Here is a 72,089-nt window from a genome sequence, read left to right as displayed (position 1 = left end):
GACTCGATGATTGCCGTCTTCTTTGATTGCCATGATTTTGGGAGGGAGTAGACTAACTTCCTCACAAGCTTTTCATTTGAGATGATCTCTCCATATGATTTGAGACCATTGACAATCGTTGAAAATCTATCCGTCATAGCTTTGATGTCTTCATTTGGTTTCATCCTGAAATTTTCATAGCTATGCGTTAGAATACTAATTTTTGATTTCTTTACCTCATCTGTACCTTCATGTGTGACTTGAAGCTTGTCCCATATTTCTTTGGCGGTTGTACACAATGAAACTCTTCCGTATTCATCTGGTCCAAGAGCACAAAAAATAATATGGATGGCTTTGGAGTTGAGCTGGAACATTCTTGTCTCTCCTTCACTCCACAACCTTGGATGAGTGAGAGGTTTGATGTATCATTCTTCTACAGCATTCCATGCTCTCATGTCACTTGCTTGAATGAAGTACAACATTCTATTCTTCCAATAGGCATAGTTAGCTCCATTGAAGAAATGAGGCTTGTTGACGGGCATTGAATCGAGACCGGAGTCGAAGTTTGAAGCGGAGGCCATTGATGACTTTAATAATCGATATAACTCTTCCCGAATCGACTCAAGAGGCGATTAAACCTTCAAATGAGTTAGGCTCTGATACCAATTATTGAGTTAATCGATCGACGGTTTTTCCAGAAAAATTGAAAGTAATTGCACAGCGATTTATAGTGGTTCGACTTTCTCAAACAAAGTCTACGTCCACTACCTTAGCTATCCACACTAAGGATTTTCCAACAAATTCACTAATTTGTTCTTTCTTTTGAGGCCAAAGAGATAACCTTACAAAATCCCTCAAGAGTATACCCCAACTCTTGAGAACACTCTTTTTCCCAAAGAAAAGATTACAAATTTGCAAACTTACAAGAAAACCTCACAAGGTAAGATGTTTGCACAATTCTAGAACAAGAAAAGAACACTCAAAGATAATTACAAATGAGCACAAATGGTGTTCTTGAAAGTAAAATGAATATTGAAAGGAAAATTGGCTTGATTTGCACAAACTTGGTGTTTGATGCTTTCTCTCTTGTTTCTCTATGATTTCTTGTTGATCAAGGGCTTCAGAACTTGTTTAAATACACCTTGAATCTCTTCTGAATGTTGGGGGATGATTAGTGAAGATCATATAGCCGTTTTAGTGTGAAAATAATTAATAAAACAGTTTGGAGCGTGGGGGGAATCGGTACCCCCTATGGGGAATCGGTTCCCTAAGTGTAAAATTCAAATATTTCGACCGTTGAACAGGGGGAATCGGTACCCCCCTATGGGGGAATCGGTTCCCTCCGAGCATTCTGGAAATCTCGGAGCCAAACCATTCAGGGGGGAATCGGTACCCCCTTGGGGGGGAATCGGTTCCCTCTGAGCAATCTGGAATTTTTGACTTTGAAATGGTTCGAAATACTTTGAAAGATTATTTTGAAATTGTTTTAAGATTAAAACTTAATTTTATACTTAAGTAAGGATTAAAAATGATTTTTGAAATATTTTGAGTAATGTTTTGATATTCGAATAATTATATCGAATATACTTAGAAAATCATTTTGGAAAATCTTAAAATTCATTTAACTTAATTTGTTATATCGAAATATCAAAATGTTTTCAACAGGTATCCTCAAGCTCTAAAAGGACTAGAATAACATTGAGCACCAGAATGACCAAAATACCCTTATGGCATAGACTAAGTAAATGTATTGGATTAAATATTGATTAATTAAGGAATCCAAATAAACATGAGTGTGTATTACCCTTAAAAGTTATGAAATACAACTTAAGTGAGTCAATAAACCCTAATATTGTGTCAATACCTAAATGGCATAGATATCACTTGAATGCGTGTTCATCTTCTCAAGTGTTGATCGATGATAATTCTGGAAATTCTCAGCTCAGTTCAATTCTAGAACACATTCGATACTAAGAAGTTGATATTCGTTAGACAGATAAACCATAAATACCAAATTAAATCGAAGAAAAATACAATATGTATCCGAAATTCAGAAACGTTCGAATTACTCTCGAAAACTCTGAAGTAACCGAGATAGACTTGACTACTAAATGAAATAAGTAACCTCAGTGACTGAGGATTAAATAATTGATTTGGATGAGTCTGGGAAAGTTAATGAACTTAAATGATGTACTGCTTTATGGGTCATGAACCACTAAATAAGTACATCAACATTTTCCTGATATTGTTGAAACATGGAAATGAAATAAAGACCATTGGAAGATCTATTCAGCGATGATTCTGAAGATGATCTATGGACAAGAATTTTTGGTATTAAAAGGTAAATACCTTGGAAGGATAATGAATTGACCAGTCGACAAGCATTACTTCTGGGAGTTGTTCATATTAAGTTGTTCAATAATCCAATCAATTGACATAGATTGTAAAGGTCATGAATCTTCGTTCTCCCTTATCAGCTCAAATCACTTTGGTCATATCTGAAAACATAAGTAACTCATATGTAAAGGATTTTGAATACATTTATGATTACGTAGAGCTTCCGAAAAATGTATGAATAAGATATGACCCTGATAAATCACATTCTGAATAACTGATGATTCCTTTAGTTAATGAACTCTACCGATAGTGACTCTAACTTTCACATTCTATCAGTATATTGAAGATCCATATTTCTATACCCGATAAGATTATCCAATATCAATTAATAATATCTGGTAACTCTAGTGTGATCCCTAATCACATGAATATTTTATCTGATTTCCGATTTGAATACTGTTATGAGACCTAACATGGATTATGTTATGCTATCTGACCTGGATTCTGTTATACTATCTGACCTGGATTCTGTTTTGATTTTTGATATATTCGTTTACGGATGAAAAATGTTTTATTTGAGGGGTATTGTTGGAGGAAGAATACTTGTAGGCTCCTCAGCTTTGTGCTCAGGGCCTTACTCGATGTGTCGGTGGGTGTATGGTTCTGGGGAACCTACACATTATGATGTGTTGGGCTGGAGGGATTACTATGGTTTCTGAATTTTAAAAATATGCTTTAAAAAGATCTATATACTTTCACTGGTTTTGCGGAAACACACTAGATAACCTATTTTGATATCCTGAACTCAGTCATCCAAAATATTTCTCTCAACTGAAAGCTCACTGTCTGTTAATACCCGAAATGTCAGTAGGATCTCCGCTTAACATAAAGACCTGTAGATGTCTGAACCGATAAGGAAATATATTTTTATCTGTATTTTTACGTTATTCAACATCATCTGGTGGTTTTGTATTACCGAGCTTTCCAAAGCTCACTCTGTTACTCACCTTTTCAGGTTAAAAGGATTGAACAGTGCAACTATCAACATCTGTAAGGGAGTTCGTCCGGTGTTGTTTGCAGAGTATGGTACATGTGATTAGAGGGCATGTAGATTGTATTTTGTTTTATATATGAGTCTAAAAATCAGTTTTATTTCTGAATACTGGTAAAGTTTACTTTTGTATTTATAAATGATTTTATGAGTTTACATGTTTTAATAAAATATTTAAATTTTTTTGAGATTTTTACAGTGGGTCGCTCCGGTGGCCCTAATGTGACTGTTGAGTTAATCGATCGACAAAATAACCAAGAGAGGGTTGAATTGGCAATTAAAATTTTTGTGGAAGCTTTTGCAGAAAATAGAAAATATTTGCAAGCGATTTAGAGTGGTTCGACTTTCTCAACCAAAGTCTACGTCCACTACCTTAGCTATCCACACTAAAGATTTTATAACAAATTCACTAATTTGTTCTTTCTTTTGAGGAAAAAGAGTAACCTTACAACTCCCTCAAGAATTATACCCTAAATTCTTGAGAACACTATCTCCCAAAGAGAAGAATACAAATTTCACAAACTTACAGAAAAACCTCAATAGGCAAGATGTTTGCATAATTCTAGAACAGAGAAAGAACACTCAAGAATGAATAAAATTGAGCACAAATGGTGTTCTTGAAAGCAAAATGAATATTGAATGAAAATAGGCTTGAAAATGCTCAAACGATAAGTTCAAGGCTTTCTCTTTGATTCTCTCTCAATTCTTGCATAGCCATCTAGCTATGGGAGCGTATGTTTCATCATAGTTTATGCCCTCTTCTTGAGTATAGCCTTGAGCAACAAGTCTAGCCTTGTTCCTCACTATATTACTACTTTCATCAAGCTTATTCCTAAATACCCATCTAGTACCTACAGTAGATTTATTACTAGGCCTTTCAACTAATGTTCATACTTTACTTCTCTCAAATTGATTTAGTTCTTCTTGCATAACCATAATCTAATTTTCATCATTTTATGCTTTTTTGATATTCTTAAGCTCTATGCATGAAATAAATACAACATAATTACATATATTTCTAAAAGAAGATTGAGTTGTTACCCCTTTAGATGGATCACCTATAATTTCACCATCCTTGACATAGTTGTATTCTCTTGGGTAGGAGATTTCCCTTTCTTCAATGGTTGGATTCTCGAGAACATCTTGAGTTTCCTTATATTTCAATTTTTCTTTTGATAATGGTTCTCCAACGTCATGTCTAATGTCATTTGTATTTACAATACCTACGTCATCATCAACACAAGAATCCTTTCTCGGAAGGGATTATCATAAAAAATAACATGTATAGACTTTTCTACAACTAAAGTTATTTTATTAAATACTCGATAACCTTTAGAATTTAAGGAATAACCCATAAAATTTCCTTCATCACTTTTAACATCAAATTTGCCAAGATTTTCTTTACCATTGTTTAAAACAAAACATTTACATTCAAAAGGATGAAAATAACTAATGTTAGACTTTTTATTTTTGAAAGTTCATATGGAGTTTTCTTTAAAATTGGTCTAATCATTACTCGGTTTATAACATAACAAGCGGTATTTGTGGTTTTCGCCCAAAAATATTTTGGCAAATTGTTTTCACAAAGCATGGTTCTAACCATTTCTTCTAAAGTTTGATTTTTCCTCTCAACAACTCCATTTTGTTGAGGGGTTCTAGGTGCTGAAAAATTATGGCTAATACCATTTGAATTACAAAAATCAGTAAATCCAAGATTTCCAAATTCAGTACCATGATCACTCCGACCACTACTTATGGAGTAACCTTTTTCGTTTTGGATTAATTTTGAAAACGTGATGAATTTTTATAAGGGTAAACTACACGGGATACTACAAAACTATGGTCATTAATTAATCTTGCCACCGAATTATTTTTTGTCTCAATTCGACCACCAAACTTTTTAATTAATTCAATCAGACCACCACACCGTTAATTTTAACAGACTTGGTGACGTGTACGTTAATAAAATTGGCATAATTATATATTTGGTCCTTAATATTTACATATTCTATCAATTTAGTCACTATTTTAATTCAATTAACTAAATTTAACTATCCAATTAAAACATGACACATGTCAATACATGATTGGAAGGTTTTATTTATGAATTTTAAATTATTTAATTAACTGATTTTTTAACCAATCAGCTGGTGACATGAAATAAAAAATAAAAGAACACAAATATGCGCCCAAGGAGAATCAAACTCGCGTTAAGGGGGAAAGTAACCAGGCGCCCAAACTGTTACAACAATTTTTATTTGACTTGTAAAAGTTTGTTAATGATAAAAAAAATTAAACAAATTATTTGTTTAACTAAATTATTTTTTCTTTATCCGTTAATTGAACCAAAATTTATTTGAAAATTATTAACCGAACCAAATTATCCGTTAATCGGTAAATAATTTTCAAATAAATTTCGGATCGATTAACGGTCAAATAATTTCGGTTCGATTAATGTTAAAGAAAAAAATTTGGTTAATTTGGTTCGATTAATAATTTTCAAATAAATTTCGGTTCGATTAACGGTCAAATAATTTTGGTTCGATTAATGGTTAAAGAATTTTTTTTGGTTAAATCGATTTGGTTAATAATTTTCAAATAAATTTCGGTTCGATTAACGGTTAAGGAAAAAATAGTTTATTTTATTCGGTTAATATTTTTTAAATAAATTTTGATTCGATTAACGGTCAAATAATTTCGGTTCGATTAATGGTTAAAGAAAAAATCGGTTGATTTGGTTCAGTTAATAATTTTCAAATAAATTTCGGTTCGATTAACGGTCAAATAATTTTGGTTCGATTAATGTTAAAGAAAAAATTCAATTAATTTTGTTCGGTTAATAATTTTCAAATAAATTTCAGTTCGATTAACGATCAAATAATTTCGGTTCGATTAATGTTAAAGAAAAAAAATTGGTTAATTTGGTTCGGTTAATAATTTTAAAATAAATTTCGATTTAATTAACGGTTAAAGAAAAAACAATTTATTTAAACAAATAATTTGTTTTATTTTTTATCATTAACAAACTTTTACAAGTCAAATACAAATTGTTGTAAGTTAGAACCATTGGGGAGTTTTGGCCCAACGGTTTGGGCGCCTGGTTACTCTCCCCCTTAATGCATGTTTGCTTTTCCCTGGGCGCATATTTGTATTATTCTATTTTCCATTTCAATTGGGTGGTGACATGTGTCACCACCTGATTGGTTAAAAAATCAGTTAATTAAATAATTTAAAATTTATAAATAAAACCTTCCAATCATGTATTGACAGGTGTCATGTTCTAATTGGATAGTTAAATTTATTTAATTGAATTAAAATAGTGACTAAATTGATAGAATATGTAAATATTAAGGACCAAATATATAATTATGCCAATTTTATTAACGGACATGTCACCAAGTCTGTTAAAATTAACGATGCGGTGGTCTGATTGAATCAATTAAAAAGTTTGGTGGTCGAATTGAGACAAAAAATAGTTCGATGGCAAGATTGATTAATGACCATAGTTTGGTGGTCTCCCGTGTAGTTTACCTATTTTCTAATGCTTCATCTTTAGTACTTAAGAATAGAACCCAAGTATATCTAGAATAGTCATATACCAATACAAAGCAATATTGTTTTCCACCCAAGCTAACAATCCTAATTGGCCCAAAAAGATTTATATGGATTAATTGTAATACTCTACTAGTTGATACATCATTAATGGAATTAATGGAAGATCTTTTATGTTTTCCTTTAGCACATGCATCACATATTTTTATCATTATCAAATTTTAGCTTTGGCAATCCTCTTACTAAATCTCCTTGAATTAGTCTTTGTAAAACACTCATGCTAGTATGTCATAATCTCCTATGACATAACCAACTATCATGTTTATCCTTAGCAACTAAGCATAAATTAGTCAAATTTATTGAATCTAGATGCACCATGTATATGTTTCCTATTCTATGACCAGCAAGCATAATCCGATTAGATGCAATGTCAACAATTTTACAACCATTTGTTTCAAATAAGACATTGTATCCTTTATCACATAATTGACTAATACTCAATAGATTATGCTTTAACCCATTCAAATATGCTTTAACCCATTCACATATATTACTTTTTCTATTTGTATGGAAGAGGTATTACTTATAGTACCTATACCTTCAATGTAACCTTTTGAATTGTCACCAAAGGTTATCACTCCTCTATTTTTGTCGTTAAGCTCTATAAACCGGCTCTTGTCTCCGGTCATGTGTCTTGAGCATCCACTATCAAGGAACTATGAATTTGAACTTGTATTTTGTGCCTTGTAGTCATGCTCCTTTTCCTACAAACATAGATTAATTTCTAATTTTTGGTACCCAATTTCTTTTGGGTCCATATTTATTAGTTTCTAAAATTCTAATCCCCTTGGGTATCCATTTGTGTAGGATATCCTTATCTTTAGTAGTAATTAGTTCTTTAGGAACCCATATACTTCTAATGATTTTACCATTAGAGGTTCTTTAGGGACCTCTATGATTGTAGTTTTTAAAATTTTTTCTAACAAAGTTGGATTTTGAACTTTCTCCATTTTCAAAACATTTTGTTCCAACATTATGATGTGTTCGGTTGGAGGGATTACTATGATTTTTGATAAATGTTTTATTGGGAGGGTATTGTTGAAGGAAATATACTTGCAGGCTCCTTGGCTTTGTGCTCAGGGCCTTACTCGATGTGACAGTGAGTGTATGGTTCTGGGGAACCTACACATTATGATGTGTTGGGCTAGAGGGATTACTATGGTTTCTGAATTTTAAAATATGTTTTAAAAAGATATGTATATTTTCACTGGTTTTGCGGGAACACACTAGATAACCTATTCTGATCTCCTGAACTCAGTCATCCGAAATATTTCTCTGAACTGAAAGCTCATTGTCTGTTAATACTTGAAATGTCAATAGGATCTCCGCTCAACATAAAGATCTGTAGATGTTTGAACCGATAAGGAAATATATGTTTATCTGTATCTGCACGTTCTTCAGCATCATCTGGTAGTTCTGTATTATCGAGTTTTCCAAAGCTCACTCTGTTACTAACCTTTTCAGGTTAAAATGATTGAACTAGTGTAACTATCAACATCAATAAGGGAGTTCGTCCGATGTTGTTTGCAGAGTATGGTACATGTGATTAGGGGCATGTAGATTGTATTTTGTTTTATATACAAGTTTGAAAATATGTTTTATTTCCGAATACTGGTAAAGTTTACTTTTGTATTTATAAATGATTTTATGAGTTTACATGTTTTAATAAAAAATTTAAAATTTTCCAAGATTTTTACAGTGGGTCGCTCCGGTGGCCCTAATGTGACACTCCAAATCAGATCGGGTTATCCGCATCGGTCTGAGAGGTTACATAAAGACTCTCTCTCTCCTCATTCGATTTGAAACCGAGCAAATAAGGTGGGATGGGGTTTTTTGGCCTTTAAATATTATATATATATATATTGCGAAACGATATCATTTTTTCATAGGGTGTCAGCGTGTTTTGAGAAAATGGTCAATAGCATCCTAGGTCCCTCATGGTTATAATTAATCTATTTTAGTCATGTAATGAATTTTTACTTTATTTTAATTTGAGCCCTTATATTTATATGTTTACCTTTTAGTCACTATGTCTGGCATTATACCATTTTGCTTATGTTTGATTATGTTCAAGATATTTGTAATTATTTCATTTAAATCACTAACCCTGTGATATATTATTTTCATTAATGTTCGAAACTAGTCATGAAATCTATTTTTCTTTCGTTTTAATCACTGTATATTATGAATGTATTTTGGTTTAACTATTTATTTACCCTTTTAGTTTTTTGTTTAATTTATTTTAGTCCTTAGTTACTTGTGGGTTATTCTCGTGTTCAGTCCTTGTTGCTTGTTATTTTCGATTAAGGTTCTGGTGGGTGTTGTAATTATTGTTTTAGTCCTCTATGTTTCTGGTTATTTTCTTTTAGTCCTAAATATTTCATGGGTTATTTTCATTTCAAGTACCTATAATGTTTAATATTTTCAATCTAGGCTCTGTTTTATTTGTAATTATTGTTTTAGCCATTTAAGTTTATGTTTTAGCCATATTAGTCCTTTAAATTCCTATTTGTACTATTTTGGTCCTTTGAGTTTATGTGTTTGCTATTTTAGTCCTTTTAAGTTTATATTCTTACTTTTTTTTTGCTCATTTGTATTTCGGTTTTTAATATTTATTTGTTTTCATTTCAATCCTTTTTGTATGTGCATGTTGTAAATATTTTATTTTACATTGTTTTTGATTTTCTTAAATATTAATGGTTTCGAGAATGATATTTATAGAATGGGCGTGGAAAGCACCAATTGATCGAAGTGATTTAATCCAATATGACATTCGAACCAAATACGAACTTGAAATAAATCAATTGTATTTTTCTAATTATTAATTCATTTCATTTTAAATCGAACATTGCAATGAATGTCTCTAAATAATAATTTATTTCATTTCATGCAAGTTATCAATCTTTATTCTATAATGTATATTCGATTTATTTTTATCAATTTATTTTGTTATATGTAAATATAGTTTTTTATATATTTGATTCGTATATTTGTTAATGAGGGAATATTCTTTTATTGATAAGAAATAGTCGAGTTAGCTTTCCCGATGGAGGATTGCTAATTTTGAGATTTCTTTTCAAGTTAAAGAATTTTCTGTAATTAATTAATTCGAAGCAAATTAAATAATTTTAATAAATGGATCACAATTTAACTTTATATCCGATTCAAAATTTCCACCATTACAACAACGTATAAGCGACACAGTACCAGTTTTTGGGCGTTGTGGGGTGTTAATCCTTCCCCACACGTAACCGACTCCCGAATCCATTTAATCGAATCTATGGTGATGTAGACCAAATTTTGTCTTATAAAACGATTTTTCTTAAAATTATTTTAAAAGACGGTTTTAGGTATTCGACCTACCTAACTCAAAGGTCGATGGCGACCCCTTTTTCAATTTAATTCAAATCAATTCAAAATCACCCAAATTTTCAAATTAAAGTAATAATTTTTTTTAAAATAATATTTAATTATTTTTTTCGAAAAATGGTTATAACAATGAGTTTAGGGTAAATTACATATTTAGTCACTCAACTGGTTTCATGGTTCTATTTTCTAAGTTACACCTAAACTTATATTTTAGTTACTCACTCTTAAAAAATTAATAGAACTATTGACGTGGTAATTTTATTTTATTTTATTCAATAATGATGTGATATTATTCGATAATGACACATTAGCAGCATCATTAATTTTTGGGTAAACTACAGAAATGGTCACTAATGTTTGAGTAAATTTTCATTTGGCCCATTAAAATTTCAAAAGTCACATATTGGTCACTAATGTTACTGATTTGTAACAAATCAGTCACTTGCTATTAAAATTCGTTATTGCAGTAACAAAACGTTGATGTGACACGCTAGTTGACATATGTGGCTCTATTTGGTCATACAAGCTGACTTATCTTAAGAATTCATTCACTTTCCCTTATTTTCTTAGCAACCAAACAACTATTTTCTTCTCTAAACCAATTCAAACAAATCTCTATTCCACCAAGAGATGATTTTCTGCAATTCTTCTATCGTAACTTTTTAAAATGTGTCCTTCAGTACATGTTGAAGTATCAGGCAAAGATAACGAAAGAACACAAGAATTTTAATGAGTTTCGGCAATGTGCTTACGTCCTCGGTGCCTAGGTGGCGCTAGAAGTTTTATTCAATGTCTCATAGGTTTAGGTTACATCTCTATTTATAATAAAAAACCTCGTACATAATTACATAATTAAACTCCGCTCCATCCCCTGTCCTCTTTACTGGTATATTTATGAGCCATACATATTAAATCTCTACATTGGCGAATATCCTACCCCTTGGAAACTTCAATGTGGGTTTAGGATATGAGAATGCTTGAACTTGTCTGTCGTAACTGGCTTAGTGAACATATCAGCGGCATTCTCATCAGTATATACCTTCTGAAACAAAACCTCTCTAGATGCAACCAACTCTCTGATCTTGTGGAACCTTACATCAATATGTTTAGTTCTAGTACGATACACCTGATTCTTAGCCAAGTGAATAGCACTTTGATTATCACAAAGCAACTGAACTCCACCTTGTTGAACACCCAACTCCTTCACTAAACCAGTAAGCCATAAAACTTCTTTTGCAGCTTCAGCCACTGCCATGTATTCAGCTTCAGTTGTAGATAGTGCCACAACAGATTGAACAATAGACTTCCAACAAATGACCCTCCACCAAGAGTAAACACATACCCTGTCGTAGATCTTCTATTATCCAAGTCACATGCATAGTCTGAATCCACATATCCTACAACCAAAGAATTATCCCGCTGATTACCAAAAATAATTCCATGTCCCACAGTACCCTTTAAGTACCGAAAAATCCACTTGACTGCTTCCCAATGTTGCTTACCAGGTTTAGACATGTACTTACAAACTTGACTAACAACATGAGCTAAATCAGGACGAGTACATACCATTGCATACATCAAGCAGCCAACAACATTAGAATACGGAACCTTTGTCATATCTTCAGCTTCCTTATCTGTCTTCAGGCACTGTTCTGATGAGAGCTTAAAGTGATTCGCCAATAGAGTGCTAACTGGTTTTGCGCTGCTCATCGCTAACCTTTATAGCATTTTCTCAACATAACCCCGTTGAGATAACCACAGTTTCCTTGAGTCTCATTCCCTGTAAATTTCCATTCCAAGAATTTTCTTTGCAGCACCTAAATCTTTCATATCAAATTCCTGACTCAATAAGGTTTTCAAACCAATAACATCATCCATGTTCTTCGCAGCAATCAATATATCATCAACATACAATAACAGAAAAATAAAAGAACCATCATCAAGGCTCTTAACATAGACACAAGAATCATACTCACATCGGTTGTAGCCAATCTTGATCATATAGGAGTCAAACCGTTTATACCACTGTCTCAGAGACTGTTTCAACCCGTACAAAGATTTCTTCAATCTGCAAACTAAATGCTCGTTTCCAAGTTGAGTGAAACCTTCAGGCTGTCACATGTAGATCTTCTCCTCTAAATCACCATGCAAAAAAACAGTTTTAACATCCATCTGCTCTAAATGCAAATCCCAACTAGCCACCAATGCAAGTACTGCTAGGATTAAAGTGTGCCTAACCACAGGAGAAAAGATTTCATCATAATCAACTCATTTCTTCTGTGAAAAACCCTTTGCTACCAAACGAGCCTTGAACTTCTCCTCCTCTTTTTCTGTTACTGTTGGTTTCTTCTTATACACCCATTTGCAATCAATCGGCTTCTTACCCTCAAGAAGGGGAACTAACTCCCATGTACGATTGTGAGTCAAAGACTCCATCTCCTCAACCATGGCAGCCATCCACTTATCGATTTCCTGACTAGTAACGACATCATAAAAAGTAATTGGATCATCACTGTTAACAGTAAGTGCAAAAGAGACCAAGTCTTCAAAACTCAATCTGCTCGGGGGCTTTATATTCGTCTGTCTCACCCTGTCTCTGGCGAGACTATAATCCTGCAAATCATCCGTAGCGGAACCACCAGAAGTCGGTTGAGAAGTTTCTGGTTTCTCAACTGAAAACTACTCGAAATCCACCACTGTCGTGTCTTTCTTCTACTGCAACATGGATTGTTCATAAAAAAACAACATCTCTACTTATCACAATTTTCTTCACAACTGGATCCCAGAACTTGAATCCTTTGACACCTTTCTTGTAACCCAGAAAAATATACCCCTTCGATTTTGCATCAAGTTTGGATCTCTCATCAGAAGGTACATGCACATAAGCAGGATAATAAAAAATCCGTAAGTTATCAAAACTAACATCATGACCAGTCCATACCTCTTCTACAACTTTTCCAGCCAATGGTGCCCTTGGCGATCTGTTGATAAGATAACACGCCATGTTGATAGCCTCGGCCCATAAGTGTTTAGAAAGCCCCGCATTCAACCGTAAACATCTGGCTCTTTCATTTAACGACCTGTTCATCCATTCCACAACACCGTTATGTTATGGTGTCTTGCGCACTGTAAAATGTCTCTTAATCTCATGCTCCTTACAGAAGTGTAAGAACTATGAATCTGTGTACTCCGTACCATTGTCAGACCGCAAACACTTGATTTTTTATCCTGTTTGGTTTTCTACCTCAGTTTTCCACAGCTTGAACTTCTAAAAAACGTATGACTTCTGTTTCAAAAAATACACCCAAACTTTCCGTGAAAAATCGTCAATAAAAGTAACATAATACTTAGATCCACTGGAAGGCCCCCATACATCAGAGTGCACATAATCAAGAATCCCTTGAGTTGTATGCTTCGCAGTCTTGAAACAGACTTTAGTCTGTTTACCAAGAACACAATACTTGTAAAAATTGAGCTTACAACTTTTGACACCATGCAACAAATTTCTTTTGTGTAATTCTGCCATACCACGTTCACTAAGATGAGCAAGACGCATATGCCACAGTTTTGTAATATCATCACAGGACTCAACAGAATGAACTCCACCTACAACGGTACTCCCTAATAATTTGTAAATATTCTCTGCCGTCATCTTTCCTTTCATCACAATCAAAACTCCTTTAACAATCCGAATGGTCTCCCTATCCTCATCAGCTTTAGGGATAAAACCATTCTTGTGTAAAGTGCCCAAACAAATCAAATTTTTCTTCAAATCTGGGATATGCCGAACACCACTCAACGTCCGAACAGAGCCGTCATATATCTTAATTCTGACATCACCAATACCAACAATATTGCAACATCGATCATTACCCAAATAAACAGAACCAGAATTAACCGACTTGTATATCGAAAACTATTCCCTATTTGGCGTGATGTGATAAGAACATCCAAAATCAAGAATCCACGCATCCGTCAATTGAGTCATTGAAATAAAAAGCATATCACCCTCACTGCAATCAGAATTGTCATCCTCGACCACGTTCACAGACTTGGATGAAACATAACGCTTCTCATCAATCTGTTTTTTCATCTTCGGATAGTCTCGCTTCATATGTCCCGCCTCCTTGCACTTGTAACAGTGAATTATTTTCTTATCCCTAGATTTGGATATAGATTTCCGCTTGCCAGACCCTGCATTCTCTGGCTTCCGTCCACGGTCTCGATTACCCCTTGACATATAAGCTATTGGTTTAAGAGTTTTCCCATGCATTCTGCTTCCGCTGGTTGTGAGCCAACAAGGCTGCAGTAATCTCCTCAACGTTGATAGTCTCTTTCCCATATGTAAGAGTAGTCACCATGTGTTCGTAAGAGGGAGGCAACGAACACAACAAAATCATCGCTCTGTCTTCATCCTTAATTTTCACATCAAGCCGAGCCGAATCAGAAATGATTTTATTGAAGACAATCACGTGTTGCGCCAAATCATGATCACCCTGCATCTTCAGCCCATACAGCTGTTGCTTTAGATACAATTTTGTCGTTAAGGATTTGGACATAAACTGACTTTCTAACTTCCTCCAAATTTCTTTTGGAGACGACAGATGCATGACGTGATACATAACCTCGTCCGCCAAGCATAATCGTATTGTTCCTTCCGCTCGCTGTTGCAATTCTTCCCAATCGCCATTCTCCATCGACGCCGGCTTTGTAGGTCGCAAAGCCTTTAGGATCCCCTGCTATGCCAACAGATCCTCGGAGACTGTTTCAACCCGTACAAAGATTTCTTCAATATGCAAACTAAATGCTCGTTTCCAAGTTGAGTGAAACCTTCAGGCTGTCACATGTAGTCTGGGAATCATCACTACCATGTGATCTTGTTAATCGATTCTTCTCTATTTCATGTGAAGCATCATCATCATCTGTCTCCATGGTCCATCCTAAAAGTGCAACTATTATCTTCATCCCTGGAGGATTGAAATGGAGTAAGTTCTTTATTAAGATCAAGGATAAAGACAACATCTAAGTCAAGCCTGCACGAAACAGATGACATGATCATGTTCTCGAGTTCGAGGCTTAATAATTTTGCTTGCTTCAAAGCATTCTTGCTCTTGAGCGTAAGTAAGATGCATGGTCTTTCCAAGGTCTCGAACCTTAAATATAGATGAACCTTCTACTGTTCCTTTGAACCTAAAGAACTTCCTTCAATAAGGGCATGATCCTTGTTGTGATTAATGTGAATTATATCTACACTCTTGGTAAAGCATTTAGCTTCAAAATGACCAAAGTCACCCGCTTCAGTCTGCTAACAATTCCCCGTTCCATTTTGGCATAAACCCTATACACATGGCCCACTTCTGTTTCAAGTTTGGCCTCTGTATCTTTCACAAACTAGTGCAATTCAAGTCTTATCTAAGAGTCTGTAACTCAAGTACGTTCTATAACAAAGTACATTCCTTAGCTGTTTCTTCCAACATCTTCCAAGAGCGAGTAAACCACATGATCCTCATAACCTAAGCTGAAAAACTAATAACATCATGACAGAAATAACAAATCCTTCTCCAAAATCTGATTCATTAGGTTGAATCCGTTTCCCATATAAAATCTCTAGCAAAAAAATTGACACAATGATAACAAATCGTGATAGAGGAATTGCAGAAAATCTTCTCTTTATGTAATATATATTTGTTTGGATTGGTTTACGAAGGAAAATGGTCGTTTGGTTGCTAAGAAAATAAGGGAAATTGAATGGGATCTCAAGATAAGTCAGATTGTATGGTCAAATAAGGGGAAAAAACGTGCAACATCAACATTTTGTTACTGCAGTGATGATCGTTAGCGGCGAGTGATCAATTTGTTTCTTTTGAAGCTTAACTGAGGAAAACAAAAACTTACTCAAATCTTAGTGATCATTTTTATAATTTACCCTTACATTTTTAAGTGCAGGCGACTAAAACGAAATTAAATATAAATTTATGTATTGTTTTTTTAAAAATAAATTGAGTGAACAAAACATAATTACGAAAATAATAAAATGGCTAAATTTGTAATTTACCCTAAAATTTAGGATATCAAACTGACGAAAGAGTTGAGGACAAATACAATCCCGGTGTGCAGGAAAGGAAAACACACAGATAGTACAACACAAGACAAGATGATATCGGCATCTTCTTGCCCACGTGGGTCTGTCAAAGTGTCAACACTAACTTCCCCCCAAAACCTATCCCCATAATCACTCAACCCAGATTTTCCTCCAAAAAAAAGACGATCACTTTAATTCTTACCACACACAGCCATGGCTTCAGGCAGCAGAACAGTTCATTCCCATGATCGTCAACAGCAGCAACAACCTCAGTCTTCAGGCATAAGCAACATGAGAGCACCCCATGCCCATCACCAAGCCGATTCAGTAAGCAAAGCCATTGCTCAGTACACTGTCGATGCTCGTCTCCACGCTGTGTTCGAGCAGTCGGGTGAATCAGGCAAGTCTTTCGATTACTCCCAGTCGGTGAGAACTAATACCCCATCGGTCCCCGAGCAGCAAATCCCCGCTTACTTGTCTAGAATCCAGAGGGGCGGTCACATCCAGCCGTTCGGCTGCATGATCGCCGTCGACGAACCCAGTTTCTGTCTCATCGCTTACAGCGAGAACGCACGTGAGATGCTCGGGATTACTCCTCAGTCGGTTCCCAATTTGGAGAAGATCGAGGTTCTGGCCATCGGGACCGACGTCCGTACGCTTTTCACTCCTTCCGGCGCCGTTTTGTTGGAGAAAGCCTTCGCGGCCCGCGAAATTACGTTGCTGAACCCGGTTTGGGTTCACTCCAAGAATTCGGGGAAGCCCTTTTACGCTATTTTACATAGGATTGATGTTGGAATTGTGATTGATTTAGAGCCTGCTAGAACTGAGGACCCTGCTTTGTCGATTGCCGGGGCTGTCCAGTCTCAGAAATTGGCCGTGCGGGCGATTTCCGAGCTGCAGTCGCTCCCCGGTGGCGATATTAAGCTTTTGTGTGACACGGTTGTGGAGAGTGTGAGACAGCTTACTGGATATCATAGGGTAATGGTGTATAAATTTCATGAGGATGAGCATGGGGAGGTCGTGGCTGAGAGTAAACGGCCGGACTTGGACCCTTACATAGGCTTACATTACCCGGCGACGGATATTCCGCAGACCTCAAGGTTTTTGTTTAAGCAGAATAGAGTTAGGATGATAGTGGATTGCCATGCCACGCCGGTTCTTGTGGTTCAGGATGATGGGTTAATGCAACCATTGTGCTTGGTTGGTTCCACTCTTCGAGCCCCTCATGGTTGCCATGCTCAGTATATGGCTAATATGGGGTCGATTGCTTCTTTGGCAATGGTGGTTATTATCAACGGAAATGACGAGGAAGCTTCAGGGGGGAGAAATCCGATGAGGCTCTGGGGTCTGGTTGTTTGTCATCATACTTCTGCTCGTTGCATTCCCTTTCCTCTTCGGTATGCTTGTGAGTTCCTAATGCAAGCGTTTGCACTTCAATTGAATATGGAATTGCAATTGGCAGCACAAATGTCGGAGAAGCGTGTTTTAAGGACTCAAACTCTTTTGTGTGACATGCTTCTTCGTGACTCTCCAACTGGTATTGTTAATCAAAGTCCCAGCATTATCGATCTTGTGAAATGTGATGGAGCTGCTCTTTATTATCATGGGAAATGTTACCCATTAGGTGTGACCCCGACTGAGGCCCAAATAAAAGATATAGTTGAGTGGCTGTTGGCATTCCATGGAGACTCGACTGGTCTAAGCACCGACAGTTTGTCCGATGCCGGTTACCTTGGGGCAGCCTCACTTGGGGATGCAGTTTGTGGGATGGCTGTTGCTTATATTACTAAAAGGGATTTTCTATTCTGGTTCCGGTCTCATACAGAGAAAGAGATCAAATGGGGTGGTGCAAAGCATCATCCGGAGGACAAGGATGATGGACAGAGAATGCACCCACGGACTTCATTTAAGGCATTTCTGGAAGTGGTCAAAAATCGGAGTTTCCCGTGGGAGAATGCTGAAATGGATGCTATTCACTCTCTTCAGCTTATATTGCGCGACTCGTTCAAGGATGCGGAAGCAAGTAATTCTAAAGCTGTTGTACATGCTCAGATTGGGGATCTAGAGCTTCAAGGAGTGGATGAGCTCAGTTCAGTCGCAAGGGAAATGGTGAGGTTAATAGAGACTGCAACTGCTCCCATATTCGCCGTAGATGTTGAAGGCCGCATTAATGGTTGGAATGAAAAAGTTGCAGAATTGACAGGACTGTCAGTTGAGGAAGCAATGGAGAAGTCTTTGGTTTATGATCTTGTTTACAAGGATTATCAAGAAACTGTCGACAGGCTTCTTAGTCATGCTTTGCAAGGTAATTCTCGTCACATATGTCATCTTGTTCTTTTTATTTTATATAACCATGCTACTATAACGATAAGAGTGGGACCAAATAAGCAAAAGTAAGGATCAATTTAGAGAGAGTTTTGTTTTTTGCAGTTTTGAGTTTTGATACTACCTTCATGCACATTGAAAGCTACATCAAATTGTACAAAATATAAGCACTAAATTGAGTTTATAGGGTTTCACTTCCACATGTATCGTTTATGGGAATATAACCTTCCCCTTCGTACACCTTGTTTATGTTGCCTCAATTGATGCAGGTGAAGAAGATAAAAATGTAGAGATAAAATTGCGGACTTTTGGCTTAGAAGATCGGGAAAAGGCTATATATGTGGTTGTCAATGCTTGCTCTAGTAAGGATTACACCAATAATATAGTTGGAGTTTGCTTTGTTGGTCAGGATGTGACTGGTCAAAAAGCGGTGATGGACAAATTCATCCACATACAAGGTGATTACAAGGCCATTGTTCATAGTCCCAATCCGTTGATCCCACCAATTTTTGTGTCGGATGAAAACACATGTTGCTTGGAGTGGAACACTGCCATGGAAAAGCTCACCGGGTGGCTTCGAGGGGAAGTCATAGGGAAAATGTTGCTTGGTGACGTTTTTGGTAGTTGCTGTCGCCTCAAGGGTCCAGATGCTTTGACGAAATTCATGATTGTTTTACACAGTGCCATTGGAGGGCAGGAGGAAGATAAGTTCCCTTTCGCCTTTTTCGACCGGAATGGGAAATTTGTCCAGGCGCTCTTGACGGCAAACAAAAGAGTCAACATGGATGGCCAGATCGTAGGAGCCTTTTGCTTCCTGCAGATTGCAACTCCTGAACTGCAGCAAGCATTGAGAGTCCAAAGGCAACAAGAGAAAAAGTGCTTATCCATGATGAAAGAGTTAACCTACATTTGCCAGGGAATAAAGAGTCCTTTGAACGGAATCCGCTTCACGACCTCACTTTTGGAAGCTACAGAGCTGACTGAAGACCAAAAGCAGTTTCTTGAGACTAGTGTTGCTTGTGAGAAGCAAATGTTGAAGATTATCAGAGATGTCGATCTGGAGAGCATTGAGGAAGGGTAAGTTTCCTAGCCAAATTAGTAATAAATTCTTTCGACATGCATTTTCATCCGGAATTATATCGGTCTCAATTGTTTGATTTCTAGAACTTTGAGGGAACAATAACATACATCTGATACTAGACTATTGAACTTGATTCATCTCTGACAAGTTCATCTATCAGATTATTTCTTGATTATGGATGCAATTGCATTGGCATCTAGAATCAGAATGTTGAGAGCCGAATGCTGATTACTGCATTGGAATCTTAAATGCACAAGGAAGTTATTCTCTAGTACTGTATTCATCATAGTTGTATCATGTATATGCCTTACCTTAAAGGATATTGTTGCAACATCCCGGTTTGGAAATGTTTATGTAAACTCTGTTCTTGGTTGGTTTGAAAGTTAATTCTAACAAAACAGTGAGATCGAAACCAAAAACACATATGTTCAATCCATAGTGAGGCATTGATCATGAATCTCTTTTAAACTTTGTATCTGTATTCTCTCTAGTCAATATAGCTTCGGGAAACGGAATCCAGACCACAAGGTTACATTGCTGAATCTTTGGACCAAAATTGTATTCCACTTTGTCTCGTGCTTGTGTGATTTCTACTTTATTAAGATCGAACATGATTTCATTAGTTAGGAAGACATGATCTAATTCTTGGCTTCATTTGTTGGTTTTAGTTATGTGGAGCTTGAAAAGGCTGAATTTTCCCTTGGGGGTGTCATAAATGCCGTTGTTAGCCAAGTAATGCTACTGCTGAGGGAAAGAAATTTGCAGTTAATTCGAGATATTCCCGAGGAGATCAAAACATTGTCTGTTTATGGTGATCAAGCAAGGATTCAACAAGTATTGGCCGGTTTTTTGTTGAATATGGTGCTTTATGCGCCATCGGATGATGGTTGGGTAGAGATTCATGTTCGTCCAACTATGAAGCAAATTTCTGATGGAATCACTATTGTTCATACCGAATTCAGGTATTTTGCTTTTTCTCAACGCATTTCATAAGGTAAGCGTCAACGGTTATGCTAACGTAAGTGAATAAAAGGAGAAACTACACTATCATTGTATTGGATAGACTTTAAAGCAAAAGACAATATTACAGAACACATGGTTTTGCAAATTAGTGTAAGTTAATGTGGAATTCAAACATGTAGAACTCAAGTTACAGTTTACGTCATAAAATCTTATTCGTGGCTCTTATTTGTGGTTTCTTTACAATTTGTTCTTTTCTCCTAGACTATTGATGATGTGAATCCTTTTTTTCATGTTGCTAATTTCACAAACACCGGTGTATTTCTGAAGGATGGTATGCCCCGGTGAAGGCCTTCCTCCCGAATTGGTTCAAGACATGTTCCATAGCAGTCGATGGGTGACACAGGAGGGGATAGGGTTGAGCATGAGCAGGAAAATCTTGAAGCTCATGAATGGCGAGGTCCAATATGTCAGAGAGTCGGAAAGATGTTATTTCTTAATTATCCTCGAACTTCCTGCACCTCGGAGAGGCTCAAAGAGCGATGATTAGGTTAGCTGCCGTTGAGATTCTTGAAATTTTAGCCTTCATCAGATTCAATCCGAGTTCTTTTTCTGCAGTTTACAAAACCGTTGCTTATCCCGGTTGGATGGCTTGTACACGAACATCACCTAGAGCCACCTGATTCAGCTAATGATGGTACACAGATTGAAGAATTCAGGTCTACTCTCATATCGAAACACCATTGCACATTATCTCCCGGTACGTTCCACATCGAAAAAAGCCGTTGTGTTAGTGAGTTTGCAGTTAGATGGTGAAGCTGTTTCCCGCCACAACATGTATCCTATTACGTATCATAAGAGTTGGACTAGATTTTCTCATGATCATAACTGTAGCATATTCATCTACATTAGATTATCCCTAACCCCATTCTGCTGTGTTTGCTGAAACTTTATGTAGTCAAGTACTCTGACATTCGGATTTCGGATATATAGATGATGTTTGCGAGCATTCTTTAGAGAAGATAACTTAGTATACATGTCCGAAATATGTCGAGAACAAATATAAATACAGTTTCGGACTAAATTGTCATTCCTAGGAAAGAATAATGAAAAAGGGGAGAGAAACATATGTACTGTTCACTTTGCCTACGCCCTTGGTTCTGCTTGTGAAGGTATCTAATACCTATCTCCTAAGCCAAAAAGAATAAAGCTAGAAAGATGTGAAGCAATGAAGCTTTTTAACATTTTCTCGACACAATTAAATCCCTAATTTTATATAGGGGTGTAAAGGTCATTGTACATCTGTTATTCCCTTCTCTTTCAAGGAACTGGACATCAATTATTGAACCAAGCATTTTGATGTAATCCAAGACAGCAGCTTTATGAAGCATCGCCCGGCAATTGCTAGTATTTAAATAGTCTTGGGCTGGAAATTTTAAATTTTATGTGATTTCATTATTTTATTTGTGTTTTTTATTAATGATTTAATTTCGTATTTTTAAAAATTTTATAGTTTCATACTATTAAGATTTTTATATAAGTTTTTATATTTCATGATATAAAATTTTATGTTTATCCCTATTAACTAATGTTTTATGATGTATATTTATTGACCATTTTGCCAATAAACGATCATCTTCTACATGGCTCGGGTAACAGTCGGACCATCTCCGGCGGTTTTTGACCACCTTACCAGTCAACAATATTAAACTATGAACTATCCATTTCATGGTTGACAAAATCAAACTGGGTCGAATAGGAAACTAAATTGTTCATCTATATGAATTAAAATAACTTATAATAGCTGGATAAAGATGAAAATTAAATGAATAAATGCTCACCAACGAAAGTTTAAGGTATGAGATTGGAATTTTGTCTTCAATATTTTTAGAGTACAAATTATATGTTAATTTTTTAAGGGTAAATTGCATCCATGATTACTTAACTATGGAAAGATTTTAATTTAATTATATTTCTTTAAATTTTATCAATCAAATCACTTAACTATTTAAGCGATATTAATTAAGTAAGAAGTCTCAACATTCAATGGAGAATATGATGTGATAGTTAAAAATTGGTATAGTTATACATTTAGTCTCTATTAAAATTTGATGTAATCACACTTTTAGTCCTTAATAATCATACATGTCACCATTTGATTATATGATTAATTTTTAATTAAATTATAATTATAATTAAATTGATAAAAAAATTAAATAATAAGACCTAAATATGTAATTATACCAATTTTTTAACTGCAACACCCCATCTATCAAATGTCAACTGTTGATAACTTGATTGAAATCATTTAAATTGTTAAGTGTATTATTAAAAAAAATATCAAATTAAATATCTTTAATTCAGTGATCATGATTGTAGTTTATATTTTTAAAATCAGAATGCATAATATGTAGAAGTTAAAGTTCAAATTTATTATCATATCAATTAAAATTATGAATTTTGAAATTAACCCGATTAAATTGCTTCTCTTGTTACGATAAAGGACAGGTATTTATAATTTTAAAATTCAGAGGCACTTAGGAGGCACTTTTACCATTTTGTTTTCTCGAAAATCAAGCGGTATTATCATTTGGGAATTGACAAACATGCAATGGTTTTCCAAAGCTTTGGACTTTCCCCTTTTTAACATTCATGGATTTTTTGTAGAATGAAAAAAAGATCTTACACATAATCATCAAAATATCTAACATTAGAAAAATAGCCGCTTACCGAACGCAGACACCACCGCCCAAAAAGAGAAATTTTTAGTCTCTCAGTTTTCGAATTTGACCTCTTGAAGAGGAAAGTTTCTGAAAAATAGAGAGATAGTTCATTAATCTTTAATCTTCACCAAAGATTTGAAGCCCCAATGCTTCGATTTTGATTGTTTGACGCGAAAATGGAAACCCCTTCATCGGAGGAGCTTTTGAGGAAGATCCAAGTACTGGAAGCTGGGCATGCACATCTCAAGCAAGAAATCTCGACATTGAAACAATCCGGTGGCGACTCGAAGCCGAGTTCAACTCATCAAAGATCCCACTCTACTTCCCCTCGACGGCCGCGGTTCCCGGGGAAAGCAGCCACGGATGCTGCTTGGAAGAAAGGGTCGGCTTCCTATAGACATTCGTCTCCCTTGCAAAGGGAGAGCAGAAACAAAGGCAACCTTAATGGCGGCGGCGGCGGCGGAGGACGAGCTCTTGAAAGAACCGGGAGCTTTGGGCACAGCCAGTATTTAAATATCTTTCTGTCTCTGGGACAAGCTGTTCATATATTTGATCTTAGTGGCCATATTATTTATTGGTAAGCGAAAAAGATGTCTCTTTTATTTTCGATTTGTCAGTTGCAAAGACCAAGTTTTTGTGTTCCAAATTAGTAATTAATGATGTTGTTTTAATCTTGTTTATTAGCTATTAGGTAGTTTTATCTTTTAAATTATGTTTTTTTTCCAGGAGTCAACTTGCTGAAAAACTTTATGGTTATTCAGAGGCAGAGGCTTTAGGGCAAGATGCCATTGAGCTTCTTGTTGATCAGAGGGATTTCGCCATCGCGCATAACATAGTTCTTCGTGTTATGATGGGGGAGAGTTGGACTGGGCAATTTCCATTTAAGAATAAAATGGGGGAGAGCTTTTCGGCTAATGTAACTAAAGCTCCTTTTTACGATGGCGATAATGATGTCGATGTCGATGATGGTTCTTTAGTTGGGATCATTTGTGTCTCCAGTGGTTCTCGACCTTTGCAAGAGAAGGAAGTTGCAATGTCGGCTTACATGCTACTAGAGGGAGATTCAACCTTTAGCCGGTCTAAAATCGCTGTCTCGTCTAAACTTGGTCTTGATACTCAGCAACCTTTGCAACCTGCAATTGCTTCAAAAATAACAAATTTGGTATTATTTCCTTAACTTTAATGTGTTGAGGTTGGATTTTAGTATTATTATATGTACTTGTAGTTTGGCTTCGGTTGATTATTAAGTTACGAATGCAGGCGTCCAGGCTGAGCAACAAAATGAAGCCCAGAATTAAGACGGGAAAGAATTGTGTTGATCGTGAAAGGGGAAATGGAGATAGTCATTGTTCCGAGCGAGGTGTCTCCATTGCAGCTCTTTCGGATGGTAAAGAAAATGCAGCTTTTAGTGGAGCTAGTACACCTAAGGGAGAATTATACCCATCTGCCTTTGGTGTATTTTCTCCGTGGGATGAGAAGTCCCCAGTAAACACCTTTCGAGATTATGGTGACGAGCGTGAAAGCAAACCTGCAATCCAAAAGATTATGACCTTAATGGGTAAGAAAGGGATATCGTGGCCTTGGAAAGGGAATGATCGAGAAGGATCAGAGGCAGGGACTACTCATATCGTATGGCCTGGGCCAGATAATGATCAAGAGAACGAGTCATTTCTACCAAAATGCCCAAATTATGGTTTAAAACCTGAAGGCCATCTTAATGAAGGCAACGCTCCAGTCAATAATGAGGCATCGGGTTCCTGGTCATCCTCTGTTAATGTCAATAGTGTCAGCAGTGTCAGCAGCTTTGGAAGCACTAGCAGTATTGCTGTTAATAGAGTTGACATGGACACTGATTCTTTCGATTATGAAATCTTGTGGGAAGACTTGACAATTGGAGAGAAAATTGGGCAAGGTAATTTTTTTAAGTGAACAATTTGGAGACATGAATGAATTATAAACTTATTACTCACTGAAGCCATTATGTATAGAAGTCTGAAACTTCACATTGGTTCATCTTTCTTCATTTGTCTTTGATTTGGATAATACCAAAGCACACGAATGAAACCCAAATGTTCACCAGACGATCATTTCAGTGACTGAGATTTTGGTCATTGAAACAAAGCTTGGTCCTCATTTTACCTTGTTTCATTTTATTGTATTTATTTCTGGGTAATGTTTTTCGTAGATAATATAATAATATTTACTTTATGTTCCTTCTTTCCTTGCAGGTTCTTGTGGAACTGTCTATCATGGCCTGTGGTTTGAATCAGTACGTTCTGCCCTTTTCTGCATTTTCGAGAAGGCATATAGATAAATCTAAATTAAAATTTTTGGGATAAGATGGATCGTGATTTACTTTGGCTTTTTTCCATCTAATGAAATTGAACGCATCCGTAAATAGATGTTTATAAAATTAAGGATGATGACTAGGATTTCCTCTGCTAGTTTTCTATATGTTATTGTATAATATAGGTTTGTCAAACCTAAATATGATGCTCAAGTCCAATATAGACTGTGCAATATGAAATATGCTGAATCCTTTTGAGGATCTCATGGCATTCCTGTGGTAATGGTTCATGGAACTGCTGGTGTAATTGCAATACACGAGTCCTTGTACTCTGTAGAGATCATGAAAAAATAATAGTAATCGCATTATTTATGTAAATCACCGCATTCATGTTATTTCAGGATGTTGCAATCAAGGTATTCTCAAAGCAGGAATATTCAGAAGATGTCATACATGCCTTTAAACAGGAGGTAAGCTTTACTGTTAAGTTATTTCACCTTGTTCACAAACTTAGTTGTATATTTTCCTTTCTCTTTCAAATACATCTAATTATCTAATACTAATTTGCTTTTGCCTTTCAAGGTATCTCTTACGAAAAGACTTAGGCATCCAAATGTTCTGCTGTTCATGGGAGTTGTTGTTTCATCTGAACGTCTCTGCATTGTCACAGAGTTCCTTCCACGGTTCGATCTCAACTTTATTTTAGAGATTCTTTCCGTGCTGACACTTTTTTTGAACTTCCACATTATATATTTGATGCTTTGTGGGACATTTCATGCATCTTCTATACTTATTGGATTGATGAAAGCTTATGTTTATGTTTTATTGATGCAGTGGGAGCTTGTTTGACATACTACAAAAGAATACTACCAAATTAGGTTGGAGACGGCGTGTTAATATGGCTTTGGATATTGCAAGTATCAAGTAGCTTTGAATTATTATTATTATTAAGTTTTCTGAATTTCATGATGATTCTCAAGCTAATATGGGTCTAAAGACATCATGTGTTGGTCTGCATTTGTTTTTTCAATTTCATTCTTCTTTCCTTAACTGGAGTAGCCATATCCTCTGTCAATTCATCTTACTGATTGAACTTTCACAGGCACGAGGCATGAATTATCTTCACAGTTGCAATCCGCCTATAATTCATTGTGATTTGAAGTCATCAAATCTTCTAGTTGATAAGAATTGGACTGTCAAGGTTTCCATTAGTTATCTGCATCCATTTTTTCTGCAAATCCAGTTTTAGACTTTTCTTTTACATCATGTTGTTGATGATACTTTCTGTTTACTTGACGTAAAAGTTAACGAAATTCCAATTTGAAACAGGTTGGCGATTTTGGTTTGTCACGTCTCAAGCATGAAACATTTCTCTCAACAATGAATGGGAAAGGAACAGTATTTACTGAAAGCCTTTATTAGCCTTCATCAATAATATTAATCTATTCTATATCTTTTTGTGAGGATGCATAACTTTTGTCTGTGGACTTACAAGTACCATGTCTTTTTTGTAGCCTCAATGGATGGCACCAGAAGTTCTTCGCAGTGAAACCTCCGACGAGAAGTATGTTGCTTCCTTTCCTCACCTTTTCAATTGCACAAGCAAATCCTGTCCCACATTCCCCCACCCCCCACCCCCCGAAAAAATCACATTTGATGTTTCTCTCACCGCTGACCTTCTATTTCTCGTTCTTTCCATGAAACCCTCAGGTCCGATGTTTATAGTTTCGGAGTCATATTATGGGAGCTTGCCACGGAGAAGATACCTTGGGGTAGTCACAACTCAATGCAGGTATAGTTTCATTAGAAAACGATTTTAAGTCTTTCTTATCCGAAGAGTTCAAAATCATTAAACCAAATGCTATCTTATAGATACAAGGTCCTGTATTTGAACCATGGTTAAAATAACTGGTCTTGAAATTTTAAAATATTAATTAATAATAATTTAGAAAAATTCATAAAAAATATAAAAAAGGAAAAATTATATTTGAAAAAAGAATAAAATTTTGAACCAAACCAAATTAAAATGCCCAATATTTTTTTACAAAAATTAATAAAGGGAAAAACAAAAAAAAATCTGGTTATTAGTTTCTAGTCAGTTTTTCCGGTTTCCAGCCTTTTATGGGTTCTGGCATGTTCTCTAATTTTCCAGTTCAACTTATATGGTTGGACCACTGTACTAACCGGTTCCCGGTTATACTACCCCTGTACTCTACTTTGAAGAAAAAGAAAAATGTTTGTTTGGCTATCTGTGTGAAAGGTTTAAGTGGAATTTTCCTTTACAGACCAAAGGCATTGCCATGTATGAATAACTGTTTGGTTAGAATTTTTGCAGTTGATTGGAGCTGTAGGTTTCATGAACCAACGATTAGAGATTCCGAAGGAACTAGACCCACGGTGGGCTTCGATGATCGAGATTTGCTGGCACAGGTTCGTATCTCCTTATAATTCTGATGCTTGAAGTTTAGTTGTAATCTATCACTATGCAAGTTAATTGAAGGACGACATTATGTTAATCAAATTCGGCTTTACAATTCAATTAGCAATCATAATAATGGACTCAATTTTTTAAGTGCCATTTTAGGACAGCGGCTTAGGTAGTACATCAGTTATTAAAACGACTTACCTGCAGACTTAAATCCAGTTTACATCTCGTGTTATTATGATATCGAATTATGATACAATTTGCTAATTTGATCTGATATATGGAACCACGACTTCCTGGAAACCAGTGATCCAGAGTGCAGGCCGACGTTCCAGGAACTACTTAACAAGCTTAGAGATCTTCAAAGGCAATACACTATCCAAGTTCAGCAAGCTCGTAGCGTGGCTGAAGAAAAGGAATCGTAAATCAGATGTATGTGTTTTCATTACGTATTATTTCGTTCAAGAAAGAGCTGTAGAAGAATGGGAATTTTTTTAACATCTGTTGCTGTTGAATGGTTACTGCATCGGCATCAAAAACTAAGGCCATACTGTAGGGTAGTACTTGTGTCTATGTGAGAGCAAGCATCCTGAGTTTGATGATGATCGGCTGGTTGTGAGATGTTTGTTACAATCCGATGTCGGTCTTTGAAGATCGGGCAGTGGTGCTGTGTGAATGAGTCTCCTGTGATTTTTAAACATGTCAGGACGACGAAGGTCGACATACTGCAGTCTAAGATAGAGTGAGATTAATAGCTTACTTTGTTTGTTATTAAGACACTGTATTAATGGGACACAAAGTAAATCTCTGCTGCTCTCGAGAGTCCATTCTTGTGGATTTGGAATACTATTGATTTTTTGTATACACAAAACTCTCAGCTTGAAATTTGAATCTAAATGGGTGTTGAAGAAAAGTATTTCTAAAGGGATTTTATTTTAAGGATTTATAGAAAAAGAAAAGTTGATGATACCTTATCATTTTATGTTTATATTAATTGCTTTTTTTTTATTTCTTAATTAACGTAGAAATGATATATTTTCTATTTTATTTAATTATCATGTCAGTTCATAAAATCACTAACAGTTTAACGATAGTTAATATGTGATGATTATATCTTAATTAAGTAAAAATAAAAATGATCATATATATTTTGTCTTTTGAAATCAATGAAGATATTGAACAAAACATAAACATAAGTGATTAATCATGTAGTTAATCTAATCTACGTAGAAATGATGTATTTTTTTATTTTATCTAATTATCGTTTTTAGCTCAGCAAATCGTTAATAGTCTAACGATGGTTAATCTGTGATGACCATAGTTTAATTAAATACAAATAAAAATGACTATATATTATATTTTTTTTGAAATCAGTTAAGAAAAATAAACAAAACACAGACATAAATAATCAATCATGTAGTTAATCTCTTAATTTAAAGATAATTACTTAAATTAAAAAGATAATACAAATATTATTGATAATGCCCGTTGTGCAATGCCCCGGTTGAAGATGTTCATCATTTATTGAGATTTTGCCCATCTGCCCTTTCTATTTGGAGTGATATACTGAAACCTGAAAAATTGCACGTGTTTCTAACCATGGACTTTCAAGACTGGTTAGTTGTGAATCTCACAAATGCCCGAGGTTTTATTGGACAAATTGAGTGTTGGGAAATAAACGAGTAACAAGTAATTTCCTTATAATCAGATTAGTGAGAATGCGAAATAAAAGCGGAAAAATAATACCCGAAATTGATAACGGAGTTCAGCCAATTTGTTTATGTCTCCGGACTGCTGCAGATCTTTTACTAAGAGAGAAAATTTACAGGTGTTTACAAAACACTCACTACTCACAAGAAAACTCTCTAGTATAGGGAGAAAGAAATGATTTTTGGGATGATTTTGAAGCTAAATGAGCTAGGGTATTTATAGTTGAAGCTTAAGGACTTAATCTTGTAAATACCCTAAAGCCTAGGGATTAATTGTGATTATCCCATTATCATTTTTCAACAAACATCTACCAAACTTTGAAAAACTATTTTTTAAAGAAACATTTACCAAACTTTGAAAACCATTTTTTCAAAGTTGGTTGCCAAACTTGAAAACCATTTTAACAATATTTTCAACAATCTCCCACTTGAAGACTGATTTTAATCTGTCTTCACACCTCGATCGATGCAGCAACCTTTCCAGTCTTGTTATTCTAGCATGCCAACTGAAGCTGAAAACAACTTCAGTTTATCTGTGGTCACCGTCATTGTCAACATGTCTGCCGGATTTTGAGCTCCACTAATCTTTTCCAGTTTCAAAATCCCATCTTCCAGAAGAGACCGAATAAAATGATATCACAATTGTATGTGCTTCGTCTTGGAATGAAAAGATGGATTCTTTGCTAGATGGATAACACTTTGATTGTCCCAATACAAGATATTGTTTTCTTGTTTCTTGCCTAACTCTTCCAAGAAACTTTGGAGCCAAACCATCTCCTTGCTAGCTTCCGTAACAGCGACATATTCTGCTTCAGTTGTGGAGAGAGCAACTATCTTCTGTGGTTGAGAAACCTAACTCACTGCAGTTCCTCTTAGAGTATAGACATACCCTGTAGTGCTTATTCTAATGTTGACATTTCCGGCTAAGTCAGCATCTACATAGCATGTTAGTATCGTATCTCCACCTTTGAAACAAAGTGATTTATTTATGGTACCCCGTAGATATATAAGGATCCATTTGGCTACTTTCCAGTGTACCTTTCCTGGATTATTCATGTACATGCTAACAGCACCCACTGCATGAGCAATATCTGGTCTGGTACAAACCATGGCATACATCAGACTTCCAATTGCTGAGGCATACGACATCTTCACCATGTGTGCACGTTCTTCGTCCGTCTTTGGTGACTGTTCTTTGGAGAGTCTAAAATGAACAACTAAAGGTGTACTTACTGGTGTAGCATCTTGCATGTGAACCTGGAGAGTACTTTGTTGATTTACTCAGCCTGTGATAACATCAAAGTCTCCGACTTTGTGTCTCTCTTTATCCTCATCCCAAGAATCTGCTTTGCAATGCCCAGATCCTCATAGCAAACTGCTTCGACAATTTTGCTTCAAGTTTATAATCTCTTGCATGTTGAGCCTGCAACGAGCATGTCATCAACGTATAATAATAAAATAATGATGCTATTGTCGAACCTCTTGATATAGCAACAATGATCTGCTTGGCATATGGTAAAACCACTGCTACTCATGAAGCTATCGAACTTCTTATACCACTTTCTAGGAGCTTATTTTAAACTATGTAAGCTCTTCTTCAACCTGCATACCATGTTTTTGTTTCCTGCCTCTATGAAGCCTTCTAGCTGCCTTATATAGATTTCTTCTCCAAATCACCATGAATGAAAGCTGTCTTTACATCTAACTGCTCAAGATATAAATTCTCTGCAGCTTCTTTTTGCTGAAAGCCTTTGACAACCAATCTTGCTTTGTAGCGTTTGCTCCCATTGTGCTATTCTTTGATCCTGTAAATCCACTTGTTATGAAGCGCTTTCTTGCCTGGTGTTAATTCAACTAATTCCCATGTCTGATTTGACATAAGCGAGTCCATCTCATCTTTCATGGAAGACTCCCACTTGACTGAATCCTCCACTTGCATTGCTTCATCATAGTACTCTGGTTCACCATTGTCAGTTAGCAACAAATAGTGCAAAGCAGGAGAATACCGCTTGGTTGGTTTAGGAATTCTGAAGGAGGTCTTAGTTCCGATGTGCCTGGTTCTTCTTGAACTGCTTTAGGACTGATCTGAACATCATTTCCAGAAATCTCCTCGAACTCAACAAATTTCTTTGTTTCAGCTTCGGTGTTTGAGCTACTTGATTCTATGGTTGATCTTCTTTGTACATCACATTCTCATTGAAAATGATGTCTCTGTTTATGATGATCTTCCGATTTCATAGTCCCAAAACGGTAACCGAACTCATTACCGCCATAACCAACAAAGGCATATTTGTTGGACTTAGTAACAAATTTACTTCTTTTAGCAGTGTTTATGTGTACATAAGAAATACAACCAAATACTCTTAAGTGTGAAAGGTTTATTTATTTCTTGCTCCAAACTTCCTCTGGTATTCCGCCATCCAAGGGAACTGAGGGCCAATGGTGATCAGGTAAGCTGCAGTGTTGATAGCTTCAGCCCATAGCAATTTGGGAAAGTCGGCGTGTATCCTCATGCTTTTGGCACGTTCATTCAGAGTTCTGTTCAAGCGCTCTGCTACACATTCTGCTGCGGTGTCATGGGAACTAATCTCTCCATCTTGATCCCATTGTTTTCACAAAATTCTCTGAATCTACTATTTCTGTACTCTCCTCCATTATCAGACCTCAATGCTGACTTTCAAACCAGTCTCGTTTTCCACCATGGCCTTCTATTTTCTGAAGGTATCAAAGACTTCTGATTTCTTCTTCAGAAAATAAACCCACACCTTCCTTGTTGAATCATCGATGAAGGTGACATAATATAGTGAGCCTGCAAGGGATGGAACTGGAGATGGTCCCCATACATCAGTATGAACCAACTCTAACTTTTTTGCCTTGGGTATCTTGCCAATCTTTGCAAAACTGACTTTCTTTTATTTGCCAAAGATGCAATTCTCACATAGTCCGACATCTACATTCTTTAGATCTGGCAGCTTCTCTTTTGACAAAAGTGTCTTCATCTCTTTCTTGCTCATATGGCCAAGCCTTTGGTGCAATAGGTTTGATTTTCCATCAGCATCTGCTACTGCAATGATATTCTCTAAATTTGAGGTTACATAGAGAGTACTAGTCTTCTTACCACGAGCAATGACGAGTGATCCTTTGGTAATCTTCCTTCACAGCCTGAAAAGGTTGTATTATTCTTCTCCATCAAGCTGTCCTACATAAATCAGATTTCTTTTGAGGCCAGGAATATGTCTCACTCCTTTCAGCGTCCAGGTGGTATGGTTTGACAACTTTAGTCGGATGTCTCCTTTTTCGACGATCTTCAAGGTTTCATCATCAGCTAGATGAACATTCCCAAATCACCACTGACATAGTTCTCTATGATTTCTTGGCATGGGGTGGAGAGGAAAGATGCCCCTGAATCCAAGATCCATGATTCAATCGGACTGTTGAAGCTTAGAATCATGACATCACCTGTCTCCTTTGTCACGTTGGCAGATTCCGTGCATGGTATTTTTCTTCGGTGCTCGACAATCTCTTTTAAAATGACCCTTCTTGTCGCAGTTATAAAGTAAAATCTTTCTTTCCCGTTCTTGATTTTCCCCTTCTGGATTTGGATCTTCCATGATTTGAATTTATTTCTGAAGTTCTCCCTCTGGACTCCGTGTGCAAGGCTGAGAAGGTTGATGCTTCACCCATTCTTTCCGTCGAATTTCTTCGCTCAGTACCAGATCCCGAAAATCGTCGAATTTTAATTTGTTGTTTCCCGATGAGCTGCTGACTGCTGTAACAGTTGCATTCCAACTGTCTGGTAAAGATGATAAGAGAATTAAAGCTCGAAATTTCATCATCGAATTCAATTTCCACGGAACTTAATTGGGTTGTGATTGTGTTGAGTTCATTCAGGTGTTTGAGCCACTGATGCCCATTCCGCCATCCGCAAATTGAATAATAGCCTTATCAAGTGAACTTTGTTTGAGGCTGATGGCTTCTCATACATACTGGAGAGAGCCGCCATAAGACCCGCCGTGGTCTTTTCCTTTTCTATGTTGAAAGCAACATTGCGGGACAACGTCAATCGATAACTCCGAGTGCTTGTTTGTCAAGAAGAGCCCAGTCTTCATTCTTCATGCCCTCAAGTTACTTTCTGAGAGAGGTTTATATAGATTTTTTTGGTATAGAAAATCTTCAATCTGCATCTTCCAAAAGCCAAAGTCCACACCATCGAACTTTCAATTTTCACATTCCCTTCGTCTGGAGCCATCGCTCCCACTTGAACCTGGCTTCTTTGGACCGTTTCTGACAATTTGTGCGAACCACCATGTATTATAACACCTCCGTCGACAAACTCGTATCGCCGACAAAATTTTTACTATTCACGAAATTTACTATTCATGTGAATAGTAATTAATAGTAACCTCGCAAAAAATGACAAAATTCACAATCAAAAGCTCTGATTACCAGTTGTGGGAAATAAACGAGTAAACAGTAATTTCTCTATAACCAGATTAGTGAGAATGAGAATAAAAGCCGAAAATAATACCCGAAATTGATAACGGAGTTCAACCAATTTGCTTACGTCTCGGACTGCTGTAGATCTTTTACTAAGAGAGAAAATTTATAGGTGTTTACAAACACTCACTACTCACAGAAAGCTCTCTAGTATAGGAGAAAAATGATTTTTTGGGATGATTTTGAAGCTAAATGAACTAGGTATTAATAGTTGAAGCTTAAGGACTTAATCTTGTAAATACCCTAAAGCTAGGGATTAATTGTGATTATCCCATTATCATTTTCAACAAACATCTACCAAATTTTGAAAAACTATTTTTCAAAGAAACATTTACCAAACTTTAAAATCATTTTTTTTAAAGTTGGTTATCAAACTTGAAAACCATTTAACAATACTTTCAACATTGAGGAGTGAGATCTCTGGTTTGGGTATATAATATGGCACATTTGGTTGCATCGCAACCTGTTTGTGTTCGAATCGCAGATTGAGGTCGATCGTTCCATATTAGAACGAGCAATGCATGATGGAACCCACTATTTGAGCTTTGGCAACGCGTAATCAGCTCCAAGGCGCAACAATGAGAAATAGTAATAACGTTCGTTGGAAGCGATCAAGGCGAAACGGCAGTTGGAACAAGTCGAAGTAGAATTACTTAGTGAATCACGTTGTGGAGTAATGAGAAGGATCGGGGTTGTTCAGTTTCAGCATGTTCCTCGTCATGGGAATAAGACATTTTGACTTGATATAATTCAAAGTTGTTTGATTTAGGATCGAAATTTTAAATTTTGAAAAATGCATGGATAAAAGAACTTTAAATTGAAGTACAAGAAATAAATAAAAAAAAACTTTATATGACACAAGAAGTAATAGTAAATTTTGACCTAAAATGTTACTTAATCGAGAACACTCTCAGCACTACCAAGTAATTGAACCCAAGTTCTATTTAGGGTGTCTCTGGTCTTTGATTACTCTTACTCCAAAGATTAGCTGAATACGCTCAGTAATCAGAACAATTAGCCACATCCAAGTTCTCTTCTTTCAACTACTCAAGGCAATACCACAGCCATCAATAACTCCTAAATCCAATCATAATCCAAACTCATGCCAGCAAAACATGCCATAATTCTGATCAGTCTCTAAACAAACCATAGAATTTATTAGCATTCGTTTATTCGATGGAACTATCCCGGACCGGCTCAATAACACAGTTACGATTCATGGCCAGCAGCAGCACCAGCGCCTAATGCTAATAACCCCCCCCCCCCGGGGGGGATTATGAGTATTCAACAACAATTCTAGGCTTTATTCCTTGATACTCTACTAGATAAGAATGCTTAATAAGAACCAAACCGTGAATCTCTCCAATCTAAAAAATGGAAATAATAGAACTTGTCCTATGGACAATGCATCATCATCTACAACTTAAAAATCCAAATTTTCAATGCTATCTTTCATACTTAGACATGCTCATAAAACTAAAACCATACATGAGCATCTTCATAAATATGAAAATCATAAAACTCACCCTACGGGAAACTAAATTAATTGACTAACACTCGAACATATTGAGGAAAGGAAAATGAAGAGCAGCCAAAACTCAACATGTTCTTGATATTGATAAGCTCATAGCGTCAAAATCTTATACCAATGAAAAAAAAATCTCAAAACAACAATACAACTAAAAGTGAGATATAGTTGAAGAACAAAAGCTCAATTCCATTGCAAAAAATAAATAGAAAACACTAATCAAAGGTAGATCTTATGCCATCAAAAGTTTAATCTTCTTCATTGGCAGACTCTCCGTTTTTCTTGTTGTGCTTCCTTGCATACCTCTGGTTCCTCAAGAATTTTGGTTCCAAGACATTGTCACATAGGAGCTCGTTCGTCCTATGTAGCCCAAACCGTGGAAGACTCTTTCACGCGAGAACGCCTTTTTTACTTTTTTGAATTGAAAGTATATCAAAAGGCGAAGTTATAGGAATCTATCTAGCATAAAGATCAATTAAGGAAACAACTTGATGAGGTAGGGTGTCAAAGTAACAAATTCTTGCAAGGTTTGGAGGACCTAGTTTAGTTAATTTATCGGCAACTGAGTTACCTTGTCCGTTAATCCAACAGATACGGGTCTCCCAAGTGAGTCTACGCCATGAAACAAACGTTCCAGCAAGAGGAACAGGACTAATGGATACATCATGTCCATTAATGAGCTTAACTACTAGAGCACAATCTGACTGGATCACCAATCACGTGAATGGCTGAATGCCTTGGACCAGGCCATGAGGATGCCTTCATATATTGCCCATAACTCACCATGGAGGATAGTTGAAAAACCGAGGTTCTTGCTAAAACCACAATCCAATTATTGTATGATCACGTAAGATTCCACCTGCTGAACCCATTATGGTTGTCGAAGACACACTGTCGTCAGTCGTCACAGTTCAAACAGTGCCAATCAAGTTCTGGCTTGGACCACCCATGCACTTACGAGAAGAATGAGCAATGGCAGTAGCAGTTATAAAATATTGCACCCAAGCACAGGCACGTTGAAAGAGCATATGTATATCTTGGGTTTCACCATTGAAAACCTCAATATTCCTTCTCTTACAGATCAGCCAATAGAACAAGATGAACAAAAGATACCATGGAGTTTCATGTCCAGTGCGGATGGTCGTGTCTTCCATGTTAATACCAAGCCAAGGGCCAAGATCTAATTGAGCAGTAGCAGTTATAAAATATTGCACCCAAGCACAGGCACGTTGAAAGAGCATATGTCTTGGTTTCACCATTGAAAACCTCAATATTCCTTCTCTTACAGATCAGCCAATAGACAAGATGAACAAAAGATACCATGGAGTTTCATGTCCAGTGCGGATGGTCGTGTCTTCCATGTTAATACCAAGCCAAGGGCCAAGATCTAAATTGAAGAAGCTTGATGAGACCGTTTGAGGGATAATGCCTTGCCAAATGATTTAACCTCAGGAATCACGGACGACGTGGAGAGCATTTTCATTGGGGCATTACAAGAGTGGCAAGACGGATCGGTAGTAAGGTTTCGCCGAGCTCGTTCGTTATTTGCCATGAGTTTTGCTTGATCAAGAGCCACATGAAGAGAATGATGTACACATGAAGCTGAATTCCATATTTCCATGGGGATTTTTAAAGATGCTCAACCAATGCTTCCTTACACGAGTTGTATGCAAGTGGGCAGTGATAAAGGATGAAACTGAGCTCAAGAGAATGATGGTACACATGAAGTTGAATTCCATATTTCCATGGGAATTTTTAAGGATGCAACTAAGAGCTTTAGGCTTCTGAAAACAGTACTGGAAGAAGGAATCGAAATACACAATCAGGGTTAACGTGGAATAAGTCTTTCCTTTCTGTAAAACCCTGCTCTTTCATTTAACAGGCTTTGCAGAGTTCTTCACATGTGAAAAAACTCATGCTTTTGGTATTCCTTTCGGGATTTCTTTTATCTAACAAGTTTGCTGGTTTTGATTGAAGACAACCTTTTTAACCTTTTGTTCTTTGTAAGTTTTAGTTTGTTTTGCCATGGATTCTGTACTGTTGTATAAGGTTTCTTTATGCAGTAACTGTGTAGGATGTTATTGTTCCTCCATTTTTTTAATGCTACGCAATGGATGAGAAAAGAAACTTGTATTGTATCCCATGGTGTTTATTGTGAACTTTTTGCTCTCCTGTACTGCTTACATTACAGGAATCGAGAAGGAACACGATAAACGGTCTGAATCACCAGATGAATTGCTTCGAGGAAGTGATCAATTCTTGGTTTTTTTTTCAATGTGAAAATCAAATGGTTTTCTTCTTGGCTTTATTAATATATGTTTTTGGTTTAACAGACATTATATTTCACTGTGAAAATCAAATTGATCGACTTCTCCTTCTATTTATTTTACAAAGTATTTTAAAAATCAAACTTAATTTAACAGTTTATTTTATAAATGCAAATATACATAAAACACATTTGATAAATGAATAAATGAAGCGATGTCGGCTAAGGACTCGTCTCTCTGCCCTCTCAGCTAATGTGAAGGGAACCTAGTATTAGTATCGCAGTCTCACGTCTACTTTTCATGTGTATTTTATTCTTCCGCCGCTTAGCCTAAATTTATGATAGCTTTTGATTTAAATATCATATTCAATTTAAAAGTTATATGATCGTTATAATAAAAATGTTTTAGGTAAAATTTGAATTTAAATTACTACTTATTTACGCTAAAAAGATACATAAATAATAAAATTTTAATTATAATCAAGTATATATTAATAATAACATTTTAGATTACAATCGAAATAATTATACAATTATATAAATTATTGTGAAAAATATAATATTTTCAATTTTAATTTAAAATGATAGTTATTTTACTTTAAAAGATTTATATTCTTAATAAATTTTCTATTATAATATACTTTTATTTTTTTTGGGTAAACTATTCAGTTGACCACTTAACTATTTAGCCCTTTTACTTTTGTCTCATATCTTTTAATTTTGTCAATCACACCACTTATTAATTTGTTCAATCAGACCACTAGCCGCTAATATTTAAAGGAAATATTGACGTGACGGTTAAAATAGTTGGTACATTTTTACATTTAGTCCTCCATATTTATATTCTCTCACTTGGTCATAAATTAAATTTAATAAATTAACCCATTCAATCAAGATCTAACATGTGTTAGCACAGGAGCATGACACATGTCAATACATGATTGGAGGATATTTTTATTAATTTAAATTTATTTAATTAAATAATTTTTCTATCCAATCAAGAGGTGACATGTCACCAACCGATTGGATAGAAAATAAAGGGATGGAATTGCTCTTGGAATGAATCGCACTTGGGATCAAATAGATGATAAACAAAACCCCAACCACTGCACCAAACATCCCCAATGGTTTATGTTTACAACAAATTGTATTTATCCTTTTAAATCTTGATAATGATAAAATAAAATAGAAGTAAAAATAAATTAGAATTAATTTTTTTTTATATTGATTCAAGTTATTCTATTAAATATTATTTTTTTCTGATTAAAAATATTTTTTAAATACTTTACATCAAAATTATTAAAAAATAAAAATAAATTTAAAAGATGTTAAATTTATATATTAAGAATGTAAAAAAATTAATAAAAATATACTATATATGAGAATGTAAATCTATATAATCATTGAAAATAAAATTTAATAGAATTAAAATTAAAATTTTTATTTAAAACATTTTCTTTTAAATTTTGAAAAATAAAGCGACAATGTTCTGTAGAAAATAAAATTCAGATATATAATACTATATACAAAATCATGTAAGCATGGTAACAAGAATGGGGTTTGTCTTATGGTTTGAGTGTTTGTTCATCCTTATGGTCCTCGGTTCAATTCCATCCAAGAGCAAATTTCATCTCATTATTTTCTATCCAATCGGGTGGTGACACGTGCCACCTCCTGATTGGATAGAAAATTATTTCACTAAATAAATTTAAATTAAAAAATCTCCAATAATGTATTGACATGTGTCACTAACGACACATGTCACGTTTATGTGATGTACCAAACATCCCCAATGGTTTATTGTTTACAACAAATTGTATTTATCCTTTTAAATCTTGATAATGATAAAATAAAATAGAAGTAAAAATAAATTAGAATTAATTTTTTTTATATTGATTCAAGTTATTCTATTAATAAATTAATTATTTCTGATTATAAAAAATATTTTTTAAATACTTTACATCAAAATTATTAAAAAATTAAAAATAAATTTAAAAGATGTTAAATTTATATATTAAGAATGTAAAAAAAATTAATAAAATATACTATATATTGAGAATGTAAAATCTATATATAATCATTGAAAATAAAAATTTAATAGAATTAAAATTAAAATTTTTTATTTAAAACATTTTCTTTTAAATTTTGAAAAATAAAGCGAACAATGTTCTGTAGAAAAATAAAATTCAGAATAGTAATAACTATATACAAAATCATGTAAGCATGGTAACAAGAATGGGGTTTGTCTTATTGGTTTGAGTGTGTTTGTTCATCCTTATGGTCCTCGGTTCAATTCCATCCAAGAGCAAATTTCATCTCATTATTTTCTATCCAATCGGGTGGTGACACGTGCCACCTCCTGATTGGATAGAAAATTATTTCACTAAATAAATTTAAATTAAAAAATCTCCAATAATGTATTGACATGTGTCACTAACGACACATGTCACGTTTATGTGCTGTCACGTGTCAGATCCTGATTGAATGGTTATTTATTAAATTATATTTAAATTATGACCAATTGAGAGAATATATAAATATGAAGGACTAATGTAAAAATATATAAATTATTTTAATTGTCACGTCAGTATTCCCGTCAAACATTAACGGCTACTGGTCTGATTGAACAAATTAAATAATTATGTAGTGTGATTGACAAAAGTAAAAAGGCTAAATAGTTAAATGATCAATTGAGTAGTTTACGCTTATTTTTTAAACTTTATATTAATTGATTGTATTTCAGGTCAGGGGCGGACCTATGTGGCCCATTAGGTAGCATCTGCATACTCATTTTACTTAAAAAAATACTAACACTTAATATAATATACAAAGATAAAAATTCTGCACAACTTTTTTAATTTTTTTTTGACTTTTCTGCACTTGTTGAAATTTGTACACACCCTTTGTATTTTCAACGTAAGCTATAGGCTTAGGGATGAATCAACAAATGGGTTTTATTTTTATTGGGAAGAATGCATTGTTGTATTCTTTTCGTTTAAAAAATTTAAAAGTTAAAAGAAAAAGGTTGATGAGACCATTTTTCCTAGCACTTAGTCTAATGAGTTAGTGGGTTATATAATTAATTAAACAATTGGTTGGATAAAAGTATAATAACTATTACTAAAGCTTCTCTTTTACGTTTTAGTTCAAATCCACCACAGACTCCAAGCCTCCAACCCCCACTGGCCACTGCTACTCAATTCTCAGTCTTTTGTTTGAGCCTAAACCACCCGCCACGACGCCGTTCACCGACGATTTTCCGGTGAACTTCCTCAACCAAACTACAGGTAAGTTGTTGCTCTTTCCTTTTCCTTAGATAATTAGGTTCTTACTCATTCTTTTACCCTCTTAAATTTAGTTAAATTTATATTTGAGTTTGTAAGTTTTGAATTTTTTTTTTGAATTTGAGTGAGTTAAAATTAAGAGATAAAAATAAATTTTGAATCAATTTAATAGATTTTAGTGATTTTATGAAAATATTTGAATGTTAAATTGTGATATGTAAAATTACTAATATGTATTTTTGGGAGGGAGAAAAAATGGTATACTAAATTTGTGTAATTTAAGTAGAAGCAATTTAGATATTTTAGTTTTTAAGTTGAATCCATTAAAATTATTTAATTAGTAATTAAGATCTTATTTCTTTGATAATAAATATAATTACTAATAGTGAATTATAATCAATAATTATTGTGATTTGTAAATTTTGTGATTGTAGTAGTAAGAAGATGAATGATGAAAAGATGAACTCTCAACGAAAGAATAAGAATGGAACGTTGGATTGGTTTGTTCAAAAGTCCAAAAAGAATGATGCAAGTTCTTCACAAGTGCCAATTTGTGTCTCATCACCGACACTAACTCAACCTTCAACAACTCAAGTCGAACAAGAATTTTCTTTCCCTTCAAATAATATGCCCCAAACTCAAGAAACCGAAATGAGATCTACATGTATTACACAAGATGATAGTACAACATTTGCATCAAGAGATGAAAAGTCCAAGTTAATGATATCTCTATTCCACATGATCCGGCTAAAAGGAAAAAAATTAATTATCATCCAATGGATCGAGAAGCAGTGAGGAAAGAATACATACAAAGAGGTGTTTGCCAACCAAAGAAGCACAAATTTCCTCAAACGGACTTCAGAAGAGGTACATTACGCCGCTTTAATGAATCTTGGTTTAATAAGCATTCTTGGCTTGAGTATAGTGTTTCAAAAGATGCTGCATTTTGCTTTGTTTATTACTTGTTTAAGAATGAAACTACCAAGCTGCAGGGGAGATGCATTTTTTGTTAATGGTTTAGAGGTTGGAGGCCATTTCGGTTTAGAAAACATGTTGGTGGAATTAATAGTGCTCATAATCAAGCTTTTCAAAAGTTTGAGAATTTAAAGAACTTTAAGTCATCCTTGAAAGTTTCTTTAGACCAACAACCGAGCAAAAGCTGACTACCGAATCCGCTTGACTACTTCTCTTCATTGTTTGAGATTTCTTTTACATCAAGGATTGACATTTCGTGGACATGATGAATATGATGAATCAAGTAACAAGGGAAATTTTCTTGAACTTTTGAATTGGATTGCAGAAAAGAATGATGATTTGGTAAATGTTGTTTTGAAAAATGCACCTAAAATAATCAAATGATTGCACCTTTAATTCAAAAAGCTTATCAATTGTTGTGCAAAAGAAACTACCAAGGCAATTGTGGAAGATCTTGGTAAGGATTATTTTGGAATACTAGTAGTCAATGATGTGTCTCAAAAAGAACAAATGGCTTTGTGTCCATTATGTTGATAAAAAAGGAATGATAAAAGAACAGTTTCTTGGAATTGTTCATGTTGGAGATACCACATCTTTGTCTCTTAAAGAAGCTATCTTTCTTTGCTTGATGAGCATTCTTTGAGTTTTCAAGAATTCGTGGGCAAGGGTACGATGGAGCTAGTAATGAAGGGTGAACTTAATGGTCTTAAAACTCTAATCATGAGAGAAACACAATCTGCATACTATATACATTGTTTTGCTCACCAACTTCAATTAACTCTTGTTGCCGTTTCTAAGAAAAATAAAGATTATGGTTGGCTTTTTGATACACTTGGAGATTTGTTGAATGTTGTTGGATCATCATGTAGGCGAAAAGATTTGCTTAAAGGAAAACAAGCTGAAAAAATTGCAAAAGCCTTTGAAAATGGTAAAATTGTGACTGGAAAAGGTTTAAACCAAGAACTTGGTTTAGGTAGGCCGGGTGATACACGTTGGGGGTCTCATTATAAGTTGATTTTGAATGTCATTGATTTGTATTCTACAATACGCGAGGTGCTTGATTTGATTGGTAACGATGCTCAAAATGGTGATGATGCTAGAAAAGTCGATAATGTGAGTTTTGCAATAGTCATTTGATTTCATTTTCATGATTCACTTGATGAGAGAATATTTGGGATTATGAATGAATTACAAAGCTTTACAGAGAAAAGATCAGATATTGTCAATGCTATGTCACTTGTTACTTTAACTAAAGAAAGATTGCAAAATATGAGGGAAAACGTGTGAGAGTCTTTTTTTGCTATAATCTCTTCATTTTGTAACAAGAATAACATTGATATTCTTAATATGGATGTTGTGTATACTCCTCCGGGAAGAAAGAAACGTTGTCGTTTGGATACTACTAATATTCATCATTTTTGAATTGAAGTGTTCTTGGGAGTTATTGATCTTCAGCTTCAAGAGTTAAACAACCGATTTGATGAGGTTAGTATAGAGTTATTGACTTGTATGGCTTCTTTGAGTCCACTTGATAAATTTTCTTCTTTTGACAAACAAAGATACTTAGACTTACTGAATTATATCCCGATGAGTTTACAAGTGTTGATAGACTAGCCCTTGATGATCAACTTGATAATTATTGTTGATATGCAGAGGGATGATAGATTTTGGGTATTGAAAGATATGGGTGAACTTTCCATGAAGCTTGTCGAGACAAAGAAGCATCAAGTGCATCAACAAGTCTATTTGCTCATAAAGTTGGTATTGATTCTCCCCGTAGCAACTGCAAGTGTGGAAAGAGCATTTTCTAAATGAACATCGTGAAGAATAAGTTGCGAAATAGCATAGGTGATCAATTTCTAAATGATTGTTTGGTCACTTATATGGAAAGAGATGTTCTTGTCCAAATCGATGATGAAAAAATCTTGAAACAATTTCAAGGAATGAAAGCTCGTCGAGAACAATTGTAATTGTTTCTAGTGTTTATTATTTTTTTGCATTTTGAATGAATTGTTATTTTGAATTTTTAATTATGTAACTTTTTTTTTAATGAATATTATAATTTTATTTTGGACCCCCATTGTTTAATTCCTGGATCCGCCACTGTTTCAGGTTGATTTATACTTTTTATATTTCATGTTTTGCCGACACTTCATTTTCGAAAATCCAACAAGAAGTGCACGACTACAATTATAAGGATAACTACAAATAATTTGATTTTGAATACTTACAATTATTTTATATGAGGATATAAAACATAAGTAAACACTATCTAACCATTAGGGTGTAGAAGAAAATCGAGCATTAGCTAGTTTTAAGTGTCAAGATTAGGGAGGAGAAAGCGTGTTACATCGCACTAGCCTAGGCTGCTAGGCAGTGACAATCGTGGTGGATCACTTAAATAATTCATCAAGTGGTTGACAGAAGATGCGCAGACCTACAGAATTAGATTTAGCCATTTCAACTAATTTTAAGCCCGTGCATTTTATTAGGAGATGCCCTGACGTAACTTACTATTAGCGTGTCCCATGCATTATCACCGGTGATAACGGACGAGATGGGAGGTTAAAAGTTATCACTAACTACGACAATCGAAGAGAGCGCTCTATCAAAATTTAAAGTTGAAAGTATTTTATTTGCAAAAGCATTGTGATTGAATAAGAAAAAAATGTATACAGTAGTTTTAAAAAATTAATTTACTAAGTGTACTTTTTAAATATTGAAAATATACATTAGATTATACGTTTGAGTTCTTTTTTTTTTTTAATTTTGAGACATCTTTTCATTTGTCGTATTGGTCATTAAGGGAGAACAAAATTCTTCTAACCACCGTACCACTCCAAAGGTAAACGTTAAACCTATAGTACTTTGGGTGTTCCAATCCAAACTTCACAAATGAGAGTGGGGTGCAACAAAACGAACGCCTATAGCTGGAAGTTGTGCATGAAATATCGGCCCGAACTTCACTGTTGGAAGGACGGGCAGCCCCTGTTAATCGTGTTCTTCTGTGGAAACCTCCACCCGTTGGTTGGTTTAAACTTAATATGGACGGTGCTCGTCGGGTTGACACAGATTTGACTACTTGCGGGGTGTCTTATGGGATCAAGTGTGCGGTTGGATCATGAGTTTTGCCAAAGTCATTGGGGTTTGTTGGATGGGAAACTTTGGGAATTTTTGACGGACTATCTATGGCGTGAAACTTGGGTTTACAATTGGTAACTGAGGAAACAGATAGTAAGGAAGCTTTGTCCGCGCGCGATTGGTCTTGATTCGGGGTTGAGTGGTGACTCATCGATGGTACAGCACATTATGCGTTTACTCACTCGGAATTGGACTTTGTAGTTTACGTTTGCATCTCGCGAGAATAATAGCCTAGTGGATGGTTTGGCGCGAATGGCTTGTACTCGTTCCTTTGGCTTGTGCTTTGTGTTTTGCCGCCGGACAATGGAGTTTTGCTTAGCTGCTTAATTTCTCTCTTCTTTATTAAAAAAAATATTAAAATTTTCATTTTGGAACAACATTACTCACACCCCAATCAACTACACGTATCTATTTATACTATTTATAACAGTCATTGATTAAGTTGGTGCTACTCATTAGTCGCACGATAAAAATGTAAAACAAACATTTGCTTTAACCTTGCTTGCAGTCTACGAACCATACAAAGCAAGCAAAATTGAACATAGGAAGTACCCATCATTCATCAACCCTGAAAATCGCGCTTCCCCTAATGAGTTATAAACTCACTTTCACTCTTAATTAATATAAACCCCAGTGTTGATTTCTCCACTCCATCAAAAACCAAATCCTATTCCCGCACCAATCGCAATGGAGTGCACATGGCTTCTTTTTTCGACAATCGCGATGCTGCTGGCGCTGGGGAACTGTCAGGAATCTGTGAAGCCATTGGTGAAGGTAGTCAAGGGCAAGAAATTGTGCGACAAAGGGTGGGAATGTAAAGGCTGGTCCAAGTTCTGTTGCAACCACACCATTTCTGATTATTTCCAGACTTACCAATTTGAGAACCTTTTTCCCAAGCGCAACACACCGGTGGCTCATGCGGTTGGCTTCTGGGATTACCATTCTTTCATCACTGCCGCAGCTCAGTATCAGCCTCATGGTTTTGGTACCACTGGGGAGAAGCTTCAGAATATGAAGGAAGTTGCTGCTTTTCTTGGACATGTCGGCAGCAAAACTTCATGTGAGTAAATAAAGTGTACTTTTATATAGCTTATCGTCTTGATTACATGGTAGAATGAAGTGTTTATGATTTACTTGAATAATGTCTGTGGTTCATATGATTTTCAGGTGGCTATGGAGTGGCAACCGGGGGACCATTGGCTTGGGGTCTATGCTACAACAAGGAGATGAGCCCCAGCAAAGTGTACTGTGATGACTACTACAATATACCTATCCTTGCACCCCTGGTGTTTCATATCATGGCCGTGGTGCCTTGCCTATATACTGGTATGTCATAACAAAACTGATCTCCAGGGATGGACTGAAGGGTGTTTGGGTCTTAATTTTAAATTCTTTTATTTAGATATTTTCTTTGTATTATAGTCTAAATTTTCACCTCAAATTTTGTAATTCCACGTACGCACATTTTTAATCGGCAAATACGTAGTTAGTCACCTAACTATTAATTTGACTTTGTTTTGATCACACAATTATTATTTTTTTCAAAATCATATCTAAAGTTATATTTTGGTTCCGTTTTGATTGCCTGTCATTAACAAATTAACGGTGATACGTGTTACTATAAAGTAATGTCATATCATCATTTAAAAAACCTTCATAATAGTTAGGTGATTAAAACGGAATCAAAATGATAGTTAGATACTAAACATAGTTTACCCATCTTAACATAAGTTTCTAAGCCTATTTGAATCCTTATTGAAATAAATTTGTTCCTATTTGAATACTTATTTTGTATTTCAATAATCTATCAAGATTCAAACATTGGAACCCGGTAATCTATAGTGATTTTCCATTAAAACTTGGCTTTTCATGTTCCACAGGAACTACAACTACGGAGACACCGGGGAGGCTTTGAAAGTGGACTTGTTGAACCACCCAGAATACTTGGAGGACAACGCAACATTGGCTTTCCAGACAGCAATGTGGAGGTGGATGACGCCGGTGAAGAAACACCAGCCATCGGCGCACGACGTCTTCGTCGGAAACTGGAAACCGACCAAGAACGACACATTGGCCAAAAGGGTTCCAGGCTTTGGAACCACCATGAATGTGCTTTATGGAGATCAGGTTTGTGGTCAAGGCGATAGCGACTCGATGAACAACATAATCTCCCATTACCTCAATTACCTTGACCTTATGGGAGTCGGCCGAGAGGAAGCTGGTCCACATGACGTGCTCACCTGTGAGGAACAGGAACCCTTCAGTGTTTCTCCTTCATCTTCAACATCATCGTGAAAACTTTGAATATGTAATCGGGATTGTGAATTGTGATTCCCACTGTACGTTGATCGCAATAATTATGGAGTTTTACAGCAGTTTGAGATGATTGTATAAATTTTGAGACTCATTTTTACTGTCAAATTGTTGATGACAGTAGTACTATATGATTGAGTGAACCGTTACCGTGCACGTCTGGTGCCAAAACTTTGAATATATAGTGAGATTGTCTTTCTTTTTGCTAATGAATGCCTTGATATTATTTTCTAAGATTATAATACTGGGTAAGTGTTTTCTTAATTCATTCCTTATAAATTCCTTAAAAGTTAATGATTTTTGTTTTAAATTAACTTTTGAAATATTCTATTATCAGAATTCATCAAGTAGTCTAAGTGAGGAAAAAGAATGACACTCCTTTTAGATGTTTTGGGTACAAATAGCTAATTTTTCTTTCTTAGTAAAAAAGCCATTCTTTTAAGAGAAAATTATAATGATTAAAATCAATTGGATCATGGGCTCAAATTGATAGTCCAACAACTAAGTAATGGCTCAAATGCTCAATTGAAGGATAGTTTGGAGAAATAAAAGTTGTTTATTTAATCCTATTTTACATTTTTAGGGAAATAAATAATAAATTAAGAGAAAGAGCTGGTGTATTTAGTATTTAGGAGACCTAAGTAGTTAAAAAGAGTATTATTCTCCTTAATATTTTTTAAATAATTATATTTACATGGTGTATGTGCCTTGTTAATAAGTTAAAGAAATTCTAAATATATATTACCTTATAACCAAAGTAAAAAAGTCTTTTAATGATATTATTAGGAATTATATTTGTGTCATTTTAGTATAATTTAATAATATTTGAGGTATTATATATAAACTTTAAAATTGAAATTTTTTATTAAACCTTTCAAGTTTTTTAAAAAATTAATTAAAATTAAATTCTAATTTTTTATTAAACTAAAAATTATAATTTTGAATTATGGCTGCTAATTTTTTTTTGAAAAACACGCGTCTATCTTTTTAAACATTTAAATTAAACCCTCAAATTTTAATAATTTTAAGAAAAATCAACCATTTAACTCATAGAAAATGATTTAGATAAAAAATCAACTTACTTTTAATTATTATAAAATTCTTCCAAAATGAAAATAATAATAATAATAATATCCACGTGGCTCTTGGTCGAATTGCACCTATAAACACTTGCTGCCTTCCAAATAGCTTGAAAATAGGAAAGCTCAGCATTTCCTTTTCCTCTTTTGGTTTTACGAGAGGAAACATAGAGAAACAACAGAGTGTATCGACAGTCATGGAGATGCGAGACATCGATGACCTTCCAAAGAACGCCGCCAACTACACGGCCTTGACGCCGTTATGGTTCTTGGAACGAGCCGCTACGGTTCATTCGACGAGAAAAGCGGTGGTACATGGATCTAGAACGTACACGTGGATCCAAACTTACCAGCGCTGCCGTCGCTTGGCCTCAGCTCTTTCTAAACGCTCCATCGGCGTCGGTTGCTCGGTAATCAAACGAATTTCCGTCGCCTTTCATCATTACTAACAGTTATTTTTTTAATTGTGAAACAATGAATTCTTTTAGCTTTTAATTCTGTTTTGTTTCTTACTGTTAGTGGTATAAAAGAGAGGGAAATTAAAAAGAGGGAATAATTCTTTTCTTTCTTTCTTTTTTTCATTGTTTCCTTTTAAGTTTTAAATTCTTTTAAGCAACAAGAATTAGTAGTATAACTATGATCGGAGATTTGTGTAGTGGAGTGGTGCACTGGTGCCGGTCTAGATCCAGCAATCATTTTCTGGTGTCATAATCATGCTTGATGTTATTTTTTTTTGGATAAGCAGATTTTTATTATCCAAGGAAAATTACATCAGGAACATCCCAAATGAGGTATAAAGCCTACTTACAACAAAATATTCAATCAATACCCCAATAATTACATAAGTTTACATTGACATAGTGAGTTCTATTGAAATTTCTATCACTAAGTTTGATACGAACAAGATCCTTAATAGTCTTGAGGACTTGATCAGGTGTTCTTGATTCACATCTGAAAATTCGTCTATTCCTTTCATCCCAGATCGAGTAAATGTAAGCTGTCCAAGAAAGTTTCTGAATGATGTTGAGAAGAGATTTACCTTTCCAATGATGAGAAGCCCAACAAATCCTTGAATCCCAAGTGTTGTGCGTGATGTGAATATTATTGAGACGCATGATAGAGATCTATGAAGTAGCAAAAGGGCAATCAACGAACAAGTGATTACGCGTTTCTGTCGAGTCGAGACAAAGGATACAAGAATCATCAGAAGCAATACCTATTCTAGAGAGTCTGTCCCTAGTAGGAAGACGATCCAAAATAGCCATCCATGTAATAATACTCAATTTTGGAATGTGAAGAGGGAACCATATAACTTTGTGCCATGGAACCTTTGCTTTGTGTTCTCTTATTTCCTCCCATAAGTCTCTGGTCTTTGAAATACCATTGCTAAGGATAGGACTTCGCTTCTAATTTAATAAGTTTCCTGAAACACCAGCTATAAGAAGAGCTATCATTGACATCAATGAAGTTAAAACTTTTAAGCACATAGCAATGAATCCATACAACCCATAGTGAACCTGCTCCTACAAGAATTTTTCGAATGAGATTAACCATGCAGGTTTTATTCCAAGTTTTTAGGTCTTTTAAGCCTAGACCACCTTCGGATTTGGGGTAGCATAATTTATCCCAACCGATTCTGGCTCCAGTAGCTGATGTATCAGAACCTTTCCAAAGGAATCTGGAGCAGAGTTGGTCCAGTCGTTTAAGAACTTTCTGAGGCAGTAAAAACTGTCTAGTCCAATAGTTAATCACACTGTGAAGGACAGTTTTAATCAGCTCAAGTCTACCTGCATAACTGAGAAGTTTCCCAGACCATTGATGAAGCCTATTTTGATATTATCAAGAAGAGGCAAATAGTCTTTTCGGTTAACTTTCTAGTAACAAGAGGAACACCAAGGTATCTAATAGGTAGGTAACCATGTTTGAAGCCTGTAACAGATTTAATGTATCCAGGTTTCTAGAGGTAATTCCGGCTGTGAACAACTCTGTCTTACAAATGTTAAGCTTTAAACCAGACAGATCATAGAAGTGATTTAGGACAGTCTTAACACCAACAATTGAATCGAGGTTTCCTTTGCAAAAAATTAAAAGATCATCAGCAAAAGATAAGTGAGTAATGCCAATTTTTTTGCATTTCGGGTGATAGGCGAATATTCCTCTGTTTGCAGCAATGTTAAGTAAATTTGAGAGTATATTCATTGCAAGAACAAATAAAATCAGTGATAAGGGATCATTGTCTTATGCCTCTTTGACCCTTAAATAATCTATCAAGCTCCCATTGAAGGAGATAGAATATCTAGCTCTTGTGAAACAAGCTTCGATCCACTTTATAAACGTGAGAGGCAACCCAATAGCATTAAGAACAGAAGAAAAAATTCCAGTGGAGGGAATCAAAGGCTTTATGAAGGTCAATCTTAAGGGCACATCTAGGGGAAATGTTTTTCCTACCATAACCTTTCACTAATTCTTGAGCAAAAGTATTATCGAGTATCGATCTATCTTTCACAAAGCTGATTGATTTAGAGATATAAGATCAGGCAATAGTAGATTCAATCTTTTGACAAGGATTTTAGTGATGGTTTTGTATATCACAGAGCAACAGGAGATAGGTCTATAGTCCTTGACTTTACTGGGGTTAGGAATTTCCGAGGGTGTTAAATCAGATTATCAAAAAATAGGAAGAAAATACTTAAACTATAGGGGAATTTGAAATTTTCAGGAGTGCGTTTACATAGGAACGGATGTAGAAATTTTTGTCAGTGGGTACGAACTTAAGAAGTTGTATTAAAAATTTTAGTGGGTGCGAAGTTATGGAATTTTAGGAGGTGCGAAATTAGACAATCAATAGAAAATATAAAGAGAAAATCTAAAATATTATGGACTTTGAAAATTCTAAGGTGGCGTTTGGTTAGCTAAAATGTTTATGAGGAAATTTGAATCTGTCAGAAATTGGAATCTAATTCCATATTCTGTTTGGTTGGCAGACATGTCATATGAATTTGATTTCAGTAATGTAAAATGACAGGATTGCCCTTCTTGTTTTTTGTTTAATTTTAGTTTGTTTTATAAATTGCATGTAGCAATATATTATAAAAATTAAAAAAATTAATTTTTAATTTTATTGATTGATTATTCATTTCAATAATTATAAAAATCATGCTAATAAACATCATAAGTTAAAATCATCTTAATTAGGGATTGACATGGGTTGGGTTGGGTCGGGTAATAAATTATTTTTATTCAATAAAACAGTGACTTAATTGAAAAAATTATATATAGAGATTATTGTAATTATTTAAATATATAAGATAAAATTATATATATTTTCGGGTCGGGTATTTTCACCATAAACTCGAACTCAACCCGACCCGAATATATGAATTAGAAACCCGGCCCGACCCGAAATAATAAAAAAATATTTTATTTAATATAAATAAGTTACCAAAGATTGGTGAGGGTAGTAGTCAAATTTCAATTTCCTCCAATAAAGGAATTGAATTACATCCATTATTGGATGTAATTCACTTTCTCTCATTTAATGGAAAGTTGAAGCCATGAGGGATTCTAATTCCCTTGAAAAACTTGAACCAAACATGAGAAAGTGGTGGAATTGAATTCCAATTCCCCTAATTCCAAGAGATTCATGCCAACCAAACGCCACCTAAAGGGTTTGGTCGGTCCATACATGAGGCCACACCCAACAACCCCTCGTTCTATCCCTGATCGTGATTAATATTGTTGGTTTTGATTTCCCCATGTTCTGGTTCTGTTAACCATTATGATTACGGTAGTATTAGTGATATGAGGAAGAAGCTTTAATGCTGATTTGTGGTTCAAATTTGATATGGGAATTGCCAGTTCTGCTAACCAGTTGTGTTTAGATTGTTTACAGTACGACTGTTTTTATGAAAATGGTTTTTTTTTGTGTATTCACTGTATGTATTAAAATTGGCAGGTAGCTACAATTGCGCCAAATGTTCCTGCTTTATATGAAGCTCATTTTGGGATTCCAATGTCTGGTGCTGTTATAAACACTGTCAATATTCGCCTAAATGCGTCAACCATTGCTTTCCTTTTGGGTCATTCACAATCCACCATTCTCATCGTGGATCAAGAGTTTTTCAAGTTGGCAGAGAATGCTCTGAAAATCATGAAGGAGAAAAGCCAAGGTGATTTCAAACCTCCACTCGTTATAGTCGTTGCTGATGAAAACTGTGATCCGAAAACACTTAGGTATGCTTTGGGACAAGGAGCCATCGAGTACGAGTTCTTAGAAAGAGGTGACCCGGACTTTGCATGGAAGCCTCCTCATGATGAATGGAAAAGCATTGCTTTGGGCTATACTTCTGGGACGACAGGCAGCCCGAAAGGGGTGGTATTACACCACCGAGGGGCATATCTAATGGCTTTGAGTAATCCTCTTATATGGGGTATGAATGAAGGAGCTATATACTTATGGACTCTACCAATGTTCCATTGTAACGGTTGGTGTTTCCCTTGGACTCTCGCAGCTCTTTGTGGAACAAACATGTCTCCGACAGGTAATTTCTAGTCTGAATAATTATTTATTGGTTCTAGGTGTGATTTTGTTGAAATTATGCAATTGTTGTATTCAGTATTAGTCTTATTTCGACTGAGACTTCGAGAGGGCTTTAATCTGATATAAACAGTGTGTGGATTTGAATGTTTTGCATCTTACTATGATCATAGCTTGTTATTACCGATGTCCTTATTCGCTTCTGTCGTACATGCATTGCAGGTAACAGCAAAGGGAGTTTACTCAGCCATCGAGAAGTATGGTGTGACTCACTTCTGTGCTGCACCTGTGGTTCTCAATACCATTGTTAATGCCCCACCTGAGGACACAATTCTGCCTCTTCCACATGTAGTTCGTGTAATGACAGCGGGTGCAGCCCCACCTCCTTCTGTTCTTGCTGCGATGTCTCAGAAAGGTTTTCGTGTGACCCACACCTACGGTCTCTCAGAACCTATGGTCCTTCGACGGTGTGCATGGAAGCCTGAATGGGACTCGCTGCCACTTGAAACTCAAGCTCGTCTAAATGCACGTCAAGGTGTCCGATACATTGGTTAGAGGGCCTAGATGTCATCGGTACTCAAACTGGTCAGTCCGTTCCCGCTGATGGAAAAACTATTGGAGAAATAGTTTTTCGGAGTAATCTTGTGATGAAAGGCTACTTAAAGAACCCAAAAGCCAACGAGGAACATTTGCTGACGGCTGGTTTCACTCTGGGGATCTTGGTGTGAAACATCCAGATGGGTATATCGAAGTAAAAGATAGGTCAAAGGACATAATCATATCCGGAGGTGAAAACATCAGCAGCATGGAGGTGGAAAACGGACTCTATACGCACCCTGCAGTATTGGAGGTATCGGTAGTGGCAAGGGCGGATGAGCGATGGGGAGAGTCACCTTGTGCTTTTGTGACCTTGAAGCCCGGGGTCGAAAAATTGAATGAAAAGTGGTTAGCGGAGGACATAATGAAGTTCTGCAGGTCCAAGATGCCTGCATACTGGGTTCCAAAATCAGTGATATTTGGTCCATTGCCAAAGACGGCTACTGGCAAGGTTGAGAAGCATGTGTTAAGAGCCAGGGCAAAAGAGTTGGGACCCGTCAAGTTGAGCAAGTTATAATTTGGTAAGTTGAAAACTAAATTATCAGGCATCAAATAATAATAATATAAAGCAAGGGACTGCTTTGATAGCTCTTGTAATTCATGAATAAAACTTGCGCATCAAGTAATCTTTTTGTTGAAGTTGGCGTTTTATAATGACTTTTTGTTGAAGTTTCAAAGTAATTAAACTGTCAATAATGTTATCGTTTATAATAAATTGGTTGAACAGTTAAGGGTTGTTGTCCCAATAACAGAAGGCTGGTAGGACATGTTAAACCGACTTGTTTAGCATTGTTTGACCATGTAAGACGAGAATTGATTGACCTTTTGATTTAACCTCCCCTCTTCTGCATCTGTCTTTTCTCTTTCTCTCTTTTCTTTTATGAAGTCTCATACAAAACTAAAAGAACAACGTTTTAATGCCCTAATAACAGCCTATAAGCTCTCCTTACTTTCTTAAACCTTGTAGCAAAAAGGGTTTACGTAAAAATATCGAACGGAATCCTTTCACATATCATGCACGATTAGGATGTTACTCGCCCTGCAGTTATCTTGCAATGGCTTCTTGACAAAGTGGAAGAAGGCTCTTTTGTTGCTCCTCATGATATGAAAGATTAGCTATATACTCTTACACAGTTCGTGTATCCACACTCGAGTTCGTTCGGTTTTCATCTGAACCAACCTCGGAACATGGTTTAGAACCATGTTTGAGGTTTCTCCATTAATACTTCACAATTTGTTTTGCAGTTTATTGAAAGATTACCCTGATGAATATCTGTAGTACGTACTGATCAAACACCGCCATGTTCAAATGCATTCATGTTGTGTAATATACATTATTCAATGTAAAATAATGAGCTTATTAATTAAAACTATGGAGATGTATGCCCAACGTAGCCTGTAAATCAATGATCTTTGTAATTCGGTAAAGTTTGAGTCTTAATCTTTGTATTATATAAGATAAAGAACTATCTCTCTTTCATTGGTGCAAAGTGAGCTGCCAAATCATCATCTGGCCTACCTGTCTAGCTGAAAGGAAGTAGCACAGCTGGGACAGAGGCATAATCTTATGTTGGGAATGAACTTCTAAAATAATTTTGTGTGCAAATTTAATTATAGGGAGTGAAAATAAATTTTCAATAGAAAATATAAAAAAAATATCTAAAATATATAATAATTTGAAATTTTCAGAGATGTCTAAAAGGGATTGAACTACCTGAGTATCACTTCCCTCATGAGTATAGAAAATCAGTTTCTCGTCCATGACCTCTGGTAGATGGAATCACCTGCTCCTCTTTATCAGGTATTGAAGGATCACTAGAAACTCCATCGTTGTCCAAACCAGCAAGTGAACATTCTATATTAGCACCATGCTTAGTGGTATAAATGAATCAGGCTTGAAAGAATAATGTCGTGTTCGAGTTTGTTTGTTTATTTTTTAAGGTGTTCATATTTGGTTCGTGTCTGTTTAAATTTTTAATATTGTGTTTGTTTTTTATTTAAAGATATCTTGTTCGATTTGTTTAGCATTAGCGGACAAGTTTGTTTAACATTTACAAATGTTTGTTTAATTCTCGCTAACATGTTATTTAGTGTTCACGAACATGTTCGTAGCATTCGTGAACATGTTCGTTGCACACTCTCTTTTTACCCTTTTATTACAAGCTAAAGAAAGTAATGAAATTATGTCACTAATCTTCAAACTCCTTAGGCTTTACTGTTTGAACTCCAAAGTTCATCGTATGCTTAATTTAGCCTCAGCATTCATCAATATTTAAACGTAAAAATAAAAGAAAAAGGAAAATTAGGTAAACGACTCGATAAATGGGTTTATTCGTGAACATAAACGAACTAAATACATCATTGCTCGTGTTCGTTCATTTATTTAATGAACATAAAAATTTTATTCACACTTAATAAACGAACATACAAGAATAAAATATGAAAAATTCATCGAAAATTTTGTTCATTTATACTCGTAACTATTCTTGGTTCATCTTCTTCATCCTTTCTCCTATTTAAGCTTTTCCAAATTCCTTCATTATCTGAGAAATGAGAGCTTAAAGGTGGTTGTTGGGACATTAAGGTGCTGCTCTTTTAGTTTTGTGAAAGCCTTTATATTGGACCAACTCTATGAAAGAAATATACTAGGTATTTTGGATTTATTAGCAAATGAAGGAAAACAAACAAAGAGAGTAAAAAAGGAATTAGGGATTTGAACCGAATGAGTAACCACTCAAATAAAAAACAGTAATGGCCTTCCATTAACTCCGTTACAACCAATACATCTGGACACCAGCTGTAAACCACAAGAAAAGAAGCGTGAAAATGAAAACAGATGAGGAGAATGTGGGCAGCAAGACACAGTGTGTAGTCCCCTTGCTCTTCTTTAATTTATACAGCACAAATGCCTCTCTGAACCAACACTAAAAGTTTGGTCCATCTTGAAGTAAAGGGCTTAACAGAAACAAAAACTAATTCGTTAGACAAATTGAAATCACAACAGACCCAACTACAAAGCCAACCGATGCAAAGCCCAAATTCATACCAATACTTCAATACTTTATAGAAGAAAAAAACGAGAAAGAGAAAATAAAAGAAATTACAGGAAAGGCAAGGTTGAGTAAAAAAGGTAGGTCAACTTTCATCTTACATGGAAAAATAATGTCAAACAAGCCAGTTTAACATGCTACATCAGCCTTTTGTTACTAGAGTAACGACAGTTAATAATCGAGTGACCGACTTATTACAAAATGATAATGTTAATGACTATTTTATTAATAGTAAAACTTCAATGCTAAAAGAATAAGTTTATTTATTCTTCAGTGACTATTCAGGTAGTTTATCCTAGAACCTTTTACATTTTTGTAACATGTTACCAAATACACCGATTATTCCATCCAACGGCTCACAATGAATCCTTAATATGTTTTAGGAAAACTATTGGGACGGTCATATATCTTTGATATTTGTAAAATTTTGATCATAGAATTTTAAAAAATTAATTTTTGCTCATTCACACTTTGGTTTTATTAAGTTCTAGTCATTTGGTCAAAATCCTCTTACACGATGTAAAACTCTTTTAGTTTTAGACATATTTAAGACCGTTGGATGAGTGAAAACTGATGGTTGAGATTAAAAATAGGAAATGTAAAGATATTTACTAGGAAAAAAATAAGAAGTCAATCTCAGCCATCTGTTTTCACTCATTCAACAGTACTAAATCCGTGTAAAACTAAAAAAATTTACATTGTATAAGTGGATCCAAAACCTTGGTCATTTAGACATTGAATGTCATTAGTTTGACGACATGACACATTCGTAAAATGGTTTAATTTTTATTTTAACCCTGAACCATAGATAAAATACTGATTATGAGCTATTTGTAGACCCAAATTAATTTAGGGACAAAATTTCAATCTACCCATTTTTAATATGTTTTCTTCCTAATTCATTATTGTTCATCTTCTCACTGTTTTGGCCATCTCTGCTCCACTGTAATAGCTTTCAGTGAAGCTGGCGACGTCTTACAGCTCACAATGACTCCTTAATATTTTTAGGGTAAATTATATGTTTAGTACTTCAATGATCACTTTTGTTTTATTTTAGTCACTCAATTATTATTTTTTTCAAAATCATTCCTAACATTTAGTTTTGATTTTAATTCAACCACCCTCCATTAAAAAATTAATAGTGATATTGATGTGTCACAATAAGACAATGTCATGTCATCATTGAAAAAAAAATGCTACGTTAGCAGTTCTGTTAATTTTTTTAACGATGAGTGACCAAAATAAAATCAGAACTATACTTAGATATTATTTTAAAATAAAAAATAGTGGGTGACCAAAATGGAAGAAAACTGATAGTTAAGATATTAAATATATAATTTACCCATTATTTTAATACAAATGCCCATATTTATTTTCTTTTTGGTAACTTCTTTTTTTTAGCCAACCTCCTTCTCTCCTGGAATTATCGTATCTAAGAACAAAACTGAAAAGTGGATCGTTACATAGTTAACATCAATCAATCCATTTGTGTGGATTGAATCGGGTTTTGTACGTATGGAAAAACAAATGTTCTTCTGTTTTACGCCACAAATTAACACTTAATAATGTTACCAATTTTGTTTCCTCAACAATCTTCTAACCTCACTCGTCAAATTCTCTTATCTAACATACGTGTAGGACTTTTAAGTCCACTCCATTCACTAAATTATAGTCTTTTTTTTTTGTTGACTTTCCAGTTTCAAGGATTTGTCTTACTAATCCACGTCGTACACATGGTTTTGGTGAGTGAGTCTCCCAACAGCGATTTTTTACATACACAGATTTTAGGAAAAAAATGAGACTTTTGTTAGTGACTGTGTCTAAAACCCAAGACCTAAGAGAATATGAGACAATAAAGATGAGAAACTTGATCAACCGGCTAAATGTGCTTGCTCTCATTTGATTAATTGACTAATTAATTTAGATAAGGTACTATAAAGTTATTTATAGGACAATCATTCCAATCAAGTTTATTCATTCACAATGTTAAGGTTCAACTTTTACCTTAATTAAATGATCTAATACTTCATTTGACTAATCAACTTATTGTTTATAATTATAATAATTTTATTTAATGTCTACAGTTGGAGATATTTGATAGTAGGTTTTCAAGTACTCCAATATAAAACGACCAATGATAACTTCACCTACATGATGAATTATTCAAAGACTCAAGACATTCAAATCTTACAAGATGAATTCGTCTCATGACAATATCTTTATAGTGTTAATATAAATTTTTGAATAATTTGATTTAGTATCTATATTATCCAAGCTTCGCCTCAGCCAAAATTAAAAGATATTGAACATTTAAACATGCTCGATTCACATTTATGTATCTTATATCAATAACAATGACAAATTAACAATCAATTGAACTCAATCCACTTAACGTTAATATAGTAATTTATAACATATTACATATCTATAATAAAATCAATTACAACATCTGATTTAGATAATGAATTAGTGGTATATCATTTTGATAGAAATAAATAAATAATAATAATAATAATAATAATAATAAATACTGGTTCTAATAAAAAAAATATACAATTAAATAGATCCAATTGTATAAATATCATTTTATCTATACACAAAATATATATAATACATAATATAAAATAAATCCAATCTAAAAATATCCGGTCCAAAAAGTCCACATAACCTATCCGATTGCCACTTCTACTTACCACTATTGATGGGACTCTAATGATATTTATTTTTTTAGTATCAACCCTAATTTATTGTTTTATCTCAAAATATAAATAATTATCAATATTCTAACTTTATTCATATTCAAATTTTATTTGAACCCATCCCTTAAATAAAGTGTTATTTTTCTTAAAGAGATTAACAATTGTGTTTGCATGATAAATGTACCATCATTATCAATCGACTAAAAAAATCTTAGACACATATTATACTGAGATCACTTCAGACTGGTGAAAAAATAACTTTATTCAATCTCTTTATATCTTATATTTATTTAATAAAACAATAAAAAAATTTGTGGGCATAGTGTAAAAGTAAAAGCAAGGAAGCTGGGTAGTGTACATCACTTGTTTATTTTGAAGGGATAGGAGAGTTATCACAATACTGTGTTTGAAGCCTCATAACAACGCCTTGTCATCCAGATAAACTCTGTCTCCCACTCTCTCTCAATCCCAATCCCGTTTGTGATAAATTTGTTCAATCTCATCCCAATTTTGCAAAATTCAAAGTGGGGTCTCATTTTCATCTTATGAATGTGATCCACTTGTGCCAGTTCTCTACCAGACATCCCCTTTCTTTCCATGCAAATCTGTTTTTCCATTAATTAATTTATTTGTTTCTATATAAAGATATATAGACTTAATAATTTTTGTTTATCCATTAGTATATGATCTATTGATCGATTCATTCGGATCAAGTATGTACGAATTCATTTATGAGGCGATCCTTTTAATCAAATTTATTTATTACAATGTCAGGATTTGAACCATTGATCTTGAAAGATCTAACGACTCATTCTATGAAATCAACTTATTAATGGGTTTTGATTTACTGATTTAAATACGATGAATTATGGAAGAGCTGTTGATAGCAAGAATCGAATCTAAATCTTGCAAGCAAGAGGATGAATCCTTGCCAACTCAATCATACAACATTATTGTTAGTTATTGGAGAAGAGGGCAGGCTGTGGATTTAAACCCTAATAAATGAACCCGACAACATCCATGTCCCCATGCAAAGGCAATGTGATGAAAGTCGCTTCACATGTTTTGGATATTAGTACATCCTAGCAAGCAACCCTTTGATAGGTTGTCAATGACCGCAACCAAACTGCCCTTCAAAACCAACCTTTTACGCTGACTCCGTAATTAACGTCACCAAAACAAATGGACCTTCTCAAAGGAAATAAATTAAAAAAAAGTATCTACTAATTTAAATATGGGTAAAGTACATAAATGATTCTTAAACTATGGGTACTATTTTGCCAGTCTTTTACCTATTAAAAGTTATAAAATAGTTCCCCAATTATAGGACATTATTTTGTTGAGTACCCGAATATTAAAAGTTACAAATGATCACTCGACTATTTATATGCTCCAAATCGTCATTTTTTGCTAAAAAATTGATGATCGTTTGAGCTGGACGTTGACATGATGATTGAGATATGATAAAACATATTTCAATAATGTATACTAACATTGTCGTTGCTTTAAAGCACTAGCTCAATGGTATACTGTAAACGGATAATCGATCCACAAAATACAACTTAAAAAAAATTCTAGGATCAAATTTTATAATATCTCGGTCAACATGTTAACGTCCAGCTCAGACAAGTGACAAATTTTTAATTGAAAATGATGAGTTTGGAATATATGAATAGTCAGATAATCATTTTGTAACTTTAATTTGCAGATGACTCAACAAAATATCCTATAGTCGAGTCCATTTTGTAACTTTTGATGGTTAGGAAACTCAACAATAACACCTGTAGTCGGAAGACCACTTGAGTACTTGTTAGAAAAGTCAAAAAGGGGGCTAAGGGAAAGTCAAAAAGAGGGGCTAAGGGGGCATCGAATTCGATGGAATTCAGTGCATTTATTTATTTTTTGTTGAAAATGGTATTGGCATAATTACATTTTAGTCCCTACATACTTTAGGATATTTATAATATTAGTCCTTAAGCTTCAATTATAAATACCCTAACCCATTTAGCTTCAAATCATCCCAAAAATCATTTATTTCTCTCTACTAGAGAGCTTTCTTGTGAGTTTGAGTGTTTTGTAACACTTGTAAATTTTCTCTTTAGTAAAAGATCTGCAACAGTTCATATGCAAGGGAGCAATGAGTGAATGGGATGCGCTCAAGACCTTCTTAGAAGGACTTAGACCAGAGGCGATGCTCGGGGGAGAGTAAGGAGATGCCCAGAGAGTTTCGAAGGCCATAGCTGTAGCCGGAAAGCTGACTGAGCTTGTGGGAGTCAAGCCAAGTAGTGATGTGTCGTCCAGGCCCATGCCCAAAGATAGCGGCAACGATGGGGGGAGACCGGGAAAGGTGCATCAGGAAATGTAGAGAAAGCTCTTCAAATGGCCATAGTGAGTCAACGACTGTTCGTAGCCAAGGAAAGCCATCGGGAAAGAATGACAGGCTAAGTCTGGTGTAAAAAAGAAGGGGAGCAAGGAAAAATTGAAGTGCTACTTCTGTGATGGTCCTCATTTGATTAGAAGATATCCCAGGAAACGTCACCTTACATCCATCATGAAGAGGATGGAAGAAAAAAGTACGGGAATTGGCGCGATCGCAAGTGTTAAAGCTACTAAGCAAGGAAAAAGACTTGGCCCGATTGATGGGATCAATGCGACCAAGCAATGATCAAGACGAGACAAGGTTGTTGATGTTGAAGCACATAGCAGATAAAACCATCAAGTCGAGGGTGCAAAGTGAGCAAGTCTGCTCACATATGCCAGGATAGAGGCGCGGTCCAAGTTGAGCATCTCAATCATAAAGGGACACTTAAGGAGTATGCGAGTCGATTCAGAAAACTCATGCTCAAAGTCTCAAGTTTGACTAAAGAAGATGGATTCTTCACCTTCATATTCGGAGTGAATCCATGGGTGAAGAGAGTGTTGAGCGAAGGGAAGTCAAGGATTTGTCTAAAGCCTTACAACCATTGAGTCCATCAAAGAATTTGGAGTTAAAAAGAACAAGACTTCCAAAGAAAAGCCGAAAGCCGAGGGTAACGGGAAGAGATTCCATGATGAAGGAAAGTCAGAGGATGATGAATGTTGTTCCTCGAGTGGCAGAGAAAATCCACTCAATGACAAACCAGATGTGAGTCTGGGAAGTGTGCAGTCTTAGCACAAGTTCGAGTGTCAAAGATGCTAAGCCGAGGGTAAGAGTCGAGCAACGAGGGGGCGCAAACTTAAGATGCCAGAAGTGTTGCAAAATTACCCGAGGTGAGCCGAGTCATCCAAGGTGATGGATGAGCCCAAGATCAAGTTGTCCAGATAGAGGACGAACCCAGGATCGAAGGCGTTGAGTGGCTCATGTTTCATTTCTGCCAAGGCGAGTATAAGCCAAGTGCTAGAAGAGTTGTTCGTGTCCAAGGAGTTTGTCGAGCATGTTCGTGTAGAGACCATCTTAAGAGAAGGGTTGAAGCAGGGGCTTGCTGATGATGTTCAAGTGAGGAACAATCCTTCAAGACTAGTGGACAATATTCGAAGGGAGCTAAGACGTTGAGGGACAAGGCAACCACGGAGAAACTGCCCAATAACAAATGGGTTTACAAGACGGTGACTACGGACAAACTGAAGTTGTGTTCAACTTCAGTTGGCATGCTAGAGTAACGAGACCAGAATGTTGTTGCTCGATCAAGTTGTGAAGACAGATTAAATCAGTCTTCAAGTGAGAGATTGTTAGAAAAGTTAAAAGGGGGCTAAGGGGAAGTCAAAAAAAGGGGCTAAGGGGCACCAATTCGGTGGAATTTGGTACATTTTTTTTTTTTGAAAATAGTATTGGCATATTACATTTTAGTCCCTGTATACTTTAGGATATTTATAAGATTAGTCCTTAAGCTTCAACTATAAATACCCTAACCCATTTAGCTTCAAAATCATCCCAATCATTTCTTCCTCCCAATACTAGAGAGTTTAGAGAGTTCTCTTGTGAGTTGTGAGTATTTTGTAAACACCTGTAAATTTCTCTCTTTAGTAAAAGATCTGCAGCATCCGGAGACGTAGGCAAAAATTGGCTGACTCTGTTATCAATTTCGAGTATTATTTTCACTTTTATTTCGTATTCTCACTAATCTGGTTATAGGAAATTCCTCGTTTATTTCCCAACATACTTAACCCTTTAAAAATATATTTAGATAATTGTGATTTCAACTTTAGCGCAGAAATCGTCTTATTTCACATGTAGTCTCCCAATAAATAAATAACAGAGTCCAAGTTAAAGGGTATAAACACATACATACATGATGATACAGAGTGCAAAGCCAAAGCATATGGTTTTCATAAGACATCCGCAGACAAGTTGGATGAGATAATATGTTTCAGTTGTAACATTATGGTCCCATTTGAAAGGCCACTTCCATCCACGTTCAACACCAGATTAATGCCAACATATGAATATATCTCTGATGTGCTCTGCTCCTGTTTGGCTTAGTTTAAGAAGTCTGTTTTTTTTTTTTTTTTGCTCTTTGGGGATACGTATCTTCAAGGTTTCAATTTTAGAGTGAGATTATTTTAAACTTGAATCATTTGAATTTGTTATATAATAAAGCCAGGATTTTTTATTAGGATCAGAATTGAAACATAAATTTTAGGTGGCAAAGTGAAATTTTATCGTTTGACTAATTTTTAACTTCATAATTAATGAAGGACTAAATAATATTTTATTCATTTTGGTGGTCAATACCACTGCCACCCCTAACTCGACCCTTGGTTTTTAGGTTGGTCACTTGTATTCATATCATTTCAAATTTAAACTAAAAGGATTTTTATTTTTAAATTGACTGTTGCATTTTAGTTGTGCAATGAGAATAGAAAAAATGTAGAGAATAGAAAAAATGTAGCATTATATGAAATTTCATTTTTGAAATTAATATAATATTTTTATTTTTTCTAATAATTTTTCATAGTCGATTAACTAGTATTCTACTATCGTCGATTTTTGTTTGTAAAGTGATTTATATCAAAATGTTCTTATTTCTCTCTTTCTTCTTAAATTAGATCTTAACTTTATCATAGTCTAATATGTAACCATCACCATCTGATCATCGTGAAAACACAATATATGTTTTCTCTTTGTTCTGATACCCTTACTCTTCAGGTTTGAAATGAAATATTACCTTTCATATAAATTTGGGATGAAAGTTTCAACTTCAAGTGCCTTTCATATAAATTTAACTAAAAAATTAATGCATTAGACACTTAATGATCAATTGATAAATCAAAATTAAATTCAAAAGTTATGGTAAAATCAGAAAAAATTAAAATTAAGTGGTCAAAATAAAAATATAATAATAATTGGTGACTACATATATAGTTTACCCAAGAAATTTTTATTGTTCGTCCTCATTGGGACGGCTTTTCATTGTTTGGACCTTAAGCTTGCTATAGCTTTCAATCTTTAACGAAGCTTGTTTAATGGGAAATATATTATATGCATAGGTTGTTAATATTAAATTTATTTAAGCATAAGGTTATTCGTCTATTTCATTTTAATTGGATTTAGAAATAATAAATTTTGAATGCATGATTATATTTATTATGCTTTTCATTTAATTATAATTATAATAAAATTATGAGTTGTACTGTGTGGTGGTGTTGAGATTGGGCTGCTTTCTTGCTGTTTTAGGTCTTTTTCCGGATGCGTTTGTATCGGTATACTGTTTTGGTATGATATAAATATATGCCCGAGCACTCTTTTGCCACTTCCGTTGGCTTAATTGATTCAATTCAATTTGGGGATGGACATGGATCGGGTTCGGGTTGGATTTCAATCATTTTGATTTAACCCACAAATATATCTTCCACTCAAAACTCCATCCGGTTTGAGCTTAGGGGTGACTCCACCTGACCCTAACCTTATCTGATTTTTTAATATAAAACCTGACCTGATCTGCCCAATATATAAACTTTAGAGAGTATCCGAAGACCAAATTAAATTACGAGATTTCCCTTTTTCTTTATCCAACATAGCAAAAGAATTGTTATTTTAGTTACCGCCAAATTCTGTCAATACTTAGAATGATTTAAATCGAATCGAGAGATGAAAATGACGAAGAATCACTCTATGATTACTAAAAGCGGTTTAAAAAGCTTTGTGCAAATTGTCTGCAACAAAAATTACTAAACAAACCCTTCTCCAGTATTTCTATGAAGGGTTCTTCCCTTAGAGATGAAAATGATCGATGTTGCCAGTGGAGGAGCTCTAAACATGACTCTAAATACAGCAAGAGAGTTAATTTCTACAATGGCGGCGAATTTTCAACAATTGTCAAGTGAATCCAGTCGATGGGTTCACGAGATAAGTTCTATTTCCTTGATAGTAAAATTGATAAATTAACCGACGTAGTAAATTTTCTTATTACAAAAAATAGAGCAACGAGATTATACAATATATGTATGATGTCGGATCACCCGACATATTGTTGCCCAATTCGCAGGAAGATAGGAGCACCCAAGTTAACGTCGTAGGGAACTTTCCGGGACCTCCCCAGAGGCCTTACAACCCTCATGACAATACTTGCAATCCAGGATGGAAAGATCATCTGAACTTTAGTTATGCGTAAAACCCAAGGCCTAATCAAGCCTACTAACCCAAGTCATCTCCACAGCAGCCTTATCAGCTGCATAAGTCATCACTCGAATTCATCATCGAGTGATTAGCTATTTTCTAAGAGAAACTCTAGAATCGCATTGAAGCACATTTACAAGAGATAGATAAGCAGATCAACCAACTGGCTCAGACCTTGGGGCGCATAGAGTTGTAAGGCAAGCTTTCATCGCAAACCGATGCGAACCTGCGAGAAAATATAAACATTATAACCATCCAAATTGGTATAGTTGTCGCACAACCGGTCCTAGAGGAGGTAGGCGAAAGATCCCAGAGAAAATAAAATGAGCCAAAATCACATAGGAAAGATGAAGCAATTGAAGCAAACTCTTAGGGAAGAAAGGGAGTTGACGTAAAATCCCAAAAAGAAGGATGATGAATCACAAGTTGATTATATGCCATCTCCCTATGTCATACCACCAACTTTTCCTTCGAATTTAATAAAAAGAGATAAACAAGCTGAAGAAAAATAAATTTTGGAAATCTTTCGAAAGGTGGAAATCAACATACCTATCCTTGAAGTAATCAGAAAGGTTCCGAGTTATGCTCGTTTTCTAAAATATCTTTGCATAACAAAGAGAAGACTTATCGGGAATGAGAAGGTGAATTTGGGAGAACATGCTTCAACCGTACTCCAACAAAAGCTTCCACCAATGTTTAAGGACCAAGGTATGTTTGACATACCTTATAAAATTGATAAGGTTGGAATAAAACGTGTGATGTGTGATTTAGGCATTCCTATTAATGTAATGCATTTATCTTTTTACAACTTACTATCTGTTGAGCCCTTGAAGGATACTAGAGCGACGATACAACTGGCGGACCGATCTGTAATTTATCTCAAATGACTCTTAAAGAATGTCCTAATAAAGGTAAATGAACTCATTTCCCTACAGATTTCTAAGTCATTGATATGGAAAATAACCAGACAAATGCTTGTTCTGAAATTCTCATTGGGCATCCATTCCTTAGTATGGTGCCTACGAAGTTCGACGTAAGAAGCAAAATTATTATGAAGGAATTTGACGGTGAGGTCATGAAATTCGACGTATACAAAGCAATACGACATCCTGATAACAATTTAAATTTTGTTGATGTTATTGAGTCTGCAGTTGATAAGTTTATGGAATCTAATTTTGTTGATGATTTATGCAGGGAAATGGAGGAATATAACAAGGAAATCAAACAGTTTGAGGAAAAAAAATTCTGTTTATTCTCATTCATGTTTAATTCCCTCAAATTCTAAAATTTTACTTTTTGTTTTGCCCCTCAAATTGAATTAAAGCAATTGCCATAACACTTGAAGTATGCATTTTTTTTTGGAGAAAATGAGACTTTACCAGACCATAGAAGAACCACTTATCCTCCTCGACAACACCCACATTTTTTCAATACCGCTGTGTCCGTACTCCCATCAATATTAAATGCACACCGTTATTCTTCGCTCACTCGATAGTGCCTGAACAACCCGATGAGGTAAACTTTGAATGTGATTTTATTGAACCCTTATTAATGTACCATCTTATTTTTGGTTTTTCATATGATTTTGAGAGTGGGTCTCCAACCGAGCTACCGTCACTATCCCGGAAGATCATACATATCATTCTCATCGTTACTCCACCCAATAGTGTTGTAATGCCCTAAATTCCAGTTTAGTAGTTTCGGTCAACCTATAACCCTTCAGTAGAGCCCATTAGATTTTCCAAGCCAATTTTAGACCAATTCTTAAGAGTATTAGGCTTAGGTTGTGTTGAGTTAATCGATCGATGGAATAGGCCAAGAGGGGGGTGAATTGGCAATAAAAAATTCGGTGGAAGCTTTTGTAGAAAATTGAAAATATTTGCACAACGATTTAGAGTGGTTCACCTTTCTCAACCAAAGTTTACGTCCATTACCTTAGCTATCCACACTAAGGATTTTCCATAAATTCACTAATTTGACTTTCTTTTGAGGACAAAGAGTAATCTTACAAATCCCTCAAGAATTATACCCCAAATTCTTGAGAACACTCTCTCCCAAAGAGAACAATACAAATTTTTCAAACTTACAAGAAAATCCTCACAAGGCAAGATGTTTGCACAATTCTATAACAAAGAAAGAGTACTCAAGAATAATACAATTGAGCACAATAAGTGTTCTTGAAAGAAAAATTGAATATTGAATGAAATAGGCTTGAAATTGCTCAAACTTGAGGTTTGATGCTTTCTCTTTGATTCTCTCTTGATTCTTGAAAATTGTTGTTTCTTATTGTTGATCAATGGCTTCTAAGCTTGTTTAAATACTCCTTGGATCACTTCTGAACATTGTGGATGATTAGTGGAGTCAAATTAGTTGTTATTATGAGAAAAACAATTAATAAAATAGTTGAGGAGCGTGGGGGGTATCGGTACCCCATTCATAGGGTATCAGTTCCCTGCTGTGTAAAATTCAAATATTTTGATCGTTATAAGATGGGGGTATCGGTACTTTTCGAGCATTTTGTTTATTTCTATTAGCCAAATCTCACATAGGGGTATCGGTACCCTCTAAGGGGGGTATCGGTACCCTCTGGGCAATCTACTCATTCTAGTTTGAGATTTATTAAGAAAAGATTTTTGGCTCGATTAAGACTCGAAATACTTTGTAAAATTGTTTAAAGAATTAAAACATATTTTTACACTTGAGTAAGGATTAAAATAGTCATTTTGAAAAACTTGGAGTAATATTTTGATATTCGAATAGATTGATCGAATATATATTTGAAAATGATTAGAAAATATTGAAATTCAATAACATTTAATTTGTTATATCGAAACATCAAAATGTTTTCAACAGGTTGTCCCAATAGTTATAGGAAAGTAATGTTTTTAAAAGTATGTAAATAGGAGAAGAACTTAAAGTGTAGTTTACCATTTTTGTTAGAGTTGGAAACTTTCCCCCTCTTTTTATATCATTCCACGTAACCAAACTCCTCATAATATCTCACCCACTCTTTTTCTTCTTTCTTCCACCAGTTTCCATTTCTTATTCCTTTTAAGAGCCAAGTTTCAAGTATTCTAAGCTTTGTTTATTGTAGCCAACGTAAGAATGTTCTCCTCTAATCTTCAAGCTTTGGTTTAAGTTCCATTTTGTAAGTTTTAGAATTTGTTTTCAAAAAATGGGTTTTATGGAAGTTAAGGGGATCCATGAATCCAAGCTTGGTTATAGTGTATTCAAGTTACCTATAGCTTCTTAAGCTTTAATATAAGAGCTTAGTTATTTTAGTAAATCCTCTTCTTGTCTTTCTTTAGTAAGGGATGTGAGAGAAAACTCTAAAGCAAGAGGGAAAGAGAAGTTGCCCCTTAGTTAACTTGAGAGAGTTTATGCCAAGCAAGAAGCAAGGTAACACACTATTAACTCTTTCATACTCTTAGTGATCATTAAAAATGAGTTCTAGCTTGAGAGTAAGTTATGAAACTTAGTGTTATATACCATTAAATGTAACACTCAAACCCGTACCCGACCCGAATACGAATCCGAAATGTCACATTAACTTTTTAAAACCATATTCTTACAAAATTTCAAAACATTTGAACTTATATTAAGAAAATACGATCATATATTGTTGAATTGTGTTCTTTATAACCAATTTAAGAAAATATATGTTTTCTGAATAGTAAAATACGATATGAACAGTACCGTTAACAGTAATGAACATTGTCATGAACAATGCCACGAACAGTGCTACAGTGCATCGATGCATTTCTACAGTGTACTGATGCACTAAAATTGCGAAGCAAAATTGTGCATCGATGCACTGCTACAGTGACTTTCGTAAAACATTCATAAAACTCGTAAAAATTTAACTGTTCATTACTATACATTTACATTTACATAAATCCATTTAAAACATTCCAAAACTTGATCAAAGCGTATCCAATACAAATCTTTTATTTATTACATGCCAACTAAATTCTTTCTAACAAAATACATGCAATTATATTTACATTTCTGATCTAATCTTTGGTAAGAAGAACTGACATGTCTTGTTCCTCTTTACTTCTCTTTTTCGCTTTCCAAACCTACGTGTAAAATAATCATACGCTAAGTCGCTGACTTAGTGAGGCATATAAAACATATAATATAACCATTTCATATAAACAAAAGGCATACATCTGCAAATACTATCATTAATCCCTTTTACTTACCATATATTTATCATATAACACATATATCACTATACCAAGGAATAAACATATCATCATATAATTTCTATAACATATTTCATATTACCAAATATACATATAATATATAGTGTATTTGTTATTATCTCTTATTAACCCAGTGTACACATGTCAATAATTCTTTTTATCATATAAATATATACTAAGCATTTCTATGCAGATCATGGATTAACCAAGCAATACACCATTACATAAATCCTGGGATCTATTTCACATAACAAATCACATATACATATCATATTTAGTATAATTATTAAATTTATTTATTAGCCCATGTACACTGTTGAGAACTGAATGTATGTGAGTACATTGAGGTTGTGCACTAATGTTGTCACCACAGCTCGTATAAATTCCCACTAGGGGCACTGAATATTTATCCCAAAGGACCGTGTAGAAATGTCCCGAAGGACCACTATGTCCCGAAGGACCAAATATCACATATGTCCCGAAGGACCATTATGTCCCGAAGGACCAAATATCAGATATTTCCCGAAAGACCACTCCTTCAGAACCATATACATAATACAATGGACCAAATAAGTATACCGAAGTACCACATACATGTTCCACGGAATTACATATATGTCCCGAAGGACCACGTAGAATTGTCCCGAAGGACTGCGTAGACCCTCTACTCTTGGCATGCCAACTATACATATAGCTCTCGTATCATATAACATGGGCATTATCATTTATGTCATTTCACATATTTATATATGCACATAGTTCACTTACAACTAGAACATTTTCATATGAATCACTTTCACATGTCACATAGCGTATATCTTGTTCTTATGTCTTCTCATAGACATATCATTTCCATACCTTAATCACGTAGCTCATATAATTTTTCTTGCATATTCATGTCACATATTTCGTATCACTTTGCATGGAATCACGTAGGTTATTTCATATGGTTTATATCATTTATCCTTTGTTCATATACATGTCCTATATACATCACATAGCACATAAGATAACATATCATGCATATCACATAGTTTCTATAATAACATATGACACCAATACACATTTTCATGTACTCATGCACACATAAATATCACATAACATTTTAGAGATTACTACTTACCATAATAACTCTGTCACTGGCTTATCGCAAGTCAATTTGATCGATAACATTAGTACAATTAAATTACACTCACCTTAGCCTTGTTTTGATTCGATCCTAATTCTTTGATTATTTTGGGAACTTGTTTAGGCTCTGTATCTACATAAATATAATTTTCAAAACAATTATCAGAAGCTTAAACCTTAAACTTAATGTTAATAACTTAAGCTAGTTTAATGAACCAAAATTCTATTTTTCCTTTAGGGGTGTATCGATGC

The 72,089-nt window shown here is 34.9% G+C and overlaps 2 protein-coding genes and 2 pseudogenes across 4 annotated transcripts; all 4 read left to right on the top strand.

The window, feature by feature from the left end:
• The first annotated feature begins 16,491 nt into the window (after positions 1-16,491).
• Positions 16,492-21,812, top strand: LOC120204426 (phytochrome B-like). Its single transcript, XM_039204521.1, has 4 exons — positions 16,492-18,735; positions 19,025-19,832; positions 20,505-20,798; positions 21,127-21,812. The coding sequence occupies exons 1-4, from the start codon at positions 16,644-16,646 to the stop codon at positions 21,344-21,346; spliced, it is 3,414 nt and encodes a 1,137-aa protein (XP_039060452.1). The 5' UTR covers positions 16,492-16,643; the 3' UTR covers positions 21,347-21,812.
• Positions 21,813-23,533: 1,721 nt separating this feature from the next.
• LOC120204425 (serine/threonine-protein kinase CLA4-like) lies at positions 23,534-29,113 on the top strand. 3 transcript variants are annotated; one of them, XM_039204518.1, is made up of 13 exons: positions 23,539-24,096; positions 24,246-24,681; positions 24,780-25,431; positions 25,748-25,788; positions 26,208-26,276; positions 26,389-26,489; positions 26,641-26,719; positions 26,909-27,007; positions 27,136-27,204; positions 27,321-27,370; positions 27,517-27,598; positions 28,142-28,236; positions 28,539-29,113. In XM_039204518.1, the coding sequence occupies exons 1-13, from the start codon at positions 23,696-23,698 to the stop codon at positions 28,654-28,656; spliced, it is 2,292 nt and encodes a 763-aa protein (XP_039060449.1). In that variant the 5' UTR covers positions 23,539-23,695; the 3' UTR covers positions 28,657-29,113. The 3 variants fall into 3 exon arrangements, with proteins under 3 accessions (XP_039060450.1, XP_039060451.1, XP_039060449.1); XM_039204519.1 differs by lacking the exon at positions 28,539-29,113 and having other exon boundaries at positions 23,534-24,096; positions 28,092-28,216; XM_039204520.1 differs by lacking the exon at positions 28,539-29,113 and having other exon boundaries at positions 23,535-24,096; positions 28,131-28,231.
• A 17,174-nt stretch (positions 29,114-46,287) lies between these two features.
• On the top strand, positions 46,288-47,929 carry LOC120204424 (annotated as a pseudogene).
• Positions 47,930-49,205: 1,276 nt separating this feature from the next.
• On the top strand, positions 49,206-62,601 carry LOC120204423 (annotated as a pseudogene).
• Positions 62,602-72,089: the final 9,488 nt, after the last annotated feature.

This window comes from Hibiscus syriacus, unplaced genomic scaffold (genome assembly GCF_006381635.1).
Source record: "Hibiscus syriacus cultivar Baekdansim isolate YM2019G1 unplaced genomic scaffold, ASM638163v2 tig00010888_pilon, whole genome shotgun sequence".
Lineage (NCBI taxonomy): Eukaryota > Viridiplantae > Streptophyta > Magnoliopsida > Malvales > Malvaceae > Hibiscus > Hibiscus syriacus.
The sequence above is the reverse complement of the archived record's forward strand: the minus strand, read 5'-3'. Positions and strand labels throughout refer to the sequence as shown.

Coding starts and splice junctions, on each gene's coding strand:
- LOC120204426 (XM_039204521.1), top strand. CDS start 16,644: ATGGCTTCAGGCAGCAGAACAGTTCATTCCCATGATCGTCAACAGCAG. Junction 18,736..19,024: donor TCTTAGTCATGCTTTGCAAG/GTAATTCTCGTC, acceptor CAATTGATGCAG/GTGAAGAAGATAAAAATGTA. Junction 19,833..20,504: donor CTGGAGAGCATTGAGGAAGG/GTAAGTTTCCTA, acceptor TGTTGGTTTTAG/TTATGTGGAGCTTGAAAAGG.
- LOC120204425 (XM_039204518.1), top strand. CDS start 23,696: ATGGAAACCCCTTCATCGGAGGAGCTTTTGAGGAAGATCCAAGTACTG. Junction 27,008..27,135: donor ATAAGAATTGGACTGTCAAG/GTTTCCATTAGT, acceptor AATTTGAAACAG/GTTGGCGATTTTGGTTTGTC. Junction 27,205..27,320: donor CAATGAATGGGAAAGGAACA/GTATTTACTGAA, acceptor TCTTTTTTGTAG/CCTCAATGGATGGCACCAGA.